This window comes from Rhinopithecus roxellana, chromosome 7 (assembly GCF_007565055.1).
Source record: "Rhinopithecus roxellana isolate Shanxi Qingling chromosome 7, ASM756505v1, whole genome shotgun sequence".
In the NCBI taxonomy this organism is placed as follows: Eukaryota; Metazoa; Chordata; class Mammalia; order Primates; family Cercopithecidae; genus Rhinopithecus; species Rhinopithecus roxellana.
This window is the reverse complement of record NC_044555.1, coordinates 4,228,872-4,300,960: the sequence shown is the minus strand read 5'-3', so window position 1 is coordinate 4,300,960 and position 72,089 is coordinate 4,228,872.

The following is a 72,089-nucleotide window of genomic DNA, read 5'->3' as shown; positions in this document are numbered from 1 at the left end:
TTTGAGAAAGATGCAAACTTCCATTGTTCCTGATATTGATTATTTTGGATTTTCTGTCGCTTGTAGCTCGATTCTAATCTCAATGAATACAAGAAAGAGTCACTGACAGCCTGCTATGGCCAAAGTACTATATTAGGTACTGACAAGTCTAGGGTGAAAAAGAGACATTGCCTTGTTTTCACAGAGCATACTTACTAGTGAGAAAAGATAGATAAAAATGAAATATTTAAAGAATATGATTTTGAGGGATAATCGTATAACCTATAGTGAGTGAATCTGGATTTGAGGGTTTCTCAATTCAAAGGAAAGGGAAGGCCACTATGAAGCAGTGATAGCTGAGCTGATACACGAAATAATAGGCAGACCTATACATGTGATGATCTGGATAATAGAATTTTATATAGGGAAACAGGAAGCACAAAGGGAGGAATGGACTAAAAAAAGAGAATCAGAAAAATTGACTTGTGTGGTTGGAGTGACAGGGCAATGGTAAGATCAACAATGGGAGATGAGGTTAGAAAATAGGGTAGGAGTCAAATGAAACAGGGTTTAATAGGTGATGGATGAAAGCAAAACCAAAAACACTTCAGAATCTTGTCCTGGCATCTGTTTTTCCTCCAATCATCTCCTCCTTTGCATATTTTCTTTCTTTTTTTCTTCAGCTTTTATGTATCTTCTCATTTCATTCATTCAATCACCTATACAATGTGGTCCACTATTTCCAGAATCCAGAATCCAGGATTGTATCCTACTATTTTTTTAGATTTTCTACATTCAATTGTACATAAAAAAACTGGACTAGGAAATCCCCACCCCATCGTAATTTGCACTACAAATTTAAAACCAATAGCTCTCACATCAAATTTGGATAAGAATCAATGTACTACATTGAAGATCTTCTGAATATGTATATCTGTTTATAAATAGCATATATTTTAAAGTGTTAACTTACCATCTTTCGTTGATACATTTCTGTTTTATAAAACATGATATTCATGATAGATCTATTTTATTTATTTCAACATAGACCTTATCTTCACTACTCTTTTAAAATAGTTTTGAGGTTCTAACAACCAGAAAGTATTGAGGAAAATTTGCATCTTCTCATGGTAGTAAATATAATGTAATTGACTTTGAGCTCTATAAAAAGTAATTCCAAAATGTGTCCTAACTCTTTGTTTTAAAGGTAATGTAGGTGTGAAGGGAGATGTGACAAAAACCCAAAGATTATTACAGAAGCTTTGGGGAAGGGAATGAAAACAAACCCACTGAGGTAATTACTCCTAAGACTGATGAAAATAGAAAGTCTTGTGCAGAATTAGTAGTAGAATACATACATTCTTATAAATTTATTTGAACTAATGTAGACAATGTGTATTAAATGTTAAAATTGGCATATATAATTTGTATAAATATACAAATGGCTTTCATCATATTCCCTAATACAAGTGTGGTCAAATAAATTATATAAGATTTATAAAATAGCAAATTATGCAGCTATCAAATTACTGAGTTGTTTCAGTATATAAAAGTAGAAACATGGCCAAAAACTATTGAAAAATATTACAAGTGAGTTACAAAACAATATATGTAGTAGGATTTTTAGGGTAAATTATATTAAAGCAGAATGTGGGAAAGATGAAGACAGGGAAATACAAAAAAACTGTGTCATTTGGAAATAATCTTCAAATAAATTGGGAGTCTATCTCTTGGCGATAAAATTGTAACTATTTTTCTTTTTATTTATATGTAACTTTTTCCAGTGAAATAATAATTATTATAATAAAAAGACTTTTTAATTCAAGACAAAATAATGAGAACACAGTGTGATTAGAAGGCAGTACATAGGGATTAATGGCAGCCGTGTCATCTGCAAACAGAGACAATTTGGCTTCCTATTTGAATACCCTTTATTTCTTTCTCTTGCCTGCTTGCCTTGGCCAGAACTTCCAATACTATGTTGAATAGGAGTGGTGAGTGAGGGCATACTTGTCTTGTGTCGGTTTTCAAAGGGAATGCTTCCAGCTTTTGCCCATTCAGTATGATATTGGCTGTGGGTTTGTCATAAATAGTTCTTATTATTTTGAGATATACCCCAACAATACCTAGTTTATTGAGAGTTTTTAGCATGAAGGGGTGTTGAATTTTACCAAAGGCCTTTTCTGCATCTATTGAGATAATCATGTGGTTTTTGTCGTTGGTTCTGTTTATGTGATGGATTATGTTTATTGATTTGCGTATGTTGAACCAGCCTTGCTTCCCAGGGATAAAGTCAACTTGATCGTGGTGGGTAAGCTTTTTGATGTGCTGCTGGATTCAGTTTGCCAGTATTTTATTGAGGATTTTCACACTGATGTTCACCAGGGATATTGGCCTGAAATTTTCTTTTCTTGTTGTTGTGTCTCATAGTTGGTGGGAAATACATATATGATGCAAATGTATCTGTTGTTTGAAAAACATTGCTTTTATATTCAAAAGATGTAATCTTTTTATGAAGATGCATTTTCTTTTTTTTTTTTTTTTTAAGGATGAAGGAGGTGTAGATGTATTTTTAAGCTAGGAGGAAAGAAATTCGACTTTCTGGCAGCTTTACATTATTTTGTGACTGTATAAATCAAGCAAACAAAAGCTTTCACCTATAGTAAAGTTCACTTGAAGATAAAAATTGACTAGGAATTAAAGATATTATATGCACTTGTCTAGTTTATATTTCTTGAAGGTGGTGGTAAGATGTTTTCTGGCTTATATAACATGAATGTATTAAAGACCTGAGGCATAAAGAAGCAAGTATATTTGAGCAACTAAAGTCAAGCACAGCTAGAATGAGGAAAGATGAATGAATCAACATGGATTGGGGGAGGTATGTAAACAAGGATTACCTCATGCAGCATCCCATAGTTTGTGTTTAGTATTCTGGATTTTATAACAAAAAAAAATAAGGAGCCACTTATGAGATTTAGTCAAACAGAATAACATCATCATCTTTATCTTTTTAAAGCTCATTATGAGTTCATGTGGCAGAGAGACTTTATTGGGAATAGAGGTACTTATATAGGGATTGGAGGATCAACAGGCCAAAGAAAGATGAAAGACCAGTAGGAGGTCATAGTGGTTATAAAGTCATGAGTGTATTATGATTTTGATTAGAATAGCAACAATAGACGTTGTTTAAAGACACTTTTTAGTGGTAGAATCTACGTGTCTTGGAGCTTGATTAAATGAAGGTGAGGAAGACAGAAATCCTAAATGATGCAAAGTTCTGAAATAGCTTTTGAAAAATGAGTAAATTAGTATTGATAATCTTATAGAACATGTATACAGTTTTTAAAATATATTGAATGTAAATAGTGTCTTTCTATGTGAAACTAAACAAATATTGGGTACCTCCAAAGATATTTTACTCTGAAATTTTCCTTGGATTGAAAAAAATGACTCAAATCCCATATTCTACTTACATCTTTATTGTAGCATGACTTAGGGCTCTTCTGTGAAAGAGCATGTAGACGTTATTTTAAAAAACTATATTTTAAAACAATTTCCTTTGAAAATAATAGTTTTCAAAGGAAAAAAAGAGTATCTAGGGCTCAGAAAATTTTCTTTATACTTACAATTCAAAGTTATTTTCCTGCAGCAATTTCTTAAATGAAGATTTTTTAATTTAAAAAAACTATATTTGTTGTTGCAAGATAGAAATAATAACTTTGTGGTTCAAAACTGACAGAGACAAGCCTAACGACTTCCTTGTCTGACTTTGTCTATAAACTTGGAAACCTCACAGTCTTGTCTTCCCGTTGAGTCTTCGGATATAATTTTGTTTGTAGCTCAGGTCATATTTGCTCGTGTCTGTAGTAACTGAGCCCTTTTGGACTTTAGGCACCATACAAGATAGTTGCCACAAGAATAAAAAATAAAACCAACAACTATTGTTTATTGGTTACAATCTTAATGTTCTAATGACCTTTCTAAAAAAGTGATGTTTACGTTGAGATCCTCTGAACTATAAAATTTGGAGGGAGAGAGAAGGGGAGGACATTGAGTACAGAGAAGTAACACGTGCAATGACTGTTAAGCTTCAAAGAATTAGCGAACTTAGGGAACTGATAGAGGCCAGCATCTGTGGAGCCATGAAATGAGGCAGGAAAGTTTGACGGGAGACTTGTGAATCTAGAAAGTGTTTTCACTTCATCTGAAGGTCAATAGGAAGCCAATGAAGAATTTGAGGGGATGTCACAATGGGATGTACACTTGGGCATTACTCTGATGCTGTTTGCAGTGAGAAGAATGTAGAGAGGACAAGATCTCAGGAGATACAGAGTTTTATGTTGGGTACAGGTTGGCTGAAATAAATTGTGTTTATCTATGCAATACAGTTAGATGAAGTTTACAATTGATTTAGTTAAAAAATTTCAAAAACTGGATGACCACATAAACAGCAGATAACCTATTTGGAAATATGACTTCCCCTGGCCCATCAGATTTCCCAGTGGCATGGCACCCATGACACTAAAGGCCCAGTGTAAGATCTGCCTAGTTATAGAAAGTAAAATCTATTTTTACCTTACTCTGTTCAACTTGGATATTACATCACCACTTCAAAATAATTTGAATGAATCATCTATGTGCTTCCATTCAAGAGAATATTTATATAAATATCTGGTTTTTATAATCCTTAAACTAAACTTACAATAAAAAGGCCACATCATCAGCAGCAGCTCAGCCAGCTTTCCAGAAGGCTGGAAAGCCCATTAACCTTGAGGAGGCTCTTTCACTTTTGTGGGTGGCTTTGACAAGGGTGGTGGCACTTATGATGGAAAGAAAGTAGCTTCACATGAAGTATTATTTGCAGGGAGCACTGACAGGCTCTGCAGATTAGTTGAATGGCAGGAATTGTTTTGGAGAAGGTAAGAATCATACAGGATTGCCTGACAATGGATTGTGGTGCAAGTTAGCTAATATTCCTAACTCAGAAGCATCTGTTCCTTAAATTAACAACTAAGGTGTGATTGTGTCCCAGTTTAGAGTTCAGCTTCTATTTTTGTGCTGGCCTAGTGCTCTAAATTCTACTCCTGTCGTTTTAACTGTTCCTTACTTTTCAGATCTATATAATTTTATGCTTTACTTTTTATTGATATTGAAGAAAAGGCATTTCTTCTTCTTAGGTAGCTGATATGGATATCATAATTCAGCTCAAAATCAGTTTCAAGGATTTTCATTGTTCAGTAGTGTAAAAATATAATGAATATCCTTGATGCATGTGGTGAAACACTATCAAGTAGCTAAAAAGAATGTATTAGATAAGTGGTTCTCAACCAGGCATGATTTTGGCCATGACTAAGACATTTGACAATGTCTGGAGATTTTTTTTATTGTAATTACTGTGGAAGTGGTGGCATTGTACTGGCATCTAGTAGGTAGAAGCCAGAGATTCTGGCAAACATCCTACAATGCAAAGGATGGCCTCCCCCGAACCAACAATTATCAGTCTAAAATGTTAAAAGTTCCACTTTTGAAAACCCATGTATTAATTAGATCCGTATCTCACAATAATTATGTAACCCAAATATATAATATTGAGTGAAAAAGGAAAGTTGTAGAATGATTGCAAAGCATGATAGCATATTCATTCTTTTAATGCTAGCTGGCATAGCAAACCAAACCCAAAATTTCAGTGCCTTAACACAACAGATATTTATTGTTTGCTCATGTCACAGTCCATGGCAGTCCATGGCACCATGTTGCTTTCCCGCATGTGACGCTGCAAGGATCCAGACGTTTTCCATTTTGTTGCCCCCCCCCCCATCTCTTCAACCTCAGAGTCATCTGCATACAGCCATAGAATGGGAAAGAAACAGCAGAGAAGATATATTAGCTTTTTAAAATCTCAAGCTCAGAATTGACACAAATTACTTCCACTCATATTCTACTGGGAGAAACAAATCAAATAACCACACCTGCATGCAAGAAGAGCTATAAAATACAATTAGAGGCTGAACAGCCTGTCAGCGATACTACCTGAGTATGGAGTGGATCAACATGGATTCTTATGGATAGCTCATTAGCTCAGTGAAGGATGCCAAGCACTCAAGTAAATTTGTAAAGAACATACACACATACATACACAACAACAACAACATTATGTATTGTTTATGGATATAGGAATGTATGTGAAAAGCAGAACAATTGGGCTAAATTAACATAAAATTCATATATTTTGGCCACTTATAAAGAGGAGAGCAGGAGAGCAGGCCTGGAGATAAGGAAGTAAAGTGTCTTCACATGTATTTGAATCATTGTCTTTTATGATTAGACTATGCACAGTAAATTAGGACAGGTTATTCGTAATTATGATTTCCTGGCCATATGTACTCATTGTACAAGTCTCTGGACTTCTCTAATTTTACCTTTCTCAAAAGAAAATAAGTTGAGTAAGTTGAATGTATTTATATCAACCAATTAACTTTTAAATTGATATTTTAATGAGATATAACATCTACATTATTTTTTAAATTTATGTAAAATTCTAGTTATATAAAACAAGAATTTTTATAAAAGCTCTTGTTGTTATTAATGTATATTTTGGAGGAACATTGTACAGTATTCTTTATCATATGGTCCTATTCAGATTACCTACCAAATGAAAAACTAATATACTCTCAAGCTTCTTGAAAAAATCATATTTACATCACGATAATATGTTGGTAATATTTTTCTTCCCTGTTTACTTTGGTATCTCAAGTAGTGTCATCTTTTCTTTTGGAATATATCTGATTTTTAAGTCATCTTGTAAATATCAATAATGTCTTTCTTTCTTGCAAGAAACAGAAACCCAAACAAAATGCTATTCAAAATTCAAGGTGTATTTGTGCATACTCTGGATTATCTACTGGTGGAATCCAAGAAAAATTTAACCTACAGGCCATGGGAATGATGGGGCCATAGGCCGTCTCCATAGTGGTGTGCTACTAAGAATGACTCATTGCACAAATTCTTATTTTATGAGTCTCAGGTGAAGTATTTCAGGAAGTGCATCTGTTTGTTCCAAGTTGAATCAGACTTCAATCTTGGTCCAATCAGCCTTGTCCTAGAGGCAAATGTCACACAATACAAACATGATACCAGGGACTCTGCTTATGGATTGTTTGAGTGGAGGGTGATAGTTCTCAGAGAAAGGAGAACAATTATGGACTGAGTAGAACTTCCAAAATATCTCTTGTTTGGTGTGTTTCTTGTTCCACATTATTTTGACAGAAATAATTCTGAGTTTTATTATTTGATCCTCCAAGTTTCAAAATCCTTACAAACAACAATGCTTTTAATGACTTCACATGTGTGTTTCTTCCTATCATGTTACTTTGAATTATGGATGCATCAATATGTAATGTTACAGCGTTAAATGTATCAAGTTTGCCTCTCCACTACATTACAACATATACACACAAATGAATTGGTATTAGACTTTTTGAAATCTATGATTTAAATAGAGAGATGAGAACAATAATGACTGGTTCATTATATTACACAACCTAAGCTTTGTATATGGTTTTCTTTTTTAAAAATGTACTTTGTAAGTTGAGGAAAAAAAGATAATTGACAAAATACCAGTGTAAATTTTGAACACAATAAAATAAAATTACGTCAGACCAATTACAAAGCATGTATGTAATAGCTTACATACAAAACATGTATGAATAGCTTAACCAACTCTCCTGTTTTAGGTCCAAAATCCTGTTGTTATTTATCACTTAATAGGAACCAAAAAGAGCCACAGATGTTGCTTTGAAGAGCAGGATGCTATGAAGTACTGTTTTAAAGACCTTATTAAACACTTCAGTGAAATAGGAAGTCATTTATGTAGAGTCGTTAATACCCCTCACTGCATTTAAACCACAATTCTCAAAGGAAAAAGCTGCTCCTCTCTCATAGGTTTGTTGTTACTTACTTTTAAAAATCAGGGATCAATACCTTTAATGAGAACATATTGGGAATATCTATGTGCTATGCTCTGAATTAAGCATTAGGGCAAAAAAAAAAAAAAAAAGAGAGATGATTTTTAAAGTATTTTCTTCTGAATTTTGAGTTGAGATAGAAAACCAACGTTATAGGCCTATAAAAGGGCCTGCAACTGGAGACAGAAGGGGGAAGGGCTGAAAAATATACCTATACCTGAAGAGAGCATTGATAGTCAGTAAAAATATTGCAGCAACATTATGAAAGTTTGTGTAAGCCATGATAAAAAGCATAGAATAAAATACTTAACATAAAAAGTAGAAATGGCTCAGCAAAAATTTCTTTCTATTCACCTGCCTTAAAAAGTCAGGTATTTTTATCTTGTGTTTAATTGAGAAGAATTTGTAAACTAAAAGTTTCAAAAATTAATAAATTTTTGGCTATGCACTGTTATGCATAGCCAAGTGGTTTTTTGTTAAAAAAAAAAAAACACTAATTGTTGAGAAAAATCTGATTGCTGTATCATCTTTTTATATTCAAACCAAATGTGCTTGATTAAATGTTTTAGATGTCTTATTAATAGCCAGTCTTGACCTTGGTTAAAACATCTGTAGAAAGTCTAAGGCAGTGTGCTAGGTGCATGTTGAACTCCCTGTGTTGTTCAAAATAGAGACATAAATGATTAATGAATACTTTATCATATATGTGTATTTTATATATATATATAAAACTATAGTAATGTACTCATCAGTAATTTCAAGTTGGTAGACATTTTTGTTTGCATAATTTTGACAGATGTTTTCATAAAATAATAAAATACAATCTGCATATTAAAGTTTTACGTATTTCTGTAAATTGAGATATTTTTATTATCAGCACTATTTTCACTATTTTTAGTTAGGTCACTTAAATAAATACTAAATATATAATGAAAATGAACATACCTAGTACAGTCATTCTACTCATCACTTGGTATAGTTGATGGTTTTTGTTATTTTTTTTTTTCTTTGAGACCGCATTTAGCTCTTGTCACCCAGGCTGGAGTGCAATGCTGCGATCAAAGCTCACTGCAACCTCCACCTCCTGGGTTCAAGCAATTCTCCTGCCTCAGCCTCCCGAGTAGCTGGGATTACAGGCACCCACCACCACGCTCGGCTAATTTTTTGTGTTTTTAGTAGACGGGATTTCAGCATGTTGGCCAGGCTGGTCTCAAACTCCTGACCTCAGGTGATCCACCCACCTCGGCCTCCCAAACTGCTGGGATTACAGACATGAGCCACCACATTTGGCCAAGTTGATGTTTTATTTGTTATTAATTTCAAAGGCTAACATGTACTTATGATTTCAGTAGTTACTAGCTACTCTACACGCAGCATGGTATAATTAAATGTATATTTAGCTTTTGTAATATTTCTTTTTAAAAGTGCACATTTTAAAAACCGAGTTATCTGAATCACCTGTTAAAACATTAAAACAAGACTGAGAATTCCAGTTCAGACAAGATGGCATAAACTGATTTTTCTCTGCTCCTCATAGTGAAGAAGAACAACAAAACCTAGAAATGAAACAAGAGGCCATCAAAAGAAAATTGTAGAGAAAAGCAAACTGCTTTGAGATCCTAGGGCTAGAGGAAAACAAACTGCAGCACATTCTCATATGTGCTCCTATCCAACAGAAGATGGGGACCCCGACCTGTCATTTTCCCACTTTCAAGCCTAGTAGCAGAAGGCAGCCCAGCTAGTTTCCTCTCTAAATTGAATAGGAGTCTCTCAGACAACACCAGATGAGCCTGATACAACTGGCAAGGGCTATTGAATGGGAGCCCATCTAACAATAAGCAGCTAGGGTAAGTGCCTCTCCTTTTCCAGGGATTTAAGACTACCATGCTCTGCTGAAAAATATAGAGACAAGTGGCAGTATTGTTTAGAGGAATTTTACCACAGTGAGTGGCCCAACCTCAGAAGTCTCTTTGTCCCTACAGGCCTAAGACACTCTCACTCATCACAGGAAATACTTAGGTGGCTGGGTGCAACTGCCATAAGGGATTTTACCACTCTAAGTGGCCTAGTCCAGGAAGCCTCTTTGTTCCTGTGGGTCTGAGGCTGCCCTCTATTGTACAGAGATACTGAGGCAGCCACAGGGTACTGGAAGAGGGATCCCTTAAGAACAAAATCCCATTCAGAAAGCATTCTCTGTTCCCAATAGGCACGGAGATCTTTGCCACAAGCGTCCTAACCACTGAAGCCTCTTCATCCCTGCAGAACTGGGACTCCCTTTTCCAACAGGAAGACATCGGGGTGGAAAGGCAGAAATTACAAGAGACACAATCATAATAAGTGACCCGGTTCAGAAAGCATCTTTGACCCTGTGGACCTAGAACTTCTCTTCCCTACCCAGAGATACCTGGGCAAACACAGAGCACTGGTAAAGCTATCCACCACAAAAAGTGACTAGCCTGGGAAGCCAGTTGGACCCTGTGGCTGTGAGAATCCCTCCACTTTCACCCAGAGACATTGAAGCAGCTGGAGGATACCAGTATAGGGATTCTAACACAATAATCCTATCTAGGAAGCACTTTTGTCTCTATAGATCTAAGAAACCCCTACTCTACCTAGCAGCACCAGCACCCTAGACTGGGAAACTTCTGCCCACTCAGAATGTACCATCAAGGAATTTTGAGAGTACCAGCGTCACTAGATAAACCAAGCAGGCCGCAATAACAGCAGATATACTCTGAAAATAAAACTCTCTTTGGAACCACAGCCCATAAAAGTAGAATGGCACCTGTGTATTGAACTATGTATGGTAAATACCTGCTAAAATAAAAGATTGAAATAAGATCCAGATTCTGCATATATAATGGACAAAATGTCCAGAGTACCGTCAAAAATCACCTGCATACTAAGAACCAAAACAAACAAAACCAGAATGAGAAAAGACATAGACTAATGCTATCGCTTAGATAAATTAGATGTTGAAATTATCTGACAAGAATTTTAAAGTAGAAGTCAGGCCAGGCACGGTGGCTCATGCCTGTAATCCCAGCACTCTGGGAGACCCCGGCGACCGGATCACCTGAGGTCAGGAGTTCAAGACCAACCTGGTCAACATAGCGAAACCCTGTCTCAACTAAAAATACAAAAATTAGCCAGGCATGGTGATGTGCACTTGTAATTCCAGCTACTTGGGAGGCTGAGGCATGAGGGTCTCTTGAACCCGGGAGACAGAGGTTGCAGTGAACCGAGACTGCACCACTGCCCTCCAGCCTGGGCCACAGAGCGAGACTCCATCTCAAAATAAATAAATAAATAAATGCAATAGCATTTATGATTTCTGCAAAGAAACTGAAACTCTTACATATAAAACTAACAAAACATGCACAGAATCTGTATGATCCAAGTGCTATTAAAATAAATAAAGAAGACCTAAATATATGAAGATACATTATGTTCATGGATTGGAAAACTCACCATAGTAAAGATGTGAATTCTCTCTAAGTTGATCTATTTTTAAGACAATTCTTATGAAAATTTTAGCAATGTTATTGAACTTGCACAGGCTTATTATAAAAATTATATAGGATGTATAGAATGGCACAGGACCTATATTAGCCCAAAAATTTGAATAAGGAAAAGTTAATTGGAGAAATCATTCTTATTGATGTTAAAGTTAATTGTATAGCAGCAGTATTCTAGACAGTATGATACTGGTGGTGTACAGACTCATATATCGGTGAAACAGAATAGAGAGCCCAGAAATAGGTCCACAAATATGCCCAATTTATTTATTTTTACAGCTTAAAGTATAATTGATATACAAAAATCTGCACATATTTATTATATACCATTTGATGAGTTTGGACATATTCATATACCTGTAAAACCATCACCACAATCAAATAACAAACATCAATTCCTTCCAAAAGTTTCCTTGTGTCCCTTTGTTTTTCACAAAGCAGGAATCCAGTAGAGGAGGGTTAACCTTTTTAATAAATGGTGTTGTAGTAATAGAACACCCATAGGCAAAAAACAAACAAAAATACTTTGATCTAAATAAACATCACAAGAACTTAAACTGTAAAACTTATATGAAAACGAACATATTTGGGATCTAAAGTTAAACAAAGTGTTCTTAGACTTGACCCCAAAGTCGCAATACATAAGAGGAAAATTTGATAAAGTGGACCTCATTAAAATAAAAAACTTTTGCTATGCAAAATATTCTGTTAAGAAATACCACCAGGCGCGCTGGCTCATGCCTGTAATACCATCACTTTGGGAAGCCGAGGCAAGCCGATCACTTAAGCTCAGGAGTTTGAGACCAGCCCGGCCAACATGATGAAACTCTGTCTCTAGTAAAAATACAAAAATTAGCTATGCGTGGTGGTGCACACTGTAGTACCACCTACTTAGGAAGCTGAGGCATGAGAATCGCTTGAGCCCAGGAGGCAGAGGTCGCAGTGAGCCGAGATTGCACCACTGCACTCTCAAAAAAACAAAAAATGAAATACGAGATACACAGACTGGGAGAAAATATTGGTAAACCATATATCTAGTATCTAGATATCAAGAACTAGTATCTAGAATATATAAAGACCTCTCAAAACTCAACATTTTAAAAATCCAATAAGAAAATGGACAAAAGACAGGCACAGATGTTTCACCAATAAAGATATACAGATGGCATATATAAGTGCATTAAAAAATGTTCAACATCAATAACCATTAGTAAAATGGAGATTAAAACCAAAGTGAGATATTATTACACGGTAGTCAAAATGGCTAAAATAAGAAAATAGACACCAGATGCCGGCAAGGAAGCAGAGAAAGTAGGTAAATCATAGATTGCTGGTGAGACTGTTAAATGGTATAGCCACACTGGAAAATAGTTTGGCAGTTCATTTTAAAACTAAAAACGGACTTAGCAAATGACACGGCAGTTGTTCTCTTAATCATTCTTAAAAAAATGAAAACTTGTTTTCATACAGAAACGTATCCACAAATATTCATAGTAGCCTTATTCGTAGTACCAAAACCTGAAAAATTCCTCGATATGTAATTGCTTGGAAAACAAAACAAAACAAAACAAAAAAACACTGTGGTACTTGCATACCATGGAATATTACCCAGCCATAAAAAGGAATTAGCTATTGGATAAACCTAGTGCAATTTATACTGAGTGAAAAAAAAAAAATAACAATCTCTGCTTAATTTTGTCATTCACCTAAAAGTCATTCAGGAGCAAGTTGTTTGGTTTCCATGTAATTGTGTGGTTTTGAGAGGTCCTCTTGGTATTGATTTCTATTTTTATTCCACTGTGGTCCAAGAATTTGTTTGCTTTTATTTCAATTTTTGAAATTTATTGAGATGTGCTTTATGGCTGAGCATGTGGTTGATCTTGCAGTACATTCTGTGTGTAGATGGGAAGAACGTATATTCTTGTGGTTTTGGGTAAAGCAGTATGTAAATGTCTCTTAGGTCTAGTTGGTCAAGGGTCAAATTTAATCCAGAATTTCTTTGTTAGTTTTATTCCTCAGTGATCAGTCTAACACTATCAGTAGGGTGTTGAAGTCCCCCATTATTACCGTGTGGCTTTCTAAGTCTTTTCATAGGTCTTGAAAAGTACTTGATTTAGGACATTGGTGTGCCAATGCTGGATGTGTATATATTTATGTTAAGTTTTCTTGTTGAGTTACACCCTTTATCATTATGTAGTGACCTTCTTTGTCCTTTTTTACTGTACTGTTAGTGGGAGTGTAAATTAGGTTAGCTACTGTGGAAAGCAGTTTGGAGATTTCTCGAAGTATTAAAAGTAGGACTACCATTTAACCAAGCAATCTCATTACCGGGTTTATACCCAAAGGAAAATAGATTATTCTACCAAAAAGACATATGCACTGGGATGTTTGTTACAGCACTATTCACAATAGCAAAGATGTGGAATCAACCTACAATTGTTGATTGGTTAAAGAAAATATGGTACATACACATCATGAAATCCTATGCAGCAATAAAAAAAGAACAAAATCATGTCCTTTGCAGCAACATTGATGGAGCTGGAGGACATTATCCTAAGCGAATTAACACAGAAACAGAAAACCAAACACCACATGTTCTCACTTATAAGTGGGAGCTAAACACTGGGTACACATGAACATAAAGATGGGAACAATAGACTTTGGGGACTACAATCGAGGGGAGAGAGGAAAGGGCAAAGGTTGAAAAGCTACTTCTTGGGTACTACGCTCACTACCTGGGTGATGACTTCAATTTACCCCAGACCTAAATATCACACAACATACTCTTACAACAAACCTGCACGTATACCCCCTGGATCTAAAATAAAAGTTGAAATTAAGAAAGAAAAAGCAACAATCTAAAATGAATGTAGATTGTATTTTTCCATTTGTTTATACTTGTTTGTTTGTTTTTGAGACAGGTTCTCTCTCTGTTGCCCAGGCTAGAGTGCAGTGGTGCAATTATAGCTCACTGCAGCCTTGAACTCCTGGGCTCAAGTAATACTCCTGCCTCAGCCTTCTGAATAGCTGGGACTACAGGCACATACCACCCACACCTGGCCCATTTTAAAAAATTGTTTTGTGTAGACAGGGTCTCACCATGGTGACAGACCAGGATCCCTGGTCTCCAGCAATCCTCCAGCCTTGACTTCTTGAAATGCTGAGATTACAGGTGGGAGCCACTGCATCTGGTCTCTATTTGTGTAACGTTTCTGAAGTAATATTATTATGGCAAATAGATGAGTGGTTGCCCGCTTGTGAACCCCTCCACCTTGAGGATTCAGAGGCTCGATCCACAGATATAGCAGAATGTATTTGCGTGTGTGTCTATGAAAAGGAGTAGGAGGCTGAGGGTGGGAAAATGCCATGGAAGCAAAATGTGATTGAGCATGACTAGCTTCTCTTGTGACTGTTCAGCCCAAATTGTCCAGGGGTCATAAACACGTTGTGAAAGAACTTTCCAGGGCATGCATCTCATAAGGATGTGTCTGCTTGTGGGTTCTCAGGAAACTGCAGACCCTGCCCTGCAAAGCTGGCCTCTCTCATGGACAGTCAGAGGGCCATGAGATTGGATTTTTTAAATTGAAGTAAAATTCACATAACATAAAATTAACCATTTTAAAGTGTACATTTAGCATTTAGTATATTCACAGAGGTGTGCATCCATCATTTCTATTTTGGTCCAAAATATTTTCATCACCCCAAAAGGCATCACTGTATCCATTTATCAGTTAGTCCACACTCCTCCCTCACCCAGCTGTTGGCAACCACCAAGCCACTTTCTGTCTCTAAGGAATTGGGTGACCTGGTCTTGATGTCAATGGAATCATGCTGTATGCAGCCCCTTGTGATTGGTTTCTTTCACTCAGCATAATGTAATATGGATTGGGAGAAGGTGGCAAATGGTCTATAAGAGGATAACGTGGGGTGTCTTGAGGTGATGGTACATCTACCACTTGTGTTGTGCTTATGTGAAGAGATCTATGTGGTAAAATGGAGTATAACTATATATACACACACACACACAAATGTATACATACATAAATGTTGAAATCAGAACAAGGTTTATGGATTATACTAACGTCAATTCTTTTGAAATTATACTACAGTTTTGCAAGATGTAAATATTGAATGAGCCTCCATGAAGGGTGCACAGGACCTCCAACCTCGCTATACAATTTTTTGAAACTTCCTGTGAACTTGTAGTTGGTCAAATTAAAAACAAATCAAACAGCCTTAGTTTAGTTCTTTAAAGCCTGATCCTAATGAAATTAAATTTATTTTCATCCCATATATATAATGTTAATTCTCACCCCAATGATTCGTAGATTACGTATTTTTGACAAAGAAAGAAATGTAATAGATTGTTACTTTCTTTTTTACTTATAATACCAGTATCGTTTTGCTGAATTTAATTGGGGAGATCTGTAGAAGACAACTTGAAAAATACTAGTCCAACTTATGTCAGGTGTTCAAATTAGTGTAGCTTCGTTTCATGCTCTCTGGACTTTTAGACTTCATGATTCAATTAAATTTAAAACAAGCTAGAAACAAATCAGAGATAACCTTGAGTTGCCATTTTCTTACTTTGCTAATTAGGAATTCTCACCATTATAATATAAAAGAAAAAGATCTTATCAGCACCAAAACTTGGAAGAACCTGATCACAGAATAAAAAATGAAAAAATTTAAAAAAATACTCCAGTGTCTTCATGTGTTTCCTGTTTCACCATGGCCTGATGTGACCCTCATCATACACTGGAACCTGAATTTAAACACATGTTAATGAATTCCTCAAATGGCATTTACCAAATCAGGGAAACTTGATAGAAACTTTACTAGCAGAGGTCCATTTGAGTAAAAATGTAATACGTAAAAGGAAGATCTCTTGAATTCCAAGCCTAACAAAAATTTCATCTTCATTAAATGGAATACTATAGATCCCATTTTAAGACGTATGCATATGTACATAAATGGGAAATTTGCAAGTAATATATGTGATTTTAATGAACTTCAAAGAAAACAATCATGCAATTTTGTAGTCCCACCACATATATATGATTGTAGTGTTAGTAATAGTGTTTTCTGAGTGCAAATGATATGTATGTATGTAAATATACACAGAGATGCATGCATATATGGAATATATGTGTATGCAAGTACATGTCATATGATTTTCCATGGGCAAATGATTATTCCAATATTTTCCCAATTTTCTAGGATGTTAATACTCAGTCTGTTTTGCTCATTTCCATATTTATTTTTAGTCCAGTTGAATCATTAGGATGTCTTTCATTTAGTCCAAGTCTTACTAATGTGAGTTCCATAGTCCATCACAATCCCACTTTCTCTTCGAAACACTTCCTAAATAGCAAATTGCCAATGTTAATCTCCCTTCTTCTGACCCTTCTGACCTTCTCTAGCATTAATTACATGTACCTCAAATGTTGACACATAATTATGGTATGTCTCAGCTTCTCCCAGAAATGATTTTTGGTGGTACATGAACATACGCTATATACTTTTTTAAATAGAAAAGTAATTTCTGACATTTAAGACAGATCTGGACTTTTGCTTAGTATTAATTCTATTCCTCACAAAAACCCACATTTTTTGTCCATTTTTCAGATGAGAAAAGTCAAAGTTAAAAGGGCTTAAAGTTCCTGTTAACTAAGCTAGTCAGTGATAGAGCTGAGATTTATATCCAAGTTTTCTGATTCCCATGTGACTCTTCACCAGTATGCATTGCTAATTTTATGAGCGAATTTTTAGAAGCATGTATTCTTTTGAATGAATATAAGAATGACATTTACTAGGCTGTACCATACACTGATTCAATAAAACCAACTAATTTACACAAAAGCTTAAGTGAAATCTCTAAGATTTCATGCAGCCTGAATTTTATATTTGGCATGAGATAGACTGCCCTTTACTTAGAAAACAAACGGTACAACACAACAAAAATATAAACTTGCCCCAGTGCCATTGTGCGGGAGAACACAAACCTGTGGTGAGTCAAGGCTATAGAAATTAGGTTCTGTGGTCCATCTAACTTGTTGCCCATGTCAGGGGCCAGCATGCTGTCCAGGATCCAGCCCAGTGCTGGCGCCCTTGCTATGAAGGCAATAATCTCAGGATCCTTGTTATAAAAGTTTGGAAAATGTTTCTGAGGCCCTCAAATCTTCCTGGAGGAGGCAGATATACAGATATAGCATATACCAGTCTGGAACCTCAGTCATGGGCTCCTCGATGGCAGATCTCATCAGTAGTGTTTGAAACACATAGTTTGTACATAATAAGCCCAAAATTTTGATGGCTAGTACTAAAAATTATTTTCAAAGTTGTATTTCAGTATTTACATAATTATTGAGAAGTGATTTCTTTTGAAAGCCTCAAACAACAGAACCTTATTTTAACTAATGAATTTGTATATGCAGTTCCCTAATTTTCATCTCCCTGGTGGAATGGTTTCTATACTCCACCTTATCCTATAGACTAATTATGAATTAACCTTACTAAATATTCAGTTTTTTCTTACTTCTTCCTTTGCTCACAAATTTCTAGCCTGTGCCTTACATGCATGCATTCTAGTTCAGACTAAGACTCTGATCCTTCATGCCACTTTGAATTCCACCTTATTTCTCAATATTCTCAATATGAATTTTCTAAATATTTTCAGCTTAGGCCTTTAAATCTATCAAGTTACAATTACTGCTGACTTGGTAGTAGTTAGTATAAGTGTAATGCATAAAGTATAATGAAAAAATCATTTGTTTAAGAATATGAACAGTAGAATTCTCTAGGATTTACCATCAAACTACCTGTGTGACCTAGAGCTAATTATATAAATCTTGAGCTTCCATTTTTTCCAGTAATAGGGAGATGACATTAAATGATTCTTAACATACTCTTTAATATCTTTGACAAAAAAAAAAAAAAAACTTTCGTTATCTGATTGCTTATCCTACTTGTGTTTGTTTTGTATTCTCTTATGTATGCTGGGAAATGTGAATTCGTATGCAATCACTAAATTATCATAATGAGATTCATCTCCTGGCACTGGTGCTAAGATTGAGAATTTTTGCCATTGATGGACAGAGCTGTGGTATTGTGAGGCAATATTTCTTATTATATTGCTTTTGTTGAAGTTAGTGAGTAGTATAATCCTGAAAGCAAAATAAAATGTACAGCCAAACAAATTGCCTCTCATATTTACAGAGGGCAGGCCATGCATATTACTTCACATTATGCATAACTGAGGGAGGTTGTAAAATACTGCTGTAGTGTTTTGATGATTCAACTGTTAGAGTTATTCCTCAATCAAAGAGCTGATGTTAACAGAACATGCCACAATACAGCATATGCTAATTGCATATGGCTTCATATGGGCCCTTCAAACATAAAAAGTGAAACTTCTAGAACCCACTGAATACCAGACATTCAAAATTCTGGGTGGCAGAAAGGGATATGATTTGATATTTGAACTCAAGAACTGGATTAGATTAGTTAGAGATGCAGGAATATTTGCAAGGTCTCTATGACCTTTACATAACATGATCTACTGGAAACCTGTTTTCTGAATGTTTATATGTATGCACATTGACATTTAAACTGAAAACAATGGGATATAAATCCTCTCATTAAGATGGGTGCCACTGACTGATTACTATTCTTGAAGCAATGTTGTCCTTTTTCTTGCATGGTAAATGCTTCTTTAAAAAAAAAAAGTCATTGCTATTTATAAAATGCATCATTCAGAGATTATAACCAGGATTGAAAGTATCATATTTGAACTTTAGCTTAGACAAGTCCAGAACATGTTACAACAGGGTCACTGTTTGATGTTACGTTGTTGTTCAGAACTCAACTGTGTGTTAGGCATGGACTGAGATCACGGTGACACCCTTTATTGCTGTATTGCACATTTACCATCTCAGGGTAATGCTTAGAGGTGCGATATGCTCATATAGTAGTTTAAAATGTGCGATCAATAATTCAATAATTATTTGGGGAGTGTCAGATACCATGCTATGTGTTGGAAATACAGTGGTAAACAAGACTATTTTTACCCTCATGGGGATTAAAATCCACTGTTTTTGTTTGAAATTATTTCAGGGTTTGTCAATATTCCAAGGGCCTACTGCAAGGAAGAGCAAGTGACTAACGCTTGTTTCTAATCTTTCCCTTTTTATTCACTATTTTTACCTTTCATTTTGTCTCACAGACATGACTTGACCCAGTAATGTCTCAATTCTTTCCCAGACCAATGTGGAGATAGCCAGGTCATAAACAGCTCCACCTCTAATTACAATCTGCATCATTTTCTTGTGTTTATTTATTTTTTTTTCATTTTAATGTCATTACCATAGGGAGGAATCCCACAAAGGGGCAACAATCACAGTCAGTTCCTCCACAACATGTGGTTTCAACCATGACTCTCGAGAAAGGCTTTAGCTCTATCTCAGAATATTCCCAATAATTTGATTTACTTAAACTTTATGGTGCAAATAATGTAACCCATTTCACAATTTTACTTGCTTTATTTTTCTTTTGTCCTTTTTGTTCTTTAATATGTGACTGAATTATAAACTGCCCCTTAAATTCATATCAGCCACAAACTAACCTTGATAATTACTTCACTATACATGGATTTCTCTATAAATACATTTCCTCTCTGATTAATACCAACCAACTCAACATCTTCTGAGTTCTCCCCAAATCCAATGGACTCTTCCTTCTCTGAATTTAGAACACAAATTACATCTCATGTATATGCATATAAGATGTCATTGGAAAAAAAGGGGGAAAAGATCTTAAAGGGATCAGGAAAGCTGGGTATGGGGGCTCACGCCTGTAATCCCAGCACTTTGAGAGACAGAGGTGGGCAGATCACCTGAGGACAGGAGTTTGAGACCAGCCTGGCCAATATGGTGAAACCCTGTCTCTACTGAAAATACAAAAATTAGCCAGGCATGGTGGTGCACACCTGTAATGATAGCTACTAGGGCGGCTGAGGCAAAAGAATTGCTTGAACCCAGGAGACAGAGGTTGCAGTGAGCTGAGATTGCATTACTGTACTCCAGCCTGGGCGACAGAGTGAGACTCCGTCTCAAAAAATAATAAAACTGAGAAAGAACACAAACTTGCTTTGCCACTCTCATGGTCACTATTAAATTACATCATTATTATGTTTTCTTTTTCTTTTTTTCTTTTTTTTTTTTTTAGAGCCAGTCTCACTCTGTCTGCCTCTGGGGTTCAAGTGATTCTCCTGCCTCAGCCTCCCAAGTAGCTGGGATTACAGGCACCCGCCACCACGCCCGGCTAATTTTTGTATTTTTAGTAGAGAGGAGGTTTCACCATGTTGGCGAGGCTGGTCTGAAACTCCTGACCTCAGGTGATCTGCCCACCTCGTCCTCCCAAAGTGCTGAGATTACAGGCGTGAGCCACCACGCCCAGCCTTATGTTTTCATATCTAATGTTTCATCAAATGAAATGCAATATTCAGAGTGGAGATTCTAGGATAGATAGATGGATAATTGCTCACAGTGCTTAAAAAATATTTAGCATTTGATAAATATTTGCTTTATTTTTTTTTTAGTTTTAGGTAAAAATAAAGATCATTAATTTTTTAGACCTTTGATAACAGCATGTAAAAAATTAAATAATAAGGAATAACAAGTAACAATAAAATAGGAAGTTTTCCAAAAAGTTTTTGATACTTTTATTATTTAAAAAGAAATATGTAAAATAATCACTTGGATACTATGAAAATGAATGTTGGAACTGTAATTTAGCAATTAGTAATGCATTAAATACAAATGCTATACAGTTACTTCATATTCAATAAATGTTCATTGATAGTAATTGCTAATTGTAAGATCTTTGAGAAAACAGATAAAATATTGCCACAAATAACACCTTTTTAAATACACCTTGGAATATCAGGGTTATAAATAAGTCTTTGTTTGAATGACAAAAGTCTTTTTTCTTTAGCTGCAGTTGTTGGTAATTTGAATAATTCATTTTTAAAGCAATAAAAATAAATACAGCCAAGATTATATTCATTTATGTTTGGGAGCCATATATAGTTTACAGAATAAAAAAAGTGGTGATCTTATGTTGACCCTTTCTCTAAAAATTAATAGTTTATTCAGCTTCCTGTGTTGAAATTGTTTTTGTTTGTATACTATTCGCGTATATTTTGCTTATATTTGCTCTCTTTTTCTGAAGACCAGTTATTGACCATAAAATCAGATAATCTTGGAAGTTGTTAACGTTTTCTAGTTGATGACGTGTGCAATGGGATGGATTTTGCTGCCGTCCGTCTAGTTTCTTCTCTGGTGTCTAAGCTGAGGCATTCCCTACTAAAACTCTCCACTGTCTGGAAATCAAGGCGTTTACTCTCTGTTGTGAGGGAGCTGATTGCAAAAGCAGAAGGATCCATGCAGAGCAATGCAAATGAGAATGGGTAGATACATTTTATGCAGTGGGTGCCTCCTATTCTCAGCCCTGGTGATTCTTAGGATAGTCTTAGGTGTGTCTCAGGGTAGAAAGGCATAGAGTTACCATTCTTTCTCTGATTTTTTTTTCCTTGTCTATTGCTTTAGGATAAACTCTAAGCCTTATTTTACTCACGTCTACAATTTTGGCTCACAAAAGATAGTTTGGGAAAATGTTTTAAAAATCTGACTATTGTTTCTTGATGTTTTCAACCCTTGTTCAATAATTTTCGTTTCCTTGAATACCCATTAATGATATATGAAAAAAATAAAGACCAGAAGGTGAAGTGGGAATTTTAAAAGTATCAAGATAAAAACGTAAGCATTATCTCACTAGAGACATAAACCAAATATTTTGTTGATCAGGGTAGAATAAAGAAAGCATTGCCCCCTTAAATCACTTATAGCTACTATCCATTTGGTAACCATTATAAATCTATAATTTTGTATATATACGTATATATAAGCTCCATATGATTTTGTTTATTATGACCTTTTATTTTACATATATATTAGACTCTGAACAGCCTCAGGGTATTTGTCCCAAGACCTTTGCAAAAGTCTGAATTTGTAAACATCACTAAGGCATATAATTCTACTCATAAAATGCAGTGAAGTATGACTAATTACAGAGACCCCATCGGACTCTTGATGATTGTATAAACTTAAGTCGTATATAACACTATTAAAAATAAAATCTACTACTAAAAAAAAAACACTGTATTACATCACCCCAATTAAATTTTTAACTATGAACTCGCCTCAATCTGAAAATAATTGCAATGAGTGAATAATGATACTTGCTGTGTAATAGGTGCCTGGTGTGTTTTCTTTAAAATAGGACACTTTTATTTTTAATTTCAACTTTTATTTTATATACAGAGAGTACACATACAGGTTTGTTAAAAGGGTATATTGCACCCAGATAGTAAGCATTGTACCCCATAGGTAGCTTTTCAATCCTTCCCCCCGGGCCCTTCCCGGCTCTAGTAGCCTGCAGTATCTGTTATTCCCATGTTTATGACCATTGTGCTCAATGTTTAGTTCCCACTTATAAGTGAGAGCATGTGGCATTTGGTTTTCTGTTCTTGCATTAATTCCCTTAAGATAATGTCCTCCAGCTCCATCCATGTTGCTGCAAAGGGCATGATTTTGTTCTTTTTAATGGCTGCATAGGATTCCATGGTGTATATGTACTACATTTTCTTTATCCGATCAACCGTTAATGGGCATTTAGGTTGATTCCATATTTTTGCTATTGTGAATTGTGTGGCAAAGAGCATACCAGTGCATGTGTCTTTTTGGTGAAATGATCTCTTTTCCTTTGGGTATATACTCAGTAATGTGATTGCTGGGCTGAATGGTAGACCTGTTTTAAGTTCTTTTTTTTTTTTTTTTTTTTTTTTTTCTGAGACGGAATCTCGCTCTGTCACCCAGGCTGGAGTGCAGTGGCCGGATCTCAGCTCACTGCAAGCTCCGCCTCCCGGGTTTACGCCATTCTCCTGCCTCAGCCTCCCGAGTAGCTGGGACTACAAGCGCCCGCCACCTCGCCCGGCTAGTTTTTTATATTTTTTAGTAGAGACGGGGTTTCACCGGGTTAGCCAGGATGGTCTCGATCTCCTGACCTTGTGATCCGCCCGTCTCGGCCTCCCAAAGTGCTGGGATTACAGGCTTGAGCCACCGCGCCCGGCCGACCTGTTTTAAGTTCTGTGAGAAATCTCCAAACTGCTTGCCACAGGGGCTGAAATAATTTACATTCCCACCAACAGTGTATAAGCACTCCCTTTTATCTACAGTCTTACCAGTATTTGTTATCTTTTGATTTTTTTTTTTTTTTTTTCCTTTTTTGGTCACCCAGGCTGGAGTGCAGTGGGGCAATCCTGGTTCACTGCACCTCAACCTCCTGGGTTCAAATGATTCTCGTGCTGCAGCCTCCCTAGTAGCTGGGATTACAGCTGTGTACCACCACACCCAGCTAATTTTTGTGTTTTTACTAGAGTCGGGGTTTCACCATTTTGGCCAGTCTAGTCTTGAACTCCTGGCCTCATGTGATCCTCCTGCCTCAGCCTCCTACAGTGCTGGGATTACAGGTGCAAGCCACTGTGCCCAGCCTTTCTTGACTTTTAAATAATAGCCATTCTGATTGGTGTGAGATGGCCCATTGTGGTTTGAATTTTTCGTTTCTCCGATGATTACTGCTGATGAGCATTTCTTTCTATGTTTGTTGGTCGCTTGCATATGTTCCTTTGAGAAGTGTTTGTTCATGTCTTTCGTTCATTTTTTTTATATTAGACTTTTGTTGGGTGTGTAGTTTGTGAATATCTTCTCCCATTCTGTAGATTATCTGTTTACTTTGTTGATAGTTTCTTTGGCTGTGCAGAAGTTCTTTAGTTTAATTAGGTCCCTCTTGTCAATTTTTATTTTTGTTACAGTTACTTTTGGAGACTTAGCCAAAAATTCTTTGCCAGCCAAGCACAGTGGCTCATGCCTGTAATCCCAGCACTTTGGGAGGCCAAGGCGGGTGGATTACCTGAGGCCAGGAGTTCGAGACCAACCTGACCAATATGGAGAAACCCTGTCTGTACTAAAAATACAAAAATTAGCCAGGCGCGGTGGCAGGCACCTGTAATCCCAGCTACTCGGGATGCTGAGGCAGGAGAACTGTTTCACCCCAGGAGGCAGAGGTTGCAGTGAGTCCAGATCACACCACTGCACTCCAGCCTGGGCGACAGTGAGACTGTCAAAAATAAAAAGAAAAAATCATTGCCAAGTCAAATATCAAGAAGGATATTTCCTAGGTTTGTTTCTAGGATTTGTAGTTTTAGGTCTTACATTAAGATCTTTAATCCACCCTGAGATAATTTTTGTATATGGCGAAAGGTAGGGATCAAGTTTCGTTCTTCTGCATATGGCTAGCCAGTGATCCCAGCATCATTTATTGAATAGGAAGTCCTTTTCCCATTGCTTGTTTTTGCCAGCCTTGTCAAAGATCAGATGGTTGAAGGTGTGTGGCTTTATTTCTGTGTTTTCTATTCTGTTCCATTGGTCTGTATGTCTGTTTCTGTACCGATATTATGCTGTATTGGCTATTGTAGTCTTGTAGCATGGTTGGAAGTTCTGTAGTGTGATGTACTGTAGTGTGAATTATTGTAAGGTGAAGTACTGTAGTGTGATGCCTCCAATTTTGCTCTTTCTGCTTAGGATTGCTTTGGCTACATGTGTTCTTTTTATTTTTTTTAGTTGCATATGAATTTTAGAATTGTTTCTTTCTAATTCTGTGAAGAATGACCTTGGTAGTTTGATAAGGATAGCATTGAATCTATAAGTTGTTTTGTGCAGTATAGATATTTTAATGATATTGATTCTCCAAATGAGCATGAAATGTTTTTTCACTTATCTGTGTTTCTTTCAACAATGTTTTTTAATACTCCTTATAGAACACTTTCAGCATCTTGGTTAGGTGTATTCCTAGGTATTTCATTTTCTTTGGCTATTGTAAATAGTATTGTGTTCTTCATTGGACTCTCAACCTGGTCATTATTAGCGTATAGAAATGCTATTAATTTTTATATGTTTTACTATAAAAATATATTTTTTCTGTATTGTATGTCCTGAAACCTTGTTAAAATTGTTTATCAGTTCTAGTAGCCTTTTGATAGAGTCTTTGGGGTTTTCTAAGTATAGAATCATGCCATCAGTGAAAAAAGATAGCTTGACTTCTTTTTCTATTTGGATGCATTTTATTTCTTTCTCTTGCCTAATTGCTCTGACTAGGACTTCCAGTACTATGTTTAATAAAAGTGGTGAGAGTGGGCATCCTTGTTTTGTTCCAGTTCTCAATGGGAATCGTTCCAACTTTTGCCCATTCAGTATGATGTTGGCTGTGGATTTGTCATAGATGGTTCTTATTATTTTGAGGTATGTTCCTTCAATGCCTAGTCTGTTGAGGGATTTTATCATGAAGAGATGTTGGATTTTATTGAAAACTTTTTTCTACATTAAAATAGGACACTTTCTGTCTATGCTTAACATCTTGTTTATTCTTATCTACTTTTTACTTGATGAGATGTTTCTTCGCAATTAAAAATATTTAAGTGACAATACAGCTACCCATACTTTTTATTGCAGAAATAAAAAATGCTTTCTCTCTCATCTGTCATTTGATGAAAAAATCCAAGACTTTCTTCTAAAACCTGCAAACATCATGATTCATATTTGTATTGCCTCCAACTATCTTCTTTCAAGTTAACCACCCTTTCAACTTTCACTAAATCTTTAACTCCTGTTTCATGAGGTGTTGAACACTGTACTCAATGAAACACTTTCACAGCTTCTCTTTTGGTTATTTATTTTTCTTTAGTTTTCTATAGAGAACATAATGGGGTTGAATAATTCAAAAATACAAACCCTTGCTGATTTCAACATTGTGCTTTTAATTATGTTAAACTTGTACTTCCTGCGTCAAAAATCATCTATGTTGTAAGGCTCTACTTTTTCTACATTTTATTGCCAGTTTTGTCAGCTATCTTAAGGGTAGAAGACATGGGAGAGGTGGTAAAGCAATGAATTGTGATTTATTTTTCTCAAAAGAGTAAAGTTTGCTTCAAATCAAGGGAGTCAATACCTACATAAAAATAAGGGGAGACCAAGGCTGATTTAATAAACAGAAAGCTGGAGTTTCATCTTGAATCTCACTAGCATAGTGACTTATGTATGAACCTCAGTAAATATCAATATTCTAGACATAGTGGAGCTTCGGTGTTTCTCAAGAATAGTCAGACACATCAGTATTTAATCTATAATTTAGTAAATCCAAGGGTCTTCTTATCTGAAATAAAGCTGACTAAGTAATTTAGTTGCCTATAAAGCACTAATATTTAGTACTAAAATGACCTGTCAATATTATTTACATTTATTTTATGTTAACTGAAAGCTATGTTGCTGATAAAGCTTATATTAAGTTCAGGAGTTTTAACTTGGAATTCTATTAATATGGAATCTTAGGACTCAAAGTGTTTTTCATTAAATATCCTGGAAAGTATGATATAAAAATTGAGAGATTTATCTTTATGTGTTTTGTTGGGCCCATATTGGTATTTTCAGCTTGTTTTCTATCACAGATTTACATGGGCCAAGACTGAATCATAGAATGGGATATTGGAATTTAATATAGTTTGTTGATGCTATGGAATCATTTTTTAAATTATCAGTAACTTATTGGATCTTTTATTGCCAAAGTTTCCTAGAATTTCAACTGAAGTGCAAAAAGAAGAAATAAAAGATATTAACATAAATTCTCAGCAGTTTATACAAATAAGTTCACAAGGGGCCTAGGGAACAATATATGTTGGTTTTATTTTCAATTGTAGCAAAAAAAAAAAAAAAAAAAAAAAAAAAAAAAAAAAAAAAAAAAAAAAGGTAGTTTGCCAACTTCTAGAGTGTTGTAATAATGGCATCTTTTGACTTTTGGAGATTTCCTGGAAATTCTTCAGGTTTCCAATAAGAGCCCTCAGGGTGTGTTGAATTCATCTGTACCTGTGACAGGATCTAGGCAAAAATCAGAAAAACAGTGAGTACACTAAATATAGACTTGCCAAGTCTACAGTTCTTTAGGGGGAAAAAAAAATTCCTAGACTCAGCCTAAAGTCCCCCTAAGTTTTAGAGGTCAATAATATTTCAAGTGACTAGAAAATCTGAACTAGGTACATCATCCTGGTTCTCACACTTAGAATGATTGTTCTCACACTTAGAATGATTGTTCTCACCAAGCATCATTGCCTTTCTCCTTTCTGTGTAATTTTTCCTTACTCCTTGATTGCCCTTTCACTCTTATGTGACCATAAGCCTCTGAGTTTCCATAATGTAGACATGAAATTTAATGGACTACATTATGAAAATATTTTTTCAATGTCATCATAATTTCTGTGCTAGGATAACAAGCCCAGAATATGTGAGTTTATAGTCCAACATCTCTCCCACAACCTAGTATGACTGTAAAGAAATTGTAACCTGCTCCTTATTTTCTTCAATGCTAATTTATTTGAAAATTGATTATAAATGCCCTCCAATCAATATATGTAAAAAAATACCTTTATCTTTACTAAAATACATATCCTCTAGATTTACAATGAAGGAGAAAATTCTTTGGCGAAAGAAGAGTGGAGACCCCTCAGTTTCAATTCTGATCCTACTGACTTTATTTTGCCCCTAGGGTTATTTTGCTGGTTGGTGGTTTACCATTCTAATCCTAGGGTAAACTAGGACCTGCCTTGCCCGTTAACAAGATGTGTAATCTTAAATCTGGCCCAGTCAAAAGTTTTAAACAAGACTTTAGGTGGTAAAAACGGAAAGAGAAATAAACCAGGAATTAACAATGAACTGATAATTTTTGCTGATGAACTACCACTTGACTTGCAGAGATTAGAACACATCTTTCTAATCTTATGACATACCACCCTAGACTGAGAGTCATTCTAGCACCATCTTCGTCACCTACTCCCTTGAAATGTACATGAAGTTTTATTTCCTTTCAAAATTTTATCTTTTAGTTTTGGTTTCTTGTTTTAGAATTATTCTCTGGCAAGGATAGGACTTTATCTATGGACTCAACAATGCATTTATTTCAGAAAAAGTGTGTACATTTGTGCAATTTATCTTAGCAGAGTAAGTTCCAATATGTATATACAAGCCAAACAATGACTGTAATATGTTCATTTTTCTTCATTAACTGTGTTGATTGACTGTGTTCTTTCATCCAGTAGAGGCAAAGTACTAACATAGAAGACTATCCAAAGTCTTCCAGTAGACTCTTTTAGACTAGATTTGAAAGAAGATCTTAAGCATGAGTTTATTTTCAAATCGTTTTCAACTCTTATATTTGTGCAATTTGTTGAGCAAATGAGAATTAGATATATAAAATTATTTTAAAATAGTACTTTATGAGTCAGTTTCCCTCTTTTGTAAGTTCTGTTTCCCAGACATGCAAAGCAATATAATTCTTATTATTTCAGGGTATAAATTAAATTTAACCTGAGCACACAACTTCTTGTATGATTATATTACTATTTTTATTACTATTATTTTTAGAGAGACTGATGACATTCTATCACTTGGTTTCACATTCATCTTTTTATAGATATTTGACTAGTAATATGTAATAATAGTACTATGAATGGTGCCCTTAAGTCTGATGATTTGCCTAAGGGGCTGAAGAACAATATATAAATGGAAATCTAAATAGCACTACCGAAAAAGAATAAACCCATAGAAAGAAAATTCCATAGCTCAAAACTAAGAAGCTCAAAATCCGTATAACACAGAAAGTAAAAGGGAGCAGTTTTCTATATATTTATATATATGTTTTAAAAAGCTCTCTGACTCTGGTTAAGGACGCTTGTGAATATAAAATGATGTATGTTGATAAAGCACTGTGATTTAAAGAAGTCTTCAGTCTTGCCTTTAACAGTAAAAGCAAGAACATATTAAATATAGGGGATCTATAAGAGAAATGAATAAAAAATGTTCAAATGGAAATGGTAAACATATAGACTAGTTCTTAAAGATAGTTCATGTTCATTCTAATTTAAATTGAACTATTTTGATCCATGTATATATTTTATTGTGAAATATGTCAAACAACTGGAGAATGACTGAAAATAATATTAATATAACATTTTGCCATACTTGATTTTAGAATGGTGGTAGCAGTTTATGCCTCTGACAGTAGTGTATGCATCCCCTATTTTTCAAATTCTTATCAACTAGATATTAACACTTTATAATTTTTCTCAATTTGATGAGCATGAAATTATATCTCATTTGTTTTTTATGATCAATATATCTTTTATATTCATTGACCCTTTATTATTTCCTGCTCTGAATCATCTGCTCATGTCGTTTGCCAATTTTTCAATTGACTTTTGGTCTATTTCTTATTTCCGTGTAATTCTTTGGGTATTACAGTTTTTCCCTTTCACTCGTCGGTCTCTAAATAAACTTGGAAATAATTTTTAGGGTTTTTTGTGAATAGTGAATAATTTTGTGAATTATTTAGAGTAAATAACTGTCCTACCATCATTATTTAAATGTCTACCTTTTCTCTGTTCACCTGTAGTGTCACCTCTGTTTTGCATCGAGATTAGTATATACATGTACATTAGATTAGTATGTACATTAGTATTTCTGGACATCCTTTTTTGTTCTGTTCTTCATTTGCCAATTCCTGTGCCAGTACTATATGTCTCAATTACTATAGATTTATGTTTAGCCCTGACATGTGGTAGGGCCAAACAACCTAACTTGTTTTTCTTCAAAACTTTCTTAGATAAACCTTGTCCTTTCTCTGTCTTCAGTTCTATAAAATTATCAGCTATTATCTTTAAATCTGGCTTCTCTGCAATTCCATTCATTCTCTTCTTTAGGAACTCTTATTGTCTTATAATATTGTCCATCTTTTATGTCCTTAATATTTTATTTTTAACATTTACTTGCCTCCCTGTGTTATGCTCTGGATGAATTCTTCATTGGTATCTTCTAATTCACTAATTTTATCTTCTTGTTCAATCCAGATACTTAAGCTGTTTATTTCTTTAAAATTGATTCATTTACTACATTTTTCATTTCCAACATTTAAAGCTTTTTTATTCTCAATATGAAATTATTTTAATTTCTACATGTTTTTGTTTTATAACTACTTGTTCTTTTTATTGAGTTTTATCTTTTAATTTTATTGTTGAGAATTCTAAACATATTATTTAAAAATGTTCTTCAGATATGTATAGGAGAATAATTTCATCTAGACTGAACTCATGGTTGAATCTTTGTGGTGGTGGTGGTGGCGGTGGTGGTGGTGGTTTTCTGCCTCTTTTAGGCCTTTATTTATTCACAGATTTCTGGAGCATTTAGAGTAAAAAGGGTTTGCTTTTATTGTCATTTTGTTTATTATATCTATTCCACCACTTTGCTGTTGTCCCCATCTGGCCTCTGGAATAGCTGCCTACATTCGGATAGTCTACTACCATGTGGAGTGCTGTTCGTGGTGATAATTGATTAGAAATATTGAAGATTCAGTACTCAAATTCATTTGTTATGGGCCGCTTCTGCCTTTATGGTGTGTGTGTGTGTGTGTGTGTGTGTGTGTTCTTCCCATGTCTCTAGTGTAACAGATTCCTAAAATAATAGGCTCTCAGGCAGCAGGTCAGCAAAGTTTTTAAGAAATTTTAAGAAATTTTTCTTTTCAAGAATGATTGCTAGGTGAAATTTTGCCATAACTTGTGACTTCAAGCAGTAATCTTAATTCTAGTTTATCCTGTACATGTGGACTCTTAGTGAAGGAATAAATGCAAAGCCACTACCCATCTGGGGAAAAGAGCCCGTCAGGATTGCAGCTACTGTGTCTGGTATGTGGAGGTGCCAAGACTGTGTCTAAGTCCTACTGTGTTATAGCACTCCTTCTTTTTTTATATTCTCTTTCTTATTGTTCTGTATATTAAATAAGTGTCAAGTCATGAAATTTCCATGCCATCTTGACTGAAGAGGTTTAAATGTTTTATATTTAATCTGTTATTTACTGACTTCACAATGTCATATTAAAACTCACATTCAGGCATATACTACTAAAATAATAATAGAAGGCAAACTAAGATCATTATGTTTAGGGAAAAACACACACATACTATCATGACACACTAAAATTAACATAAAACCAAACACCAAAGGTTTCTCTTATTAAAGCTGAATTTTAATTGTTTTTATGTGTCTATATTACCCTCTAGAATACAGGTTCTTGAGAATTAGGAGTGCTGTTGTGTGTGTATGTGTGGATTGCTTTTGTTGTAATTTTTGGTCATACTTCTGGAAACTAGCATGATAGCTGGAAAACAGGTCCAAAAATATTAATTGAATCAATGACCGTTTAGGAGACATACAGGCAAAGATGCAGCTTCTGTACTACATTACCTTACAACCTATTATCCACAAAATACAAAGGCAATAAATACTTTCTAAAAATATGCAATTGTATAAAGTGATGAGCAGGAAAACAGAATGAATACGAATGTGTAATAGTAAACTAATCCCATTTCACTTTTGATAGGCTTTTATATGAAGCTGATACAAAATACTTTTTTAATTCTCAGTGAGGCATTTGATGAATTTCCTAATAATATGTGTATAAATATAATAGCAAGTATACAATCTTCTCTATATTTTGTAACGATTGACTATCTCTTTAAAAGCTACCTATTTGATTCAGGGATTATTATTTTTCTCTTGTCTTCCCTAATTTTAATTCTCTGATGATTTTTTTTTATTATACTTTAAGTTCTAGGGTACATGTGCATAACGTGCAGGTTTGTTACATATGTATATTTGTGCCATGTTGGTGTGCTGCACCCATCAACTCCTCAGCACCCATCTATTCATCATTTATATCATGTATAACTCCCCAATGCAATCCCTCCCCCCTCCCCCCTCCCCATGATAGGCCCCAATGTGTGATGTTCCCCTTCCCGAGTCCAAGTGATCTCATTGTTCAGTTCCCACCTATGAGTGTGAACATGCGGTGTTTGGTTTTCTCTTCTTGTGACAGTTTGCTAAGAATGATGGTTTCCAGCTGCATCCATGTCCCTACAAAGGATGCAAACTCATCCTTTTTTATGGCTGCGTAGTGTTCCATGGTGTATATGTGCCACATTTTCTTAATCCAGTCTGTCACTGATGGACATTTGGGTTGATTCCAAGTCTTTGCTATTGTGAATAGTGCCGCAGTAAACATACGTGTGCATGTGTCTTTGTAGTAGAATAATTTATAATCCTTTGGGTATCTACCCAGTAGTGGGATGGCTGGGTCATATGGTACATCTAGTTCTAGATCCTTGAGGAATTGCCATACTGTTTTCCATAATGGTTGAACTAGTTTACAATCCCACCAACAGTGTAAAAGTGTTCCTATTTCTCCACATCCTCTCCAACAACTGTTGTTTCCTGATTTTTTAATGATTGCTATTCTAACTGGTGTGAGATGGTATCTCATTGTGGTTTTGATTTGCATTTCTCTGATGGCGAGTGATGATGAGCATTTTTTCATGTGTCTGTTGGCTGCATGAATGTCTTCTTTTGAGAAATGTCTGTTCATATCCTTTGTCCACTTTTTGATGGGGTTGTTTGTTTTTTTTCTTGTATATTTGTTTGAGTTCTTTGTAGATTCTGGATATTAGCCCTTTGTCAGATGAGTAGATTGCAAAAATGTTCTCCCATTCTGTAGGCTGCCTGTTCACTCTGATGGTAGTTTCTTTTGCTGTGCAGAAGCTCTTTAGTTTAATTAGATCTCATTTGTCAATTTTTGCTTTTGCTGTTGTTGCTTTTGGTGTTTTAGACATGAAGTCCTTGCCCATGCCTATGTCCTGAATGGTACTACCTAGATTTTCTTCTAGGGTTTTTATGGTATTAGGTCTAACATTTAAGTCTCTAATCCATCTTGAATTAATCTTCGTATAAGGGGTAAGGAAAGGATCCAGTTTCAGCTTTCTACTTATGGCTAGCCAATTTTCCCAGCACCATTTATTAAATAGGGAATCCTTTCCCCATTTCTTGTTTCTCTCAGGTTTGTCAAAGATCAGATGACTGTAGATGTGTTGTATTATTTCTGAGGACTCTGTTCTGTTCCATTGGTCTATAGCTCTGTTTTGGTACCAGTACCATGCTGTTTTGGTTACTGTAGCCTTGTAGTATAGTTTGAAGTCAGGTAGCGTGACGCCTCCAGCTTTGTCCTTTTGACTTAGGATTGTCTTGGCAATGCGGGCTCTTTTTTGGTTCCATATGAACTTTAAAGCAGTTTTTTCCAATTCTGTGAAGAAACTCATTGGTAGCTTGATGGGGATGGCATTGAATCTATAAATAACCTTGGGCAGTATGGCCATTTTCACGATATTGATTCTTGCTATCCATGAGCATGGTATGTTCTTCCATTTGTTTGTGTCCTCTTTGATTTCACTGAGCAGTGGTTTGTAGTTCTCCTTGAAGAGGTCCTTTACATCCCTTGTAAGTTGGATTCCTAGGTATTTTATTCTCTTTGAAGCAATTGTGAATGGAAGTTCATTCCTGATTTGGCTCTCTGTTTGTCTGTTACTGGTGTATAAGAATGCTTGTGATTTTTGCACATTAATTTTGTATCCTGAGACTTTGCTGAAGTTGCTTATCAGCTTAAGGAGATTTTGGGCTGAGACGATGGGGTTTTCTAAATATACAATCATGTCATCTGCAAACAGGGACAATTTGATTTCTTCTTTTCCTAACTGAATACCCTTCATTTCTTTATCTTGCCTGATTGCCCTAGCCAGAACTTCCAACACTATGTTGAATAGGAGTGGTGAGAGAGGGCATCCCTGTCTTGTACCAGTTTTCAAAGGGAATTTTTCCAGTTTTTGCCCATTCAGAATGATACTAGCTGTGGGTTTGTCATCAATAGCTCTTATTATTTTGAGGTACGTTCCATCAATACCGAATTTATGGAGCGTTTTTAGCATGAAGGGCTGTTGAATTTTGTCAAAAGCCTTTTCTGCATCTATTGAGATAATCATGTGGTTCTTGTCTTTGGTTCTGTTTATATGCTGGATTATGTTTATTGATTTGCGAATGTTGAACCAGCCTTGCATCCCAGGGATGAAGCCCACTTGATCGTGGTGGATAAGCTTTTGGATGTGCTGCTGAATCCGGTTTGCCAGTATTTTATTGAGGATTTTTGCATCGATGTTCATCAGGGATATTGGTCTAAAATTCTCTTTTTTTGTTGTGTCTCTGCCAGGCTTTGGTATCAGGATGATGTTGGCCTCATAAAATGAGTTAGGGAGGATTCCCTCTTTTTCTATTGATTGGAATAGTTTCAGAAGGAATGGAACCAGCTCCTCCTTGTACCTCTGATAGAATTCAGCTGTGAATCCATCTGGTCCTGGACTTTTTTTGGTGGGTAGGCTATTAATTGTTGCCTCAATTTCAGAGCCTGCTATTGGTCTATTCAGGGATTCAACTTCTTCCTGGTTTAGTCTTGGGAGAGTGTAAGTGTCCAGGAAATTATCCATTTCTTCTAGATTTTCTAGTTGATTTGCGTAGAGGTGTTTATAGTATTCTCTGATGGTAGTTTGTATTTCTGTGGGGTCGGTGGTGATATCCCCTTTATGATTTTTTATTGCTTCTATTTGATTCCTCTCTCTTTTCTTCTTTATTAGTCTTGCTAGCGGTCTGTCAATTTTGTTGATCTTTTCAAAAAACCAACTCGTGGATTCATTGATTTTTTGGAGGGTTTTTTGTGTCTCTATCTCCTTCAGTTCTGCTCTGATCTTAGTTATTTCTTGCCTTCTGCTAGCTTTTGAATGTGTTTGCTCTTGCCTCTCTAGTTCTTTTAATTGTGATGTTAGAGTGTCAATTTTAGATCTTTCCTGCTTTCTCTTGTGGGCATTTAGTGCTATAAATTTCCCTGTACACACTGCTTTAAATGTGTCCGAAGCTGGTCAGAGAATGACTTTGACGAGATGAGAGAAGAAGGCTTCAGTCCATCAAACTTATCAGAGCTAAAGGAGGAATTACGTACCCAGCGCAAAGAAACTAAAAATCTTGAAAAAAGAGTGGAAGAATTGACAGCTAGACTAATTAATGCAGAGAAGGTCATAAACGAAATGACAGAGATGAAAACCATGACATGAGAAATACGTGACAAATACACAAGCTTCAGTAACCGACTTGATCAACTGGAAGAAAGAGTATCAGCGATTGAGGATCAAATGAATGAAATGAAGCGAGAAGAGAAACCAAAAGAAAAAAGAAGAAAAAGAAATGAACAAAGCCTACAAGAAGTATGGGATTATGTAAAAAGACCAAATCTACGTCTGATTGGGGTGCCTGAAAGTGAGGGTGAAAATGGTACCAAGTTGGAAAACACTCTTCAGGATATCATCCAGGAGAACTTCCCCAGCCTAGTAGGGCAGGCCAACATTCAAATTCAGGAAATACAGAGAACACCACAAAGATACTCCTCCAGAAGAGCAACTCCAAGACACATAATTGCCAGATTCACCAAAGTTGAAATGAAGGAAAAAATCTTAAGGGCAGCCAGAGAGAAAGGTCGGGTTACCCACAAAGGGAAACCCATCAGACTAACAGCAGATCTCTCGGCAGAAACTCTAAAAGCCAGAAGAGAGTGGGGGCCAATATTCAACGTTCTTAAAGAAAAGAATTTTCAACCCAGAATTTCATATCCAGCCAAACTAAGTTTCATAAGTGAAGGAGAAATAAAATCCTTTACAGATAAGCAAATGCTTAGAGATTTTGTCACCACCAGGCGTGCCTTACAAGAGACCCTGAAGGAAGCCCTAAACATGGAAAGGAACAGCCGGTACCAGCCATTGCAAAAACATGCCAAAATGTAAAGACCATCGAGGCTAGGAAGAAACTGCATCAACTAACGACCAAAATAACCAGTTAATATCATAATGGCAGGATCAAGTTCACACATAACAATATTAACCTTAAATGTAAATGGACTAAATGCTCCAATTAAAAGACACAGACTGGCAAACTGGATAAAGAGTCAAGACCCATCAGTCTGCTGTATTCAGGAGACCCATCTCACATGCAGAGACATACATAGGCTCAAAATAAAGGGATGGAGGAAGATCTACCAAGCAAATGGAGAACACAAAAAAGCAGGGGTTGCAATCCTAGTCTCTGATAAAACAGACTTTAAACCATCAAAGATCAAAAGAGACAAAGAAGGCCATTACATAATGGTAAAGGGATCAATTCAACAGGAAGAGCTAACTCTCCTAAATATATATGCACCCAATACAGGAGCACCCAGATTCATAAAGCAAGTCCTTAGAGACTTACAAAGAGACTTTGACTCCCATACAATAACAATGGGAGACTTCAACACTCCACTGTCAACATTAGACAGATCAACGAGACAGAAAGTTAACAAGGATATCCAGGAATTGAAGTCATCTCTGCACCAAGTGGACCTAATAGACATCTATAGAACTCTCCACCCCAAATCAACAGAATATACATTCTTCTCAGCACCACATCGCACTTCTTCCAAAATTGACCACATAATTGGAAGTAAAGCACTCCTCAGCAAATGTAAAAGAACAGAAATTATAACAAACTGTCTGATGATGTTTTGAAAACACATCACTTGAAGATTTTTAGTAGGGCGGTGCTATTGTCTATGTTACTGAAAAGTAACTGGACTGGAGAATGTGAACATGCACTCCTGTTCGGTATTTGGATTTTAGGAGTGTGTCACTGTTTCCTGAAGAATTTTAAAAGAATCTTTTTAAGGAAGCATCTTTATTGTTACTTAAAAATATTTACTCATTAAGCATCTCTTAGAATGGACAAAATCCAAAACACTGACAACATCAAATGCTGGCCAGGATATGTAACAACAAAATCTCTTTCGTTGCTGGTGGGAATGCAAAAGGGTACAGCGTCTTTGGAAAACAATTTGGCAGTTTCTCAAAAAATTAAACACACACTTATATGATCTAGCAATTATACGCCTTGTCATTTACCCAAATTAGCTTAAAACATATCCACACAAAAGCCTGAGTACAAATATTTAAATGTATTCATAATTGCCCAAATTTGTAAACAATCAAGCTCTCCTTCTATAGGTGAGTGAATGAATGAATTAATTAACAGGTACCTGCAAACAACAGAATATTATTCAGGACCTTTGAAATGAGCTATCAAGCCATGACAAAAAAAAAAAAAAAAAACTTGGAGGAAATGTAAATGCATATTACTAAGTGAAAGAAGCTAATTTGAAAGGGTTACATACTGTTGAATTTCAACTATGTGGCGTTCTAGAAATGGCAAAACTATGACCACAGTAAACAGATGAGTGGTTTCAGTGGTTACCAGGGGTTGCAGCAGGAGATAGAAGGGATAGACAGATTGCAGAAAATCTTTAGGGCAGTGAAACTACTTATTACAGGTTGATTATGTATTATCCGAAATGCTTGCGACCAGAAGTGTTTCAGATTTCAATTTTTTTTGATTTTGAAATATTTTCATTATACTTACCAGTTGAGTATCCCACATCTGAAAATTTGAAATTCAAAATGCTCCAATGAACATTTTCTTTGAACATCTTATCAGCACTCAAAAAGTACTGAATTTTGGAGCATTTGAATTTTAGATTTTTAGATTTGAGATGTTCAACCTGTATGATTCTATAGTGGTGGACACATCCTTGAATACTTACCCAAACCTATAGTATGTACAACACTGAGTGAAACAATGTAATCTATGGACTTTGGCTGACATTGTATCAGTGTCGGCTCATCAATTGTAACATACCATTGTGGTATGAAATTTTGATAGCTTGGGAAGCTGTATGTTTGTAGGGCTAGATTGTATATGAGAAACCTCTCTTCCTTCTGCTAAATCGTGCTGTGAACGTAAAACTCCTCTAAAAAACAAAGTCTATTTTTGCAAAAACATTTACTAGGACAAAACATGTTTTTAGCACAATTTTTTAAGTGCACGGTAAAGCACCATATGCTCATGAGCTTCCTCTGGAAGCTCCCATCTTCAAACAAGTATATTAAGATAAGTTTTGTCCATATCGTAGCAGGTATTTTATTTTCCCATTCTGCATATATTTGACATGGTAATTAATTCAGCCTGGTATTACTCTGGCTGTTATTCAAAGCCTCATATACGTTTGCTAGTTTGTCACTTGTTCCTCATACAACATATTAACTATTTAATAAGCAGTTACCAAAGTCTAGACAGTACTGCCCCTGCATGAGTTTTAATTGAGTATGTACTACATAAGACAATTAAAATCAGACCAAACCATCAGTGGCAGATGATCCTACAGTTATGAGGAAAGCTTCTGTAGGAGTGACTGTGTAAAGATGATAAAATGATGACAGCAAAGGGTCTTGGAATATCATATATATTTATATCAGGGCTCTAAAGACATACCAGGATAAAGTGGAGAAAGGCATCTTTAGGGCTATCTTCTGTCATTTCATTGCCAGTCATTTTACCATCAAAGCAATATTTTTAGATAAATGTTTCCATCATCATTTTCCAATATTTTAGGGAATCTTTGAAAGTCTAAGAATAAATCAGAAGGTAATAATAATATTGAAATGATTCCAAAATGTTTAGTACATTGTTTGTCTTGTTTCATCAAAACTATTTGTAGTAGCAGAACTTTTGTTGGTGGTTCTGTAATTGATGATTAGCTTTCAGTGCAAGTATTTTTCAGGTGACTGTGTGAAAATAGTTTTAAACATTTACACTGTGTTTCCAAACTGGAACACTTTGGTATAGTTATACCTGTGAAATAAATGTCATTGTGTAAAACATTATAGCGGATCTTTTAAAGTGAGTTGACAGGATGACAGTACAGTTACTCACAGTTCAAACTACCACAATGTAGAATGTAATGAGCCATAATGCTATTATTTTTCACTTCAGAATTTTAATGTTGTGTTTTGTACAGTTCTTAAAATGTCATGCATAAAACATTGTGCTGAAACAATAGTGATTTGTATATTTATTACATCAATAGGACCCAACAGGCTAATAATGATAGGAAACAATGGAAATTTTTCCTCAGACATTTTGGAAACTGATAACATAAAGAATTGCTCTGAGAAGGATCTAATGTTTGAAAAGCATTCTGGCTTGATCTTTAGATACAACAGTTTGATCTTTTGTGCAGCCAAGAGTCTCTATAAATGCAGCTGGAGCGAGTAGGGTATTTGAGGCTATGGCACCTTCAGTGATAGGGTGATTTTGTTTTAGTCATCCTCAGTGCCAACCAGAAAATAATTGCATTCCTCTAATAGTGAATTGACCACTAACTAAATCTGAAGGACAAGATGCTTGGAAGAATAATAACTGTGCAAAATGGCATATCGAACTTACCATTTTATAGAATTTGAACACAGATCTCTAATACCTTGGATTTGCTCCTAATATGGTATGACATAATTTTATCACCACGATTACTAATGGATGGAGTGATATATTTTATTTCCAAGTATTAATAAAACAGCAAATTATAATAATTGAATAAGAAGGATGCTACATTGCATATTTAATAATGTATATGTGACACTGCACAAGTAAGGATGAGTTAATCTCTTGGAATAAACCACCATTGAAAGAGCAGTTTTGTCAAGTAATGTCATTTACTCTCCTTATTAACATACAGAGCAATTCTGTTGGATCACTTAGCATGGTGAGCTTATTAGGAAAATCACATTGGTTTCAGCAAAAGACTCGTGACCTTTCTAAATGAAAATAGCATGATACTAAAAAAAAATTGGTGGGAGACCATCTCTACACACAGAATGGTCTTTGCAATCAACTACCGTATTGAGAAGAAACTTTTATTTTTTATGTTTAGAATATAGAAGTTTTTCTGTTTCTCTTTTAATTAAAAGGAATGAAAGTGGTATTTACATTAAATGCAAATAGCACCTTCTTTCCTGCAGTGAGTATTTCTCAGAAATGGATACATTTTCCCTTCTCGGTCTCCAGAAACCCCTTGATCACCACAAAGAGCAAGTATGCCTTTCTGAAAATAGAAAAAATGTAGGTAAGTTATACTTACAGTCTCTGAATTTTTGCACATATCATAAAATGGTGACTGGAATTGTTCAAGATATGTTACTCCGTTATATGTTTATAAAGGGGCTGAAGAGATATAGATGTTGCATTTTATTAACACTAAAGAAGAAACTCAGTTATAAGAAGTAACAGGAAAAATGAATAGTGGCCTGCATAGTAACAATATCACAATACTGTAAAAAAGAAACATTGCACATGCCATTTAATAATTGAGAAAATCCAGAGTGAATAATTTTGAGTAAGATACACTTACTATTAATGTTTTCTCAAATGTATTTCTGTAACTACATGTTAGTTCAGAGTAAACAAAAAAAGAAAATTTAATAAATGTTTATATCTGAAATATAAAATTAAAATATAAATTTATCTTCTTTTGAGATGACAGGTGTACATTCTAGGTTGAAAAGTAGGTTTCTATTTTAAATCAAGATTAATGTATAGTTTATGATTAATTTAAAATATAAATGTTATATTTCCTCTCATCCTAGGACAGAATAAAAAGATTTTGAAGGATTTTTATTAATCAAATAAGCTAGAAGCCATGCTTTTCTAGAAAAAATATTAAGAGAAATGTAACCATGCTTGACGCTAGGATAGTGTTACCATCAAACTAAAGCATAATTTCCTCTTTCTGTGACTGCTGAATACTAATTTTTAAACATTAAGAACTCTCTATTATACTTTATTATATCATGACTACTCAATGTTTTGACATGCAGTTGTCCCTAGTATGTTTGCTAATATTTTAAGCCAGTTCAAAATTATCTTGCAAGAAATTTGTGGCTTTATCTATATGATGTATAGCATGCTAGTTTGTCTATGCAGAAGGAAAATAATTAGACAATTCAGAGCAGGTGATAATGTTTATAACTTATTATACAAATATATGTAAAGACTTTCTTGATTGTGAATATGAATATTATAAAGTATAACTGAGCTTTTGAGATTATCAGGAAACCAAAGTATCTACAAAATCTAAACTCTCACTCAAACCCATAGTCAGACTGTCGATACTAAGTTGAAAAGTTAGAGTCCTACACAAGTTGTGAAGTTTTTCTTCCTTCATAGATATGATTACAGAAAGGCGGGTATGGATGGCCTAGTTAGTGGAATAAATCCAACCACTTTTGTAACAGCTCAGATAACAAAAATCACTAATAGGGATCGTGATATTTTATCAACTTTGTTTATCAGCTTTGTTTTTGCTTTTATTGTAGCATTACATAAGATCCAGAGAGAAAATAAATGATTCCATTAAAGGAAAAATACTCAAAGGCAGGCCACAGAAAAAGGGAGTTTTAGATGTGGAATTCTTTTGAGAGATCATCTAGTCTGTTTACAAATATGAAATCTGGGGAACCACAGAGGTGAATTGTCTAAGGCTTTGAAGTTATTGAAGCAACAAAATCGTATATATATCCTGCTTCTAAACCTATCAGTGTTCTTTTCATTTATGATTTTTAAATGATCAAGTGGTATTTGTTAAGAAGTTAAAATTTTAAGATATCGATTATATAAATCTGATATATATGGTCAAGTTTGACTAATATCAATAAATTTGATTGTTAGCAACAATAAACCTTTCTAGATTACCTTTCCTATAAAATAAGGATGACAACCTCCTTTAGCATTGCTATTCTGTCTGGGATAAAAAGCACTTCCTACATTTATTTAGAAATGTAATGGATGTGTTCATTTAACTCCAATGATATAATAATTCTATATTGACTATGTTCAGTATAACAGTGATGTTTATTTGGAATTTCCCTTGGGCTTCTACTTAGATTTGTTAAATATGAGGTGATTTGAATGACCTAACTAATGACATTTGCTCAATGTCTTAAGTTTTTCTTGATAGTTGGTAAATATCTGTTCATGATCAAGAGTGTCGCACCAAGTATTTACTTTCAATAGAGTGCCATAGATATCATCACTTACTGTGCATTCTCTGTGTTTATGTGTAAACATATAATAGATATTCAAAAGTAATATAACCTCTCCACATTATAAAATACTGCGTAAATATAAAGAAGGATAATATGTAAGAAAATAAAATGGTGTAATTGAACATATGTGTAGCGTTCTATTTTATGTCAAACTATTTCTTAAATTAAAAAAAATAAATATCTTTTAGATTACTAAAGGAGTTTTTGTCATATAAAAATTATACAAATAGACCATCACATTTTACAATAAGAAGAAAAAAATGTTTAATTCATGAAATCAAAACCTTTATCCAAAACCAGCTTTGTTCCTCAATCTTGTCCAAATTTGGGGTTTTTCTAAACAAATTTTAATCACTCTTATTATTTTATATATTTACCAAAGCAATCAGTCTGTGTAAGATTTACATTTTAGCATGCTGTTTTTTCTCTGATTTATTTCTTTTGAATAATCACATCAAGTAATAAACCTTAAACTTGTCAATTAAAATTGATTTCAAATGATTTGTATCTCCCCACTATTATAAGAACTATATTGTCAAGTCTGTATCAAAATATAGGGGGGAAAGCCTAAGGTCACAAGTGAAAATTTTTTTTCTAAGACACGTTCAAAAATTTGATAACCATCTTTGCATGTCTCTAACTTGCCCCAGACCCCAAATTTTAGGATAATGGTAAACCTTTAGAATTTGTTAATACAATTTTTGTAATTTAATATATCAAATCTTTTTTCAAGTCTATGTTTTTTAATAAACCTAAGAGCAAATATTTAAAATCTCTTTTAAAAGTATCCAAATCGTAACAAAAAGAAATGTACAGTGTAAACAATAGTGTATGCTCCAGACAAACAAAGCCTTGTGATGTGAAGCAAAGCAAATTTATACATAATTAAGCATTACCAGTACTGCTAAAAATTAGGTTTATAAACTGGCAAGAATATCGGGAACATATTCTCAGATATTCAAATGCAAAAATAGAAAATATTTAATTTTTAGCGGTGAAATTTTCTGCTGTTTATAAAATAATATGTACTTATATATAGAAAGGAGTATAAGCTGTTTTCTTTTAATGGCTAGTTTCTCATTAAAGGGAACATGATATTAGGCATACTAAGAGTTTGATTTGTAAACTATTTTAAAATATTAATCAAGAGCTGTTGTTAATTATGGGATTTTCCAGTTTTATACATGAATAAATTACCATTAAAATGACAAAAATTAATAACTAAGAATGGGGATTAGAGTTTGAAAAATTTCATTAGTATTTATGGATTTATTGGTTTCCCTCACTAGAGACTAGATGACCATCAGAGAAGGTGATATTTTTACTTCATAACCGCTTATACCTGTTGTAAAATGTCGAGAGGCCATCAGAATTTTGCCACTTAGAGAAGGAACTTAAAATCTTTTTAGGTATTCTTTTGCCAAGCATACTTGCTCTATTTAATGGATGAGAAGTAAAGCTAAAAAGATTTTCTTCAGTTAAACTTTCAATATCTCCACAGTCTACAGTATGATAAAATTCACTCATTGAAATTTTTTTGTTTGACTCTATAATGATAAATGTGTCTATTTTTAGCATTCATAAAATGGATGAAGCTTTGACTCTACAATAAATTCTCCCACTTTAAATTCTGTGTAGCTTGTCTTTCCCTGATTCTCTAGTTCTATTAAATTAGTAGAAGTAGTTCATGTCTTCATAATCAACTGTTATCAAGAACTAATATGTGTAAATAAACCTCTAGATGAATGTCCATTTGTTATTCTTGGTCCATAACAAAGTTCCAATTATTATTTGTAGTATGTACCTGACATATACATATGAAAATGGGTTCGAGTGTAGTTTCTCAAAAGGAGATGGATCTTTTTATTAATACATAATAGTTGTACATATTTTGAGGTCACATAAGATTTTGCTACATTTATATAATGTATAATGATCAAATCAGGATAATTTGGGTACTTATCACCTCAAACCCTTAGTAGATGGATCCTCTCTTGATGTTCGATATTTTTAGTTTTACTTTGATTTTATTTTTGTCATGGCCTCATTTCAAACTGACTCATAATCCAGAATTATCATAACAGAGAGAAACTATTATTGACCAAAGTGAATCAAGAAAAAATTTAGCATTGTTGCTTTCAAATACAAACATGTAAGAAGTTCCTTTCACATTTTATATATAAATATAAATGACTGATTCTGGGGTTTTCCCTTATGAGGAAATACCTAAGCAACATCAAGCTAAGCAAATAAATAGCTATTTCTATGATGATCTTCTAAATGTGTATGTATATATATATATATATATATATATTGCTTTAATAAAAATTTCAGATGGTATATCATTTTTTAAGCAGCAAAATATCATGGTGACTTGTGAATAGCAAAATGCAAACCAATGTGGCGTTGGATCCTCTCCAGGGTGTGATGAGTCACCTGTTCCCCCCCACCATTCAACCCCCAAATCCCCTACATTCTCACGGAGGACTAGTTCTTCCTAAGGCTAACATGAATGTCACAGGTTTTAAAGCAAAGAATGTAGAACATCAAGTTTTAAATGTCATGTCCATTAACGAGATTGGTTAATTGTCCGTTTTCAAGTTCAAGGAACAAAGAAAGCCCTGCGGACAGCAGAGAGAAGGCAGATAGGTGGCTGTTAATGATAAGAGGCAAAATGTGGTAAAGGGAAGGCAACTTAAGCTAAAGGAGGTGAGTGAGGTGGATAGACACCATAAAAAGATGAAAGGAGATAGTACTTAAGAAAAAAAACTGTCAGTATCTCTCTCTGGTAGCTGCCTTGTTTTTGTTTTGTTTTATTTTTGTTTGGTTTATGCTTTCCTGCAAATCATTTCAAAATATCTGACTGTAGCTTCCTCTTTCACTCATTTCATTCCATAAATTGTTTCTCAATACCATGCCTATTGAATATGAGAAAACGCTGTTTCTAGGTTCATCTTCGAGATATTTATTTCCATTTGTAAGAAGAAAGCTGAAGCATTTTTATAGGCTACCTCAGAGATTATATACGAACATTTTAGTAACATGTTCTAAATGCTTGAGTAGTTTAAGCATTGACATAAAATTGCTTTCTATTTCAGTTGGAATTATTTGAATCCTCAGTAAATTTAAACTATTCTAGCTATAAGGGTATCCCCAACTAGAAAGTTCTTATTTCACACATTACCATTTGCTGCTTTTTTCACAAGTTAAACTAAACACATTTTCCTTATTTATTTATTTCTCTGGAATTCCTTTAAGACGTTATTTTCTCAAGATAGTGGCCCACAAACCACTTGCACTGCCAACCACAGGTTTTCTCAGTTGGTATCTCTAGGGAGAAGAATCCCTTGATGGTGTCAAAAATATCCGCTAATATAGCATTATATTTTTAAAAAAAACTAGATTGGTCATATATCTATTGCATATAACACTGTTGGTCATATATCTATTGCATATAACACTATATACCTGAATACCAAATAAATGTAGTTTGGGAAAAAAGGAATTATTTCATGTAGCAAGGAGTGCAGAGGTAGCTTGTCTTCATTGGTTTAGGCATCTTAATTTCACTCTGTTCCAGTCAGTCCCTGTCAGAAAAAGAACAGGATCAACATGATTAGCCTGGCCAATCGTGATTTGTTCTTTGGGATGAGTACGTTGCCTGTGCACAGTCTCCCTTGATACCCTAATGGAATTGGAGTTCTGTTGACAAAGATGAGGAAATTGGGTGGGCAGATCTAGAGGTTATCTGGAATTTGAATTGTGCATTTTTAGACATAGACAAAGAAATGAATAACTTTTAGTATACTGTGCACAAAATTAGGTCAGTTTCTATGTTTCTATGAATTTTCTTAATCTTACATCATTACCTTTATCTTATTAATTAATTTTTATTTTTGCTACATGAATAAATACACTTAACAGGGCACACAATAAAATATAGTGATATATAGTTCCAAAGTACAGGCTCAGCAAGTAGAAAGAAAAAATAAACACCATGATTTCAAAGCATTGATGTAAAACTTGATCTTTACCATTGCTAATTAGTCAGCCAGAAAATATATCTAGGAAATGGCTTAGCCCTACATATAAAATGTGATTCTCATTCCTAGGGTTATCTATGCATCTTTTATCTGGTACTATTTTTTATATCTCAATATTTGACATCTTTTTTTTGCCCCATTTCAAAATATAAATTTATATTTATATAAATTTCTTTATATATGCATTCCTCTGTACAGTAGTAGTTTCTTTATATACCATGACTGTCACATGTTTTAAATGCATTCCTCTGTACAAATAAAAAATATATAATTTAGAATATATAGTAGAGTTTTTATAATTATATTTATATTTTAAATGGTTTTGATATGAATAGTTATTTCTATTCTCAACCTGTTTAACAAAATTGATATTTGGAGGCAAATTTCCATATATTTGAATAAATTTGATAAGAAAGCATTACTTTCTGTTTGCCAAAACTTACCTTGAATTAAAAACAGCTGATATATATGTATACATGTTTGTGATTTGTGATGGTTTTGTATATGTGTGTCTTCTAATACAAGGGTCCTTAACCCCTGGGCCAAGGACCGGTACTGGTCTGTGCCCTGTTAGGAACTCAGCTGCATAGCAGGAGGTGAGCAGAAGGTGAGCAAACATTACTGCCTGAGCTCTGCCTCCTGTCATATCAGTGGCAGCATTAGATTCTCACAGGAGTGCAAACCCTATTGTGAATTGTGCATGCGAGGGAAATAAGTTGCAGGCTCCTTATGCAAATCTAATGCCTAATGAGCTGAGGTGGAACTGTTTCATCCCAAAACCACAATCCCTATACCCCCAGACTTTCACCTCCCCCAAACCCCCACCTGTGGAATAATTGTCTTCCACAAAACTGTTCCCTGGTGCCAAAAAGGTTGGCAACCACTGTTCTAATACACACACACACACACACACGCACACACATACATGCAAGTGTACATCGATATATATATTATGAATAGTTTACTACTATGTGGACTACTATACAGAACTGAAAAAAGAAACACAACAACACAAAACACTATCGATGAATGCTAGCAGTATAATATCCAAAGAAAAAATAAATCCAACATTATAATTCAAAAAATCAATATTAAATCCAATAAATTTAATAAAAATATCAGATGATGCATTCCCTGAGTACAGTATCCCTTGACACCTGAATGGAACATACTACATGGTAGATATCATCTCCATAAAGCCAAACATATTGAAAATACAATTTTAGTCTTTAGGAATATGTGTGTGTTTAATAAATTTATATAAAAAGAATAGAACTGATGAAGAAATCATTCAAAACTATGTCACTTCATTTGGGGAGAGGTAGGGAATGTTTGCAAAAGTGCAGTGTGATTAGATATAGGTTATTTTCAATTCCTTGCATTTTTGCAGGAGCAAGGAGTGTTTGCAGATGTTTCCTACATTATTAAAAATGGGCAGGCCACGAGTGCAATGTATCTTTAACATAATGTCATAATTAATATCCCAATCAAATAAAAGTTATGTATGTCTTATGAAGTAAATGCAATAATGATATGGGGAGCATAAAGGCTACATAATTTGAATTTAAATTAGAGCAATTGTCCAGGCATGGTGGCTCACACCTGTAATACCAGCACTTCGGGAGGCCAAGGCGGGTGGATCACCTAAGGTCAGGAGTTCGAGACCAGCCTGGCCAACGTGGTGAAACCTGGTCTCTACTAAAAATACAAAAATTAGCCAGGTGTGGTGGCAGATGCCTGTAATCCCAGCTACTAGGGAAGCTGAGGCAGGAGAATGGCTTGCACCCAGGAGGTGGAGGTTGCATCGAGCCGAGATTGTGCCGTCGCACTCCAGTCTGGGCGACAAGAGCAAAACTCCACCTCAAAAATAAATAAATAAAAATAAATAAATCTGAGTGATAATAAAGGGTGGTTATTTGGGCTTTGTGTAGAAAGTTACTTATTTTCATACAGCTTTCTATACATACAAATTTATATCAATAACAAGATTGAAGAAACAGAGTAATAAATACAACCCTCTGCATCTGCAGTATTCCTAATTCAAAGTTACAGTTTCACATGTTGAATTGCATTTATTGGCTTTATGTTTAATACTAAGCTTGGCACATACTATATGCCAAGAGTAATTTTAATTTTCATATTTTTGATTTTGTATGTTGTTGCCAATGATTTATCTAGTTTGCTCATGATTCTGGATCAATCTCTTCATTTCTGGGTTGTTTCAGCAAAATGTTAAGAACATATATCTAAATTAGAGGTATGTATTATTATGTATAGCTGTATCATTTACTGAGGAATTACTAGCAGTGCTTATCTTTTCATATTCTGATAAAATTCAATTGATATGATAATTTTCTCTTCCTTTAGTAATTATGCCATAAATAAGCATACTTCTAACATTTATTCCTGTGAAAGATGGAGAGTGTTTTTTAATAACTACATTCACGAATGTCACTTTCTAATTTTCAAAGTTTCTGGTCTGTTAAAAAAATGACAATTAGTTTTACTAAAAATAAAATGTGACAATCAAAATGGGTGAAAAAATAAAATAAAATAGAGCATACAACATACTCCCATGTGTGAAACTTGTTTTTAAAACAAAAATAAAACAATGATAATTTCCTCATAGAAAAAAGTGGAAAATTAGGATTTTTAGGTGATAAATTAAAAGTTAATTTTCTTAGAAAATATTATTTGTTCTCCATTATGAGCATGCATCTTACAGTATTGCAATCACTTGTATTTATACAGAATGGTCACAAAAATGAATATTTTGAATAAGCAATTTAATTTGAGAGTAAATTTTGATATAACTTGTCATAGTGAGTTATGTAAATTATTTTAGGGTAGTTGATAATTGTATTCTATTAATTAAATTCAACTGTCATGCAACCCAATCTTAATTTATTAACATAAAAATGCTTACAGCATTGGTTAGTTAATAAATATACTTCATTTGCATCTACAGCTGTGATAAAATCACTATTCAGGATGAGTCACATATATTTTAAAATATCTATCACAAGTAGTTAGTGAAAATACTTAAAACAAAATATATTTTCTGAATTAGAGTCTATGAGAAATTTTAGCCATGTTAAGTAGACTGATCTGGGATTAAATAACAATAACAATGATAATAATAATTTATCCATTAAATGATATTTACAATTTGTTTTATGGTAGAACAACTATAAGATACAATTTTCAATACACTTCTCATTCTTCTAAACATATGGAGTACAGAAGTTAAATATATTCTAAGAATTGCACTAACAGAGTATTTTATATTTTAATCTCAAAAATTAAAAATATTTCCCCAAAGCTAAATATGATAAATTTTCAATAGGCAAATTGAATGAACATATATTTGCTACTAAATTTTAAGAATATGAGAAACAAAATATATAAGAAAATTCAGATTATCTGTTACATTGTAATGTATGTGACGGATAGGAGTTTGGTTAGTTTGTCAACCCCTGGCTGTCTTACTTACAGGACTTATTCAGAATATAAAAGTTTAACTACATGTGATGTGACTTGAGTATATAGCTCCTAGCTATAGAAGCTACCTTCAACTGAGCTCAAGGTAGAAAAAACATATTCAACTAAAATTGATAAAAGTTCATTTTCAACGTAGAATAATTCATTTATCATTCGGTGTTCTTGAAGTAGTTTAAGGCTTTGTTTAAGTACTAAAACAGAGTTTTAAGACCAAGATAATTGACCAGGCATGGTGGCTCTTGCCTCTAATCCCAACACTTTGGGAAGCTGAAGTGGGTGGATCATGAGGTCAGGAGTTCGAGACCAGCCTGACCAACATGGTGAAGCCCCATCTCTACTAAAAATAGAAAAATTAACTCGGGGTGGTGGCGTGCACCTGTAATCCCAGCTACTCAGGAGGCTGAGGCAGGAGAATTGCTTGAACCTGGGAGGTGAAGTTTGCAGTGAGCTGAGGTCGCACCACCACATTCCAGCCTGGGTGACAGAGCGAGATTGCGTCTCAAAAACAAATAAGTTCTCTAATTTCATGTAATGCCTGAGAGAATGACTCTTATGTATAATTTTTTTAAATGGCTGCTTATAGACATTGATGCAATTATACTTTATTCTATTCATCAGTGTCCTAAATTGTTAAGTAACAGAATTCACTATCTCTAGGGTAAACAGTAAGGCCCACACTAAAGATAATGGGTATATCAAAGACTCTTGGGGAGCAGAAGAATTAGAAATGGTGGCAAAGAGTTAGGAGCAACATTAGAAACACAGCACAACCAGGAAGGCAACAATATCACTGGATATGTATAAATGAAACATGTCTGTTGCCACTGTTAGCTTGTTGACCTTAATGATGCTGAAGACTAGATGGCAGAATGTTTACCACAGCAACCCCAGGAGACCCATATGTGTTCTGCACTGGTCAGATTAGACTAAATGCTCACTGCCTCAGGCTGGTTAGTACTGTATCTTAATATCACATCAGGACATTTGATCAGTGAAACAAGTTTCTCAGATATTCCACTTTGAAAAAGCAGGATTCAAAATTGGACATCTATCAAATGTAATGTACTATTTAAAAACTATTAGTTCACGACAAATGGGGATATGTACTACATTTCATTAACATATATTGAATACTCGTTCAAATGCTTCTAACGTCAATTCCTAGAGTATTAAGGTAGCAAGTCAGTATAGGAAAAGATTCCTATATGAACCCTGAAACTGAAGAGTCTACAGTTTCAGCTTTGTAGTGTTCCTAGTTACAGAAGTTAGATTTTTATTTTATTTTATTTTATTTTTACAGCAAAATACATTAGGTTTTGGGTTTTGATTTCCCCAGTAACAACATGGATCACATTTTTATTCAGTTTTCATCCCATTCTTAATGGATTACAAAATATGTTCCATTTAGCAAATTTTTCTTTAAAAATGTGGAATGCAAAACTCATCAACAAAGTTGTAAATTTACAAGTATTACTTCTATGATACAAAGTAGAGTCTACTGACTATTTAGAAGTAGCCTCTGCATGCATTTAAACTGAGATTCTAGCACTTGCATGCAATTCTGTTAAAATTCTGAGTTGTTTTGGCCAGCCAGTTCTCTAGACTGGGGCCCATACTTGGACTTCAACACAAATCATTCATAACTTCGGCAGAACAAGACAACAACACAGAATAGATCTGGCTCACCTTCTAAATTTTCCTTTTTGGTCAGTGAATAATGGAAAAATTATAGGTTTAGTGACTGATTATTAACAAAGAACGTAAATAAATGCAACATGTGTAGTTTTATTAATTATATCAGTTCTGACTATTCAGAGTGAGTGTTTCTATTCACTTTCCAATTAACTCCCAGCTTTTTCCTAAGAATTATATTTCGGGTAGTGATTTTTCTTTCTTTTTCTTTTTCTTTTTTTTTTTTTTTTTTTTTTTTTACTTTTCAGAGCCCTGAAAAACAGCCATTCACAGTTAATTTAACTGTCAGCACAATGTATAATAAGCTAGTCTTACTGAAATGCATTAGTTTAAAACAATACTGAAGGAGCAAAAATGTCTATATTTAAAACCTCACTCCAGAAAAAACAAAAAAAGACTTACGTTGTAATAAAAGTTAAGCCAGCTTATTTTATGTTTAAAAAATATGGATTAAATCATGAACAGGAAAGACGTTCACATATCTGAAAATGAAATATACAAATGATGTGCTTTTGTGAGTGGCAGCAGGAAGAATATGCCAAAAAGTTGTGTTTAACCCATTTCTCATGATACACTTAGAAAAGTTATTTAACTCACAAATAAATGCTGATAATTTGTTTCAAAAGCATTTTGTGCATGACTCGAAGACACTAGGGCTTGTCAATATATATTAATTGTATAGCAAGTTATAAAATGAAGCTTCATTAAATTCTGTTAGGTCACATCAAAATACACTCATACCAAATAAATTCTTTCATTTCATTTTGTTTCTATGGGATTTGGGAAGCTCAGTTGTGCTCAAGAAACTGTGTCCCTGTAAACAGGTTAGATACTAATGTCTTCTTTATTAGTCTTCGAAAGAAGTAAATCTGAGACCTCGCCTACTCAGGTAAAAAAACGACTAAAATAAAATCAAACAGTTTATTCACAATTGACCATTTCAGGGAATATAAAACCAAGCAAAAGGATCATTTTAAATCAAATAACTAAACTTGTAAACTCAGAGTAGAAATAGCTTGAGTTGAACTCAGCCTTAAAAATATTTATTTTACTTTTTTGTTATTTACTTGTATTTGACCAAACTAACCTGATTCCATCCTTAGGTAGTTCTGAGCAAACTGGCATAGATATCCATTTACTTATTTCAGATTTTATCATAATTATATTGTTTTTGGAATCCTTTAAAATTATATAAAAAGCAGCAACACTTTAATTTTGCTTACTTTCTCACTTATTAATAAGATCCAACTTACGTAATCAGCTGTCTATACCAGTGGTTAACAGAAGTATAGCATTTTCTTCAATAAAGCAAGAATTATATTGGATGGGGAAAAGTTGAAAGCTTTTCCTCTAAGATCTGGAACAAGACGAGGATACCCACTGTCTCCACTTCTATTCAACATAGTCCTGGAAGTAATTAGGCAAGAAAAAGAAACAAAAGGCATCCAAATAGGAAAATAAGAAATTAAGTTATCCCTGTGTGCCAATGACATAATCTTATAGAACCCTTATTTTTATTTTTAAAAATGTTATTTGTATATATTTAAGGAATATAAGTGTAATTTTATTTTAGGGCATTCATCACCTGAATAATATACATTGTACATATTAAGTAATTTCTCATCATCCAACCCTTTCCCATACCTCCACCCTTCTGGTTCCCCATTGTCAATCATTCCACACTCTACTTTCAAATGTACACATTATTTTGCTCCCACATATAAGTGAGAACATGAAGTAGTTGTCTTTCAGTGTCTGAGTTGTTTCACTTAAGATAATGGCCTCCAGTTCCATCCATGTTGTTGCAAAAGACATGATTTTATTCTTTTTGTGGCTAAATAATATTTTATTGTGTATATATACCACATTTTTCTCATCCAATCAGCTTAAGTTAATTCTATATATTTGCTATTGTGAATAGTGCTGCAGTAAACATATGAGTGAGGTATCTTTTGATATAATTATTTCTTTTCATTTGGGTAGATAACCAGTTGTGAGATTACTATATCGAATGGTAGCTCTATTTTTAATTCCTAGAGAAATCTCCATTCTATTTTTCATAGAATGTACTAATTTACATTGTCACCAACCATATTTAAGCATTCTCTTTTCTCCATATCCTTGCCAACATGTAGAGATTTTTTTGTTTATTTGTTTTGTAGTAATAGCCATTTTGACTGGTGTAAAAGATTTCACCAAAAACTGTTAGAAATAATAAACAAACTCGGTAAAATTGCAGGATACAAAATTAACATATCAGTAGCATTCCCATAGTAATCTATCTGAAAAAGAAGTCCAGACCTGGAACTATAAAAATTCTAGAAGATAACATTGGAAAAACCCTTCTAGACATTGACTTAGGCAAGGATTCCCGACCAAGGACCCAAAAGCAAATGCAATAAAAAAAAGATAAATAGCTGGGACCTAATGAAACTAAAGAGCTTTTGCAGGGCAAAAGGAACAGTCAGCAGAGTAAACAGACAACCCACAGAGTGGTAGAAAATCTTCACAATCTGTACATCTGACAAAGGACTAATATCCACAATCTACAATGAACACAAACAAATCAGTAAGTAAAGAACAAACAATCCCATCAAAAAGTATGCTAAGGACATGAATAAACAATTCCCAAAAGAAGATATACAAATGGCCAACAAACATATGAAAAAATGCTCAACATCACTAATGATCAGGGAAATGCAAATCAAAACCACAATGTGACGCCACCTTACTCCTGCAAGAATGGCCATAATCAAAAAATCGAAAAACGGTAGATGTTGGCATGGATGTGGTCATCAGGGAACATTTCTACACTGCTGGTGGGAATGTAGACTAGTATACAACCACTATGGAAAACAGTGTGGAGATTCCTTAAATAACTAAAAGAAGAACTACCATTTGATTCAGCAATCCCACTATCGGTATCTACTCAGAGAAAAACAAGTTATTACATGAAAAAGATACTTGCACACACATGTTTATAGCAACACAATGCACAATTGCAAAATCATGGAACCAACCCAAATGCCCATCAGTCAACAAGTGGGTAAAGAGAAACTGTGATATAACTGTGGCCATAAAAAGGAAGAAACTAACAGCATTTGCAGTGACGTGGATGAGATTGGAGACTATTCTAAGTGAAGTAACTCAGGAATGGAAAACCAAACATCGTACGTCTCACTGATATGTCGGAGATAAGCTATAAGAACACAAAGGCATAAGAATAATACAGTGGACTTTGGGGACTTGGGGAGAAGAGTTGAGGGGGGCAAGGGATAAAAGACTACAAATACGGTGCTGCGTATAGTGCTTGGGTGATGGGTACACCAAAATCTCACAAATCACCACTAAAGAACTTAGTCATGTAACCAAATACCGCCTGTGCCCCAATAACTTATGGAAAAATAAAAAATAAATTTAAAAAACATCCGATTTACATTAGCTACAAAAAATACTTAGGAATTGGCCAGGCACGGTGGCTCACGCCTGTAACCCCATCACTTTGGGAGGCCGAGACTGGCGGATCACCTGAGGTCAGGAGTTCAAGGCCAGCCTGACCAACATGGTGAAACCGTGTCTCTACTTAAAATACAAAAATTAGCCTGATGTGGTGGCACACACCTGTAATCCCAGCTACTTGGGTGGCTGAGGCATGAGAATCACTTGAACCCAGGAGGCAGAGGTTGCAGTGAGCAGAGATCATGACACTGCACTCCAGACTGGGCGACAGAGCAAGACTCTGTCCTCTGTCCCCCCGCCCACCCCCCCAAAAAGGAATAAATTTAACCAAAGAAGTGAAAGGTCTGAAAACTATAAGACATTGATGAAAGCAATTGAAGAAGACACAAATAAATGGAAAGGTATTCTGTGTTCATGTATTGGAAGAATTAATATTTTTAAAATTCCTACACTACCCAAAGCTTTCTACAGTCAATGCAATCTTTATCAAAGCACCAGTGGCATTTTTTACAGAAATTAGAACCACAAAAGAGCTTGAAGACCCAAAATAATCTTGAGCAAAAAGAACAAAACTGGTGTCATCATACTACTTGACACCAAAATATACTACAAAGCTATGATAACCAAAACAGATGATACTTGCATAAAAACAGACACACAGACCAATGGAATAAAAGAGAGCCCAGAAATAAATCCACAGAATTATATCCAGCTGATTTTCAACAATGGTACCAGGTACATCCAATGGGAAAAGAACAATCTTCTCAATAAATGGTGCTGGAGAAAATAGATATCCACATGCAGAAGAATAAAATTAGACCCTTATATCAGACCATGTAGAAAAATTAATTTGTAATGGATTAAAGTCATAAGTGTAAGACCTGAAACTATAAGACTACTAGAAGGAAACATAAGGGAAGTCGCCATGACTATGATCTGGGCAAAAATTTTCTGGATATGACCTCAAAAGCATAGGAAACAAAACCAAAAATAGACAAATGGGATTACATCAAACTAAAAAAGTTCTACACAGTAAAGGAAAGAATCAACAGAGTGAAGAGAAAACCTAAAGAATGGGATAAAATATTTGTACACCATACATCTCATAAGGGGTTAGTAGTCAAAATATATCAGTAACTCAAACAAATAAATAGCAAGGAAACAAATAACCCGATTAAAAATGAGCAAAAGATCTGAGCAGACATTTCTCAAGAGAAGACATTCACATAGCCAACAGGTATATGAAAACATGCTTAGCATCATTAACCATCAGGTAAATGTAAATCAAATCCCCAGTGAAATGACTCAAACCTGTTAGAATGACATCAAGAAGACAAAAGATAACAAGTGTTCCTGAGAATGTAGAGAAAAGGGAACCCTTGCATACTGTTGGTGGGAATGTAAATTAGTATAACCATTATTGAAAACATTAGGAGTTTTCTCAAAAAGTTAAAAATAGAACTAACATATGATCCAGCAGTCCCACTATTGGGTATATACTGAAAGGAAATGAAATCAACATGTTGAAGAGATGTCTGCACACCCAAGTTTATTGCAGCACTATTCACAATTGCTAAGATATGGAATCAACCTAAGAGTTCATCAGTAGGTGAATGAATAAGAGAAAAAATGTGGTATACATACACAATAGAATACTGTTCATCCATGAAGAGAATGAAACCTGCCATTTGCAGCAACATGAATGAACCTGGAGGATATTAAGTTAAATAAGCCAGGCAGAGAAAGAAAAATACCACGTTACCTCACTTTATGTGGAATCTGAAAAGGTTGATTTTAAAGTAGAGAATAAAATGTTGGTTACCAGAAGGTGGGGTAGTTAAGAGAGAGGGAAGATTATGAAGATATTGGTTAAATAATATGTATTTACAGTTAGATAGGAGAAGTAAAATCAAGAGATCTATTGTACAATATGGTGACTATAGTTAATGATGATACAGATTGAGCATTCCTTATCCAAAATGCTTGGGACCTGAAGTGTTTCAGATTTTGGATTTCATCAAATTATGGAAGGCTTGCATAAACATAATAAGGCATCTTGGGCATGGGACCCAAGTCTAAACACAAATTCATTTATGTTTTATATGCACTTTATACACATAGCTTTGGGGTCATTTTATACAATAATTTTAACAGTTTTGTGCATGAAAAAATGTTTGCATTAAATTCTTATATGTTCAGTTTTCCACTTATGACATCATTTCAGTGCTCAAAAAGTTTCAGATTTTGGAGCACTTCAGAGTGTGTATTTTTGGATTAGGGATGCTCAACCTGTATATTGTATTCTTGAAAAATACTAAGGAGTAGATGTTAAATGATAACATGTGAGAGAATGCGTTTGTTAATTAGCTAGATTTAACCATATCACAATGTGTATGTACTTCAAACCACCATGTTGGACACAATAAATACATACAATTCTGTGTGTTCATTTAAAAAATAAACTTGAAAACAAGAATTTTACAAATTTGATTTTGATTCTGGATTTTTTTTTTAACTTAAATGCAGGCATATATCTGATCAGGGCTAACAGAATTTAGCAAATTATTGTAAAATCTTTTTGGAAGTAGTAAAGGAATAAGTAAAGGTATTGCCCTCCTTTTTTTCTTAGGAAATGTTTAGATTTGTCCTTAACTTTGTTTCTTGGTACAACTGTAGAATATAGCTGTTGCATACATAACTGCTTCCAAATAATCTGGGATTCTTGTTAAATTTTAGAGTCTGATTCAGCAGGTTTGGAATGTGCCTAACATTCGACATCTTTCTTCCCCCCCCCCCCCCCCCCCCCCCCCCCCCCCAGACAGAGTCTTGCTCTGTCGCCAACGCTGGATTGCAGTGGTGACTGGAGTGCAGTGGTGGGATCTCGGCTCATTGCAACCACCACCTTCTGGGTTCAAGCGATTCTCCTGCCTCAGCCCCCAGAGTAGCTGGAATTACAGGCGCCTGCCACCGCACCCAGCTAATTTTTGTATTTTTAGTAGAGATGGTGTTTCATCACGTTGGCCAGGCTGGTCTCGAGCTCCTGACCTCAAGTGATCCACCCGCCTTGGCCTCCCAAAGTTCTGGGATTACAGGCATGAGCCACCACGCCCGGCCAGTATTCAACAAGCTCATATATGATGGTGATGCTGTTAATTGGTAAGTAGCAAGGTGAGAAACTGACAAAGTTTTCTCAGTATTGATGGAAGCCCTCACTTAAAACTAGATAGCATTTAACAACTTTGGTTAGTGGTGTCCTATCTTTAATTTAGCAGATTTTTAACTGTCATCTGCTAACCATAGTAAAGATTATGATACTAAAAGCATATGTTTTAGGGTTTAACGTCACAAGATTTTAAAATCTCTGTTATAGCTTTGGACAAATAACTTACTGAATCTCAGTTTTCTTATCTGCAAAATGTGAATAATTATACCTACGTAATACTGTGTTGATGGTTTATTCAATCACAAAAAGCATCTAAAATGCCCCACAATTATCATGTGAATTTAGAAATACTAGGTTCCTTCTACACATCTACACACAGGCACACGCATTAACACACACACAGATACACACACAAACAGGAGGGAGAGAGGGTGCTGTATAAGGAATCCACAAGATATGCAAAATGAATCTGGTATTTCTAAATTTGCAGGATACTTGTTTAGATGCTTATTGTGTTTTAATAAACCATCAACCCAGTATTATGTAGGTATTATCACTTGTGTGTGTGTGTATATTCAGACACATCTTTTTTCAACATCTTCAATGCTGGAGCATTGTGTGAGCTAGAACCAAGCTAAGAGAGGGAGGTCTTCAAAGTTGTAATCCATATGTGCTCAAGTGAGCACAGGCATCAAAATGAATTCATGAGTACCCTTTAAAATGCTGCGTGTCATCTACCTGGTTATGGGATTGGGAAAAATTCTAATTTAGATCCCTTTCCAAGTGGCACACCATTGTGCTTTGCAAATGATAGACTCAAGAAGGAATAAATGTATTCCTGCTGTAAGTTTTGTCATGGGACAATTTTCATTTTTCATAAATGGAAATTCGTTTGGAAGTGACAGGGAGGTTAATTTTAAATCAATTCAAAAGCTATGAATCCCTTTTGGTAACTATTACATTTAGTTTAAAAGAACTCTGTAGGCTAATTATAGATACCATGTTAAGCTTTCGTTGGACATGTATGTGGGTGTCTAGTTCACATTCTCAGTCTTTACTACTAAATTTTTAAATACAAAAATTAATTCATTTTAATTGACAATAAAAAGTACAAGATATATCAAAATTGAGCAATACATATTTTCATTTGGTACAAAATGTGACATATATCATGAAAAAAATTTAAACCAGAAAAGTAAGATGTTCGATATTTTTAATATATTTGTGCCCACTTCACAATAGAAATGAAATGCCATAATCTTCATGTATAAGAAATATTAGGCCAGGCACGGTGGCTCAAGCCTGTAATCCCAGCACTTTGGGAGGCCGAGACGGGTGGATCACGAGGTCAGGAGATCGAGACCATCCTGGCTAACACAGTGAAACCCCGTCTCTACTAAAAAAATACGAAAAAAAAAAAAAAACGAAACAAAAAAAAAGAAATAACTTCATTCCTATATTCAGTTGCTATTGTCCAGTGGTGTGAAAGTCCTACTTCAAAAAGATGTAGCAAAAGAAAGATAACTGGCGGGGCACTGTGGCTCATGCCTGTAATCTCAGCATTTTGGGAAGCCAAGGTGAGTGGATCACTTGAAGTCAGGAGTTCAAGACCAGCCTGACCAACATGGTGAAACTCCGTCTCTACTAAAAAAATACAAAATTAGCCGGGTGTGGTGGCACACGCCTGTAGTCTCAGCTACTAGGGAGGCTGAGGCAGAAGAATCGCTTGAACCCGGGAGGCACAGGTTGCAGTGATCTGAGATCACACCACTGCACTCCAGCCTGGGCAACAAGAGTGAAACTCCATCTCAAAGAAAGAGAGAAAGTGAAAGAGAGAAAAAGAAAGAAAAAGAAAGAGAGAGAGAGAGAGGGAGGGAGGGAGGGAGGGAGGGAAGGAAGGAAAGAAGGAAGGAAGGAAGGAAGGAAGGAAAGGAGGAAGGAAGGAAATGGAATGCATTTTATATTATTTGGAAACCTTATATTTGACTCCTCTAAAATTCAGAGATGGTTTTATATTGTACAACCATTTCCCTCAAATATTTGGTAATGGGGCTAACATAGTCTATCCTTACTTCAAAGTAGTCTGGGTTTTTGCTCACTGGATACTTGAACATGTTGAGATATTTAATCACTACTTCTTGTGTCATACTTCCCTCTTTCTGTCACAGATGGATGGGAAATGAGCTGATAAAATACACATAATTAATAGATAAGATACATTGAATAATATTACAAATACATGTAACTGGAAGAACAATAACACTACCATCCTGCCCTTCCCCACCAGCCTCACCATTTGGGAGTTTTTGCTAGGAGAGAAAAGTGGTTAATCCTTACTTAGCTTCTCACCTCAAAGATTACAGATCATTTTGCCCTGTTGTTTGATAAGGCCTCCAAAACAAGGAAAAAAGCTTCTGCCAGCTTTTTGTGTAGGCAAAGTGTGGCCATCTTTGTGGTAGGTGGTTCTGTAAAGGACCTGCTATTTATGCCTCTGGTCCCCACCCCACCCCACACCAAGGAAACAGTTTGAAAGAGGAAGGAGAGGCAGGGTGTGGTGGCTCACACCTGTAATCCCAGAAGTTTGGGAGGCCAAGATGGGTGGGTCACTTGAGGTCAGGAGTTCAAGACCAGCCTGGCCAACATGGTGAAACCGTGTCTGTACTAAAAATACAAAAATTAGCTGGGTGTGGTGGTGTGTGCCTGTAATCCCAGCTACTTGGGAGACTGAGGCAGGAGAATCACTAGAACCTGTGAGGCTGAGGTTGCAGTGAGCCGCGATCACGCCATTGCACTCCAGCCTAGGCGACAAGAGCGAAACATCGTCAAAAAACCAAACAAAACAAAACACAAGGAAGGAGAAACAAAATACTGGCACTCGTTTTGCTTAATAATATAAGTTGGCCAGCTTGGCAAGTTTTGCAAACTTTGGAAAATGTTTCTCTTCCTCACTATGAATTAGATTAGACTGTCCTTGATAATTAATGGGGACCCATGGGAGATGGTGCTAATCTGGGAGGAGCAGATTATATTCTAAGGGTACAGGCTCTTGGATCAGGCTATGTGGGTTTAAATCTACCATTGACTAGCTGTGTGACCTTGAGCAACCTTGAGGTTGCTAGGTGTGTATCACCTCTGAGACTCAATTATGACATCTACAAAATGTTGATAAAATAAGTCCCTAAATTATTAAATTGTTGTGAACACTGTATTGCTGTATGTCATTGAATCTAAGAAATAATAAATTGCAAGATAGACCATTGTTGTGTGTAGGACTAACAAATTTAAAAAAGGTTACCCCCTAAACGCTATACACTAATTATTTTAAGACACAAATTGATTTTAGAAATGTTAAATTGTGAAATGTCATCTCAGAATAAATTAAATACAGTAGTTCATACTGATGAGTTGCTTAGATCAATACTTGGCATATAGTAAATGATCAATGTTTCCTGCTATGGCGTGGAATTTTCCTGAAGGAAGGTAGTAATTTCTAGCTTGAAAATGGATGCCTTTTAGAAAGGAAGCCCATAGCCTTCAATAGGAAAGAGTAAGAATAGGAACTGGTGCATGCTCACAAAAAACGTTGTGTAGGGGGTTATTTTTTTCCTACTTTATGCTACACAACACAAGACCAAGCCATTGTTAGTGTAGAGTTTTGCATTTCTTGATCCCTGATGGAATTCTCTTAGTTACCCCCAATCCCAACCCTCCAGTAAAGGCCAGTATTCCTACAGAACTCTCTGATGGAGCTGTGGGGATTATAAGGGTGAGCAGTAAGGGGAGGAGAGCCTGCTCCATGTTTGGTGTGGGGCTGAATCCCACGCTGAGGGGCAGCAGCACACGAGGAAGAGCCGTTGTCCAATAAATGGGTAATTGTCCAGTAAATCCATGTGGTGACAGGCTTAGTGAACAGTGGCCTAAGTGAAAGAATCACTGAGAGTGGCCAAGCGAGATCTAAACCCAGAGAAGTGATTACCCAATAGACTTCTAACTTAGGAGTAAATGTGAGAGGCAAAATCTCTTTTCCTAGAATTTTACAAAAAATTGACTCCTGCAATGGCAGAAATGGCTAATACTTAAGTCACGTAGATGAGAAAATTATAAGACAGTATACACAATCTAGATTGGTGTTCACTGAATCATGTCAATGCGTTTGCCACATTTCTTCTAAAAGAACATTTTCATATTTTATCATTTCTGAAATCAGTAGTAATAATAATAGCTAACATATACAACTTAGTGTGTTCTGGGTTGTATTCTAAGTGCATTGTCGGTATTAAGTCATTTGTAACTCAGTGAGTTAACAAGAGTTATTATCCCTCATTTAACAGTTGAGGAAACTGAGGTGTGAAAAATTTGCTTCTCCAAGGTGTCACACATTCACAAATACACACACACACACACACACACACACACACACACCCTTCTATTAAGTGGTAGAGGTCGGCAGCATGATCCTAACCGTTGCATGCTCATACTATTTTACAAGACCGTATGATCTAAAATCTTTTGGTAGCTTAGAATTTATGTACCCCTAAATATGTACACCTACTGTGTACTCACAAAAATTAAAAATAAAAAAATAATTTAGGATATCTGTTATGGTGGTTAAATTGTGCCTGTAGTGCAATTCCAATTTACGTTCCTACATCCTGGGAACTCGGAGAACCAGTATAGAGCGATGACAGGAAGCAAGGGCTCTGGCTTCATACCTGCATTGGAATCCAGGCTCTGACACAAGCTAAGCAAGCTTGAGCAACTTTTTAAAAGTTAAACATTTTATTGTCAAAGAGTTGTAGAGTGAAGAACAGTTGTAAAACATAATATAAAAGATCCTATGTGAAATATCCTGTGTGGCTTTTACTTGGTTATCCCCAATTATAATATCTTGCACATTATATTCAAACATTATGAGGAGGATTTTGTTCCAATTAACCTATCTAATTCAGATTTTCCAAGTTTTACTTATACTCATGTGTATGTATATATTTAGTTAAATGCAATTTTTACACATATAGATTAGTGCGTCCACCATGACAGTCAAAATACAGATGTTACATGACCACAAAGATCTCTCCTGTTGACCTGTAATAAAAACATCCAACTTCCTCTTGTCACCCTGTCTCATACCTAACCATTAATCTGTTCTTCATGTCTATAATTTTGTCATTTGAAGAATATTATGCAAATAGAATTGTATAGTATTTAATCCTTTTGAACTAGCTTTTTTAGCCAGCATAATTCCTTAATGATCCCTCTAAATTGTTGCATATCGCAATAGTTTGTCACTTTTTATTACTAATATATATTGTTGATTTATTTATGGTTGTGGACATCCCACAGTTAGTTTCACCATTCACTGATTGAGAGATATTGTTGTTTACAGTTTGGCGCTGTTACGAATAAAATTGCTGTGAACACTAGTGTACAGGATCTGTGTGAACATAAGTTTTCATTTCTCTGGGATAAATGCCCAGGAGTGCAATTTCTGGACTATAATGGTAGTTTCATATGTTGTATTTATGGTGTCATTTATTTTTAACTTTGTTTTTAATTGACAATTAATATTTGTATATATTTATGGGGTACAATATGGTGTTTTGATATATGCTTACAATGCAGTGTGATTAAATCAGGCTAATGAATCTGTTACCTCATATTTTTTGTGGTGAAAACATTAAAATCCACTATTTCAGCAATTTTGAAATATATGATGCATTATTATATATTATAGTCACCACTATGTACAATAGATCACTAAAGCTTCTTCCTCCTACCTAACTAAAAATTTGTAACCTTTGATCAACATCTTTCTTTCCCCCATAGGACCCTTCCCCCATTTCTCTGGTAATCTTCATTATAATCTGTATTTCTATGAGTTCAGTTTTTTTAGATTCTGTCCATCATCAGATGAATAAATAATTAAAATGCAGCCTACACCTGCTGGGTTCAAGCGATTCTCATGCCTCAGTCTCCTGAGTAGCTGGGACTACAGGCGCCCACCACCATGCTCGGCTAATTTTTGTATTTTTAGTAGAGAAAGTGTTTCAACATGTTGACCACGCTGGTCTCAAACTCCTGACCTCAAGTGATCAACCCTCCTTGGCCTCCCAAAGTGCTGGGATTATAGGTGTGAGCCACCGCGCCTGGCTCCTTTAGCTTTTAAGAAGAGAAAGAATCGAAAGTATGCTTACAACCAAGTGAAGTTTAACTTGAACTCCTAGTTAGAGGATGGTTCTAATGTTAATTCACGTAAAGGAATTGTGATTTTTTTTTCTGCTCCCATTCCAATCCATTTTTCTCCCACACAGAATATTCCCAACTCTTCCTTCTTGAACCTTTGTAACATTACTGGCATTCGTTTCTCTTATCCATAAGCTCTAATCATCCAATGTTTCTTGTTGCTGTTATTATATTGAACAAATATTTATTAGATCGGTCAGGAATAGGAAGGATAAATAATTTTGTTTAACTTTCATTTTTTCCTTCTCTAATGTACTTCCTTTCTTTATGTAGATCTAAGTTTCTGACTTACATCATTTTCTTTTTCTCTGAAGTCCTTCTTTTGACATTTCTTGCAAGGCAGATCTACTGGCAGCAAATTCCCTCAGCGTGTTTGTCTGATAAAGTTTTCATTTCTCTTTTACTTTTGAAGGATAATTTCACCAATACAGAATTTTAGGTTGGTGGATTTATTTTTTCCCTCAAAATTTTAAATATTTCAGTACACTCTTTTCTTGCTGGCATGGCCCAATTCATTTTATGCTCTTTTTTCTTCCGCTCTGTCACTGTGAAGTTGACCCCTATAAATTGCATTTCCTTAGCTCCCTTGACGACTAGTCCCCTGTTGGTTTTGGCCAATGGAAGGCATAAACATAAGACAGAAAGGCAGAAAGAGAGCAGATCTGGGACATTTCTTTTACATTGACCTCCACTCTCTTTGTGCCTTATTTCTCACTATGGCAGCTTATATCCCTAACTATCCTGTTAAGAATCTCCTCTATGGCTCTATCCCTTACTGGATTTAGAAAATCCTACTTCCTTCACTTGACTCTTCAGGCATGGTAAGGCCGGGAGAGGTGTATCACAATTGCCTACTGGAGGTTGTCTCTAGAAGCCTCAATAGCCCCTTTTGGTTTCTTTAAGCCCATTCACACCTCTGAAAGTAGTCCCTTTGTACTGTTTTATTGAACCATCCATGTTGAATTCTATTTCTTGCCAGGGACATGGCTGATAAAGGGAGATTAGAAAAATCAGTAATTTCTCCCTTTGAAGTAACAAAGTATAAGATGAAAGTGAATGAAATTCATAGTTACTTTAAGAAAATGTGTTTGTGTATATATAAACAATTTCTATTTTTCATGGCTGTATCTGCTGGTTTTTCGTATAAAATACTCACTAGAACTTGAGATTAAAGTTTGCCGCTCCATACTGATTTGCATATGGACTGTTCACTCAAGAAGTAAGGGTTAAAGAAATGTGGAATGTCTTATCATTTAAATCAGGAATCTCATAATGATTCAACTGGTGACAATGTACTCTATGATAAGAGCCCTGTGCATATGACTGCTTTTGTATGTATGTGTAAGTCACTCCACGCACATACGCACTTCACCCTTAAGTTCTGAGTTTACAAAACTAAACTAAATTCAGTTACTAAAAATATCAAATTTGTGTAATTTTCATGTATTTCTATGCAAGCACATCATTACTGAAAGGCTCTATTATACTGTTGCAAAACATTCATGAAGTACCAAGGTGCCTGATTCCAACTGTTTTCTTTTTTCTTTTTTTTTTTTTTTTTTGGCTATTGTGTTTCTAACGTTGCACATAAACTAGCACATTTTCTCATGGTACTTAACTAAGGATACTTTTTTTTAAAAATCTAGAGTATTACATGATCTTTGCATACCTACCTCTTAAACTGATTTGTTTTGGATTCTGGAAAACTTAGCACCTTGGTTGAGTGGCTTGTGAAGAAATTTTGATATATACATCCACCTCACATAGATCTAATAACTATGTGTTTGGCTAGTATTTTGTGGAAACAAATAATTAAAGAGCAAGAAAAGTTGGATTTCCCTAAGAACACTACATCGCATAGAGATTGGGAAATTACTGGAGACAAAAAGGCCTCTCAATAAAGGTCAAATATATGCGACTCCCTCCTTTGGCTGAAAATCTGTTATTCCATTAGATATAATATCTAATATCCATTAGATATTAAAAGAATATTGTACTTTCCAATAATTATATTGTTATAATGCAGGGGATATATTTCTCACCAATGACTCTACATCCTCAATATATGATGAAATAAAATATATATTTATTTAAAAATGCCTTTAGGGTTTTAACATGCTTAAGAATTCATTTCTTGTTCACTTTTAAATTTAGTGCTCTTAGTTCTAAGAATTTGTCGTCTATTTTATGATACAGGTTAATATTGCAGTATAAGCAAGGAACAGTCTTCATTTTACAACATGTATCATAAAACTGTAGGCTAAAGAAAAGTAATTAAAAAACACTCTGATGCATGACTTTAATGTAATTAAAATATATTTTGCATTGATGAAAAATTATAGGTCTCTATCAATTCCTCTATAAACAATTATAACCTTATTACTTAAAATTATTTCAACATCATACTCATATGGTATATATTTAGCTATAGTCATTTAAGTTTTTAAAACCTGCTTTCTTTTCTAAATCATAATTTTAGACCTTTTGCTATGTTCACATTCTTTGTGTAATCACATGCATAACAGACAATAACACATTGTAAATATATTAGAAATATGAAAACACAATCTAATCTCAATGCAAAATATTGTTGAAAAACACAGCATGATAAAGAAAATTAAAGAACTTATAAATGGAGAGATATGCTCTGCTAATGGATTGGAATACTCAACATGGTAAAGATGTCAATTATCTCCGAATTAATCTATAGCTTTAATGCATTTCTACTAAAATACCAACAAGGTCCTTTTAGTAGACTTGGATAAGCTAATTCTAAATTTATATGGAAAAGCACAAGCCTGATAATAGCTAATGCAATCTTGACAAAGAAGAATAAAGTGGGGAGAATCATTCCACTGAATATTAAGGCTTATTATGTAGCTACAGTAATCAAGACAGTGTGGAATTGGGGGAGAGATAGACACATAGTTCAATGCAATAGAATAGAGATTCCAGAAATAGACCCGCGCAAATATGTGCAAACTAATTTTTTAAAAAGTTGTGAAAGCAATTCCAAGGAAGAATTTTAACAGCCTTTCAGTTTCTATAGCCTTTTCAACAAATGGTGTGTGTTTTTTCTAAATGAGTGGTGTTTGATCAAGTAGACATCTAAAGGCAAAACAAACAAAGCCCACCCACAAATATATAAGTAAATAAATAGAGCCTCAACTTAAGTCTCATGCCTTATTGCAAAATTATCTCAAATGTCAAATATAAAACATAAAACTATAAATATTTTAGAAAAACATACTAGGAGAAAATTTTTTGACTGAGGCAAAGACTTTTTACACTTTACACAAAAGGCACAATCCATAAAAAAGAAAAACTGATAAATTGGATTTTGTTAAAATTAAAACTTTTGACCTGAAAAGGACCCTGTTAAGAAATGAAATACAAGGTACAGAATGGGAGAAAATATTTGCATATCTGTTGCAAAAAAAGGGGCTACATATAAAGAACTTAGAAAACTCAAAAGTAAAAATCCAAAAATTATTTAGAGATTAATTAGAAAATGAGCAAAAGGCACGAAGAGACATTTTACTGAAGAGTATATAGAAATGACAAACATATGGAAAAGATATTAAATATCACTAGATATCAAGGAAATACAAATTAAAACCACAGTGAGATAAAACTACACATTTGTCAGAGTGTCTGAAATAAAAAATAGTGACACCACCACCAAATACTAGCAAAGATGTGGAGAAATGGGATCACTCGTGCATTACTGGAGGGAATATCAGTCTGGAAAATAGTTTGGCAGTTTGTTAAAAACAAACAAACATTGTGTGTGTTTACCACTCCAGCCTGGGCAACAGAGTGAGACCCTGTCTCAAAAAAAAAAAAAAAAAAAAAAAAAAAACCAAAAAACAAAAAGCTGAAGAAATACTTTTTTAAATGGGGAATATAGGTGGAAGTGAGAGTCCGATACCCTTTTTCTTTTCTAATGTATTTAACTGCTGCTCTTATCATTGCTTCTACTGAAAAATGTATTATATTTTTGCTAACCACCCTTCTAGGAGCAAATTGTACTCTCAGATTTCCCTGTTTTCATATTGAGATTTTATCGAAGTAGCCCTTTCCCAAGTCCTTCCCCTTTTTATTTTAAATATAGAGATTTTAACCTATTTCTAGTCTTACTCTCTTCTCCAAGTTCCTAAAGGTATTACCTCAGAATATTAAAATCCTTGAATGTACCTCATTTCCTAACATGGAGAGAAAGACACATACCTTGGAAGATAATTTGTGATAGAAAAAGCATATGTCTACACACACACACACATTAAACTTGGGTTCAGTAACATCATACTTCTCAATATCCCAAATAAAGATAACTCTAAAGATTCACCATAAGATTTTCAATACTTTAAAAATGTTTAAGGACATATAAATGCTTTAGGTTGTTTAGACATCAATTAAATCCAGCATATACTTTAAGCACTAATCTTTAATATAATATAGATTAGAGGCTATCTTTCAAATAATCAGACTTCACAATGTTCAAACATTTTATAAAATTGAACAGAATTTTGGGACATAAACAAATATGAAACTTTTTTTATCCTCCTCTAAATTCAACCCATTTGTGAAACCTCATTTAAAGTCAAATCAAATATTTTCTCTGATTTTCATTAACAGGCTCCGACTTTCAGGCTTCAGTGAGTAAGTATATTGATTGTGGAGCTCAGAAAATTTTGAACCAAATTATAAATGGTCTTTATTTGTGTTTTCTTTCCATTTCTTTTAAAGCATTCTGTATTGAGATATTCAAAATAGGATGCCACTCAAAGACTCCATCTCTCTCTCTCTCTCTCTCTCTCTGTCTTTCTCTCTCTCCCTCTCTTTTAAAACTATTAGAGAAAATAGCAAGTGCAGCTTCGTCTGCTACATAAATCCTCTCGTAGCTTCTCTCCTTTCTAGATGAAGGTTTGATTTGTCAGGAAGCAAATGAAGCTTAAGCTTTTGGGCCCCTTTGTTTCATAGAACTCTTCAAAAATATGTTCAGAACTTTCATATAATCACATGCTCGAAAAATATGCACAACTAAGAATAGCCTCGAGTTTTAGGCACTGCAGTCTTTGGATCTTCTGTTCTTATCAATTGTTTCTTAAGATGACACATTAAACCTTCACAAAAACCTTATCAGGATGAAAACTTAACCTTGCCATGAAAAAAACTGGTGGTTTTAAGAACAGAGTAAAAAAGAATTCTAACAGGGAGGGGATTTTTTTCTTTTGCTTTTTTAAAGAGAGAAATTAGGAAAGGATTTTAATTTGAGCCTACAAGTTTGCTGAAATTGCAGTCTAAAATGTCATCCACATATATTTATATTGTTTTCTTTACTGTTTCTTGTGTAATAATAACTTGGTCCAGGCTTTCAATAAATAAACTTATGAAATAGTTTTGAATATTAACAATAACAAAATGGCATTCAGAGCCTGTTTTTACAAGATTCTAAATATTTTGTTTAAACAATACTCAGAATTCTGATTTGCATATTTAAAGTTTTCCAGAATTAGGTAATTCTTTTAAGTGTGTTACATTATATAATCTAGTTGCAGTAGTCTTTTAACAAAAAAAAGCAAGTGCAACAGTTTTAAACATGACATTGATGCCACCTAATCTCCATCAGGCTTTGCAATGTGGTTTTATCTTATATTTATTTGCATGCATGAAAGTCAATGTCATATATTAGGAGTCTGCAAACTTTGGCTCATAGACTAAACCCAGCCCACTATCTTTTAAAGAAAAGATAGATAGATAACTGTAAATTCACATGCAGTTGTAAGAAATAATACAGGAAGATCCTGTGTGCCATTTTACCCAGTCCCTCCTTAAGGTAAAGTCACAGAACTATAGAATAATATTACAACAAGATATTGACATCAGCACAGATAAATACAGGGTATTTCCATCACCACAAGGATCACTCATGTTGCCCTTTCATGGTCAGAACCACATTTTTCCTGCCCTCAGGCACTCCTTAATCTCTAGCAACCACTAATATCTCTATGTGTATAATTTTATCATTTCAAAAGTGTTATATAAATGAAACCCTATATTATGTAGCTATTTAGGACTAGCCTTGTTCACTCAGCATAATTCTCTGGAGATTCTTCCAGATTTGTAATGTGCATCAACAATGTGTTCCTTTGTAGTACTGAGTAGTATTCCGTGGTATGAATATGTCAGTTTGATTAACCATTTGCCTGTTGAAGGACATCTGGGTTGTTTCCAGTTTCTGCCTATTACAAATAACAGCTGCTATGAAGACTCATGTACAGTTTTTTTATGAACAAATTTTCGATTGTCCAGGATTAATGCAATGGGTTGAAATTTCTGGGCTGTGTGTTAGTTATATGTTTAGTTTTTTATAATGCACCAAACTTTTACAGAGTACCCTTACCATTTCATGTTCCCACCAACAATATGTAAGTGATCTCATTTCTCTGCATTCTTGCCAGTGTTTGATGTTGTCACTATTTTTTAACTTAACCATTCTAATATGCACATGGTTGTATCATATTGTGGTTTTAATTGGCATTTCTGTGAATTTTTTAACTTAGTCATTCTACTATGCACAGAGTTATATCGTATGGAGTTTTTATTTCGAATTTCCCTAATGGCCAATGATGTTGAACATCTTTTCATAAGCTTATTTACCATCTATGTATTGTCTTTGGTGAAATGTCTCCATGCCTTTTGCCCATTTTTCTAATGGATTTTTTGTGTTTCTGTTTTGTTTTACTTTTGGATTACATGAATTCTTCATCTAGTCTAGATACTAGTACATGGTCAGATATATGGTTTGCAGGTATTTTTCTCAATGTGCAGCTTGTCTCTTCATCCTCTTGGCAGTGTCTTTCTCAGAGCAAAATTTAAAAATTTCATATGTCAAATTTATCAAATTGTTTCTTTTAAGGCACACGATTTTAATGTCAAATCTAAGAACTCCTCCTAGCCTTTGATCCTGAAGACTCTCCTATATGTTTTTGTAAAATATTTATTGTTTTGTGTTTTACATTTAAATATATCATCTATTTGTATTTAATTTTGTATAAGATGTGAAGTTATGTCAAGGTTCTTTCTCTTCTTTTTTCTTTCCATTATTTTTGTCCACTTGTTCTAGCACCCATGTGTTGAAAAGACTATCTTTGCTCCACTGAATTATTTTGCACCTGTGTCAAAATCAGTTGAGCATATTTTTGTGGGTGTATTTCTGAAGTCTCTATTCTGTTCCATTAATCTGTTTGTCTATCCCAACACCAACACCACACTATCTTGATTACTGTAGCTATTTAATAAGTCTTCGGTCTGGTAGACTTATTTCTCTTACTTCATTCTTCCTTTTCAACATTGTTTTAGCTATTCTAAATCCATTGCCTTTTCACATAAATTTTAGAGTGATCTTTCCTACACCTAAATCCC